Source organism: Arachis stenosperma, chromosome 7 (assembly GCF_014773155.1).
Source record: "Arachis stenosperma cultivar V10309 chromosome 7, arast.V10309.gnm1.PFL2, whole genome shotgun sequence".
In the NCBI taxonomy this organism is placed as follows: Eukaryota; Viridiplantae; Streptophyta; class Magnoliopsida; order Fabales; family Fabaceae; genus Arachis; species Arachis stenosperma.
In genome coordinates, this window is record NC_080383.1 from 55,279,282 (window position 1) to 55,351,370 (window position 72,089).

The 72,089-nt window shown below is 38.1% G+C and overlaps 2 protein-coding genes across 2 annotated transcripts; both read right to left on the bottom strand.

The window, feature by feature from the left end:
- Positions 1-31,745: 31,745 nt before the first annotated feature.
- LOC130940742 (homeobox-leucine zipper protein HOX11-like) lies at positions 31,746-35,524 on the bottom strand. Its single transcript, XM_057868975.1, has 4 exons — positions 35,093-35,524; positions 34,373-34,761; positions 33,218-33,297; positions 31,746-32,626 (listed from the first exon to the last, which is right to left on the bottom strand). The coding sequence occupies exons 1-4, from the start codon at positions 35,379-35,381 to the stop codon at positions 32,242-32,244; spliced, it is 1,143 nt and encodes a 380-aa protein (XP_057724958.1). The 5' UTR covers positions 35,382-35,524; the 3' UTR covers positions 31,746-32,241.
- A 13,029-nt stretch (positions 35,525-48,553) lies between these two features.
- Positions 48,554-50,401, bottom strand: LOC130939805 (uncharacterized). The gene has a single exon (XM_057867879.1). The coding sequence runs from the start codon at positions 50,399-50,401 to the stop codon at positions 48,554-48,556; it is 1,848 nt and encodes a 615-aa protein (XP_057723862.1).
- Positions 50,402-72,089: the final 21,688 nt, after the last annotated feature.

Below are 72,089 nucleotides of genomic sequence, written 5' to 3' on the forward strand. Positions count from 1 at the left end.
AGGGATTCTACTCCAGTAGGAGCGGGAACCAACCAGTGATTACCGTGCTGTGACAGAGCGCGTGAGCGTAGTTTTCACTGCGAGGATAGGATGTAGCCTTCGGCCAGTGTGATGCCTCCAGACGATTAGCCATGCGAGTGACAGCGCAGAGGACCATTTTCCCGAGAGGATTAAAAGTAGCCATCGTCGAACGGTGAACCCCTATACACAGCTTGCCATGGAAAGGAGTAAGAAGAATTGAGTTGAAGCAGTAGAAAGTAGGCGTTCTTGAGCCATACAGTATCTCCATTCGCTTATCTGAAATTCCCACCAATGAATCTGCATAAGTATCCCTTTTATTATTTCTATTTTATTATTTCTATTTTCGAAACCATAAACCAATTTAATCTGCCTAACTGAGATTTACAAGGTGACCATAGCTTGCTTCATACCAACAATCTCTGTGGGATCGACCCTTACTCACGTAAGGTTTATTACTTGGACGACCCAGTACACTTGCTGGTTAGTTGAACGGAGTTGTGAATTCAACCGGTGCCATAATAATGATTTCATACAAATACAAAGAACATGGATCACAATTTCGTCCACCAAGTATATTTGGGTATGGATGGGATATTGTGACATTTAATCTATCTATTATTTGGGCCTAGGAAAGTGTGTGTTATAATTAGGGATCATTCTTCATCTCTTCTCATGAGCAACTAGACCAAGGAATTAGCTATTGATCAAGATTGGAGAGATTGAGTTACCAAGGAATTGGGACTCAATCACTCATGATTGCTAAGAGGTCAATGAGTTGCATGATTGTAGAGGAGATGAAAACTATTGATCCTAAGAATGCAATATCTCTTGATCCCAATGTTAATTTCATTCTTAATTCGTGTTATTTACTTCTTGTCTTTAATTCTTGTCATTTACTTATGCACATTTATGGCTTTATTTACTTTTGCACATTTGTACCTTCCAAGTGTTTGTAGAAATGCTTCACTTGATTTTACTTTCTAGTCATTTACTTTCTTTCACTTTACTTTCTTGTACTTTCCATTCCTTACAATTTACATTCTTGTTCTTTAATTTTGAGCACTTTACATTCTTGTCATTTACTTTCCTTACACTTTATTGCTTTTATTTAATTTCATGTTATTTACATTTCTTGTTACTTATTACTCAAAATTGAATCGTCTAACTAGAATAATTAATCAACTATTGCTTGCTTAATCTGTTAATCTTCGTGGGATCGACCTCACTCTTTGTGAGTTATTACTTGACGATAATTCGGTATACTTGCCGAAGGAATTTTTGTAGTGATACATTAATTCCATTATCAGAGGTGAAGGAGGTACGATTGGATGCATGAGATGTAATGGTTCGGTCATGGTGTGAATGTGATGCTCGCCGAATTGTCGGTTAGAAATTTTGTTCACCAACTGAAAAAGAGTGGAACCGTTGCGAGTATAGCTCCTAACCAACAAAACAGCGCAAATCAAAGTTTAGAAGAAGAATGTCACACTTCAAATCAATAAAAATTGGGAGTTTTACTTCCCATATCATTTTTTCTTGGACTAACAATCAAGTGTGCAAGTTTGGTTGTGAACTCGAGGTTTTCACGCATAAAACAAAAATTAAAGAACATAAGGTTAAATGATCTAAATCAAGGAAATGACAAGAGCTAAAATTAGCAAACAAGCAAGACAATAGATAAACAAGCATGAATATGAATAATTACTAAGTTATTACTAGATTAAAAGACAATTAATACAAATTAAAGGAGATTGAAGCAATAAACTAATGAGAATGTAATTCAATGCATGAAAGAACCTTGACTTGGAGTTGAGAGTTAAGAAGTGCTATCCTTGTTATAAACAACTATGGCAATTACGATGAGTTAATCCCATTTAGTTAACCCCTAAACAATGGGGAAAGTCAAGTAGGCATAATTGGCTTTAATCCATAAATCCTACCTAACTTACTAATTAAGCTTAGTAAAAAGCTAGCGTTAGTGAAAACAAGAGCAACTAACAATCCAAAATTACCACTTAGGGAGGTGAATCATCTTCATAGAGGAGTGGTAGCACAAATCCCCACACCTTCGTATTATTGTACCAACAAGTGCACTGGGTCGTCCAAGTAATACCTGAGCGAGTCAGGGTCGATCCCACGAGGATTGTGGTTTGAAGAAAGCTATGGTTATCTTGCAGGTCTTTGTCAAGCAGATCAAGAGGTTGTTTGATTTGTGAGATCTAAAACTTTGAAGACATATAACTAATAAATATACTTTATAAATTAGTGGAATTGGTAAAAGGATTATTAGAATGAAATCAGTAAAATGGATATAATTGAGGATTGGAGTTGCTTAGCCTTTCTGAATTAACTCTGGTATTACTGTCTTCTCTGCTTGTGAGTGATTTCTTCTATGGCAGGCTGTATGTGATCAAAGCCATGGGCCGTGGTCATTGATCTCCTCTGCTACAAATTGAACGCCATTGGCCGTGGTCATCTAATCTGACGAAGGGTGAAGCTCTTAGCAGTTCATTCTCTTGGCGATCCTACTCAAAACGCCACAGACAAGGTTGAATGTTCCAGATCAGAGAATGATGCTTCTTTGGATTCTAGCCTATACCATGGAGACCCTAATCTCCCCAAAAATTGGCTGAGCTGGTGTCTCGAGAAGTCCCCAACACGAAGTCGTGGCTTAGCCGTCTGAGAGATGTATAAACATAGCTATTGGTTCGTGCTTTCCAGTCACGTATTCACACGAACCCAAGTAGACGCGGGTGTTTGTCAGGCATGTTCATCTTAGAATGATGAACAGAGCTGATTGTCACTGATCATCCTATTCACCATGTTGAAGAGCGAGTATACATCTTAGAGATAAATCAAACACAGATCGAAGAAGAAACAGTAATACTTTTATTAAATCATAGGACTCAGCAAGACTTCTCCCCTCAATCTAGGAGGTTTAGAAACTCATACTGATGTAAAATACAAAGTAAAAATGTGTATGGTCTGTAAAAAGGTCGAAGAAGGTCTGAATTACATAAATCTAATCCCTTAAATACTAAACAAATGACTATTAAGGGTAAAATAGTCTATTTAATGCTAAAATCTACTTTTGGGGCCCACTTTTGGTGAGTGTTTGGGCTGAGCTTTGATGAGATCCACGTGCTATGTGGCTCCTAGGGAGTTGAACACTGGCTAGGGGGTCTTCTCTGGCGTTTAGACGCTGGGGTCTACTCTTTGGACGCTGGATGCCTAGACGTCAGTTTTGGGCCTTCTAATCCGAAGCAAAGTATGAACTATTATATATTGCTAGAAAGCTCTGGAAGTCAACTTTCTATAGCCATTGGGAGTGCTCCATTGGAACTTTTGTAGCTCCAGAAAAGCTCTTCCGAGTGCAGGTAGGTCACATTCGGACAACATCTACAGTGCTTTCTCAATTTCATCCAGAAAATACCTGAAATTGTACAAAAATACATAAACTCAGTTGAATGCAAAAATGTGAATTTGACACTAAAACCTATAAAAACTAAATAAAAACTAAACAAAATATACTAAAAACTATATGAAAATGATGCCAAAAAGCGTATAAAATATTTGCTCATCACAGCACCAAACTTAAACTGTTGCTTGTCCCCAAGCAACTAAAAACACAGTAGGATAAAAAGAAAATTAAGATACAATAAATTTCTAAGTTTCCAATTAAGCTTAGTTATAATTAGATGAGCGGGACTTAGTAGCTTTTTGCTTTTGAATAGTAGTTTTGGCATCTCACTATCCATTGAAACTCTAAATGGTTGGCATCTTTAGGAACTTAAAATCCAAATGATATTATTGACTCTCCTAGTTAAGTTCTTTTTTAGTCTTGAACATAGCTTTCAGAGTCTTGTCCGTGACCCTAAGCACCTTATTTTCCAGTATTACCACCGAATACAATATTGCCACAGACACTTTAACTAGGTGAACTTTTTCAGATTGTGACTCAGCTTTGCTAGAGTCCCCAGATAGAGGTGTCCAGAGTTCTTAAGCACACTCATTTTACTTTTGGACTGCGACTTTAACCGCTCAGTCTCAAGCTTTTCACTTGACACCTTCACGCCACAAGCACATGGTTAGGGACAACTTAATTGAACCGCTTAGGCCAGGATTTTATTTTTTTAGGCCCTCCTATCCACTTATGCTCAAAGCCTTGGATCCTTTTACCCTTGCCTTTTGGTTTAAAGGGTTATTGGCTTTTTTAATCTGCCCTCCTTTTCCTGCAATTTTGGGCAGTAATAGATTTTTCTACTTTTTATTTTTTTGCCATTTTTTTCTTTCTTTTTCGCATGCATCTATTTTTTTTTCTTTTGTAACATCTTTTCTTTTTCTTTTGCTGCTTTTTCTTGCTTCAAGAATCAATTTTTGGATTTTTCAGATTATCAATAATACTTTTCCTTTTTCTTTATTTTTTCAAGAGCCAATCATTCTAAAACTCCAACTTCAAATATGCACTGTTTAACCATTCATTCAGAAAATAAAAGTAATGACACCACATCAACATAATTAAACTATTCTTATTTTAAACTTGAAATTCATGTATCTCTCAATTCTTTTCACATAAAATTTTCTTTTAAGCAAGGTGGAAGATATATTGGAACATTTTACATCTTTAAGGTATAAATGCAAATGATCATACAACAAGAACAAGAGAATAAACAAAACAACATAATAGAAAACAGAAAAATAATAGAAGGAAAGGAAGTAAAAGAGAACGAGTCCACTATTAATGGTGGCGGCTAGTGCTCCTCCTTGAGTATCCAATGTGATGCTTGATCTCTTTAATGTCACTCCTTTGCCTTTGTTATTCTTCCCTCATAGATCTTTTGATCTTCTTCTATACTTAAGCGTGGTAGAAGTCACAAAGCAAAGCTTTTAATTTGTAACACCAAACTTAAGAGTTTTGCTCATCCTCGAGCAAATATGAACAGTGGGGAAGAGTAGAGTAGAAGAGGGTGGTGTAGGTGAGAATTCTGTGGGACCTACTAGTCTTGAGTGGTTAGGGATTCCAGATTGCCTGCTCTCTTGCACTAGCTTTTGAACACCTAGGGGCTGCTCCCTGGCTAGTGTTCAACGCCAACAATGCTGCCCATTAGGGGCATTGAACACCCAGCAGGGATACCCTGGCTGGCGTTCAACTTTAACACTCCATCCAGAGTGTTCTGTTTTTACTGATGTGAATTCTTTCTCAGTTCTGACTGTTGCATATGATCATGACCCTAAAAGAAAAATAAAACAAAATAAAAGGAAATAAATAATTAATTAAGGTTTGGTTGCCTCCCAACAAGCACTTCTTTAATGTCATTAGCTTGACGGACAACTCCTTTCAAGGAGGAAGATAGTCATAGGGGAATAAATCCCTACTCCTTACTGGGAGCTTCCTTCCTGTGCTCTCTTGGAATAGCGTAATATGCTCAAGAGACAGGATCTTGTTCACTGCTTGAGGTAGGGTTGGGCTTGCAACAGTATGTTGGTGTCCCTTTTTGTCACTTCCCTCTTCCATGGTGAATACCATGATAAGATAAGTGAATACCACCATCTTCCATGGTGAAAAGCCCTCAGTAGGGATATTTTTGTTTTTCTAGCACCTAGGTATCTTCCTTTTGGGGCCTTCCTCCTTTGTGGATAGTTTATATCCCACACCAAACTTACGTTTGGTCTTAGGAGGGATTGAATTGGTTTCATCCAAGGGAGGAGGCTTGGATGCTGAATCCTTTATGCAAGTGCTTCCCATGTCAGGGGGTAATGGAGGGTCAAGAACCTTGAATACCATCCAGTCCTTATGTAAGGTAATCCTTATTTCCTCTTGGATTCCCATCTTCTCCATTACTATACTTGATCCTAGGTCACACAGAGCCTTCTCAAAGGTTATGATGCCTATGGTGCAAGGAATCAGAAAGCGTCCAAGATCCAGAAGCTTCTAAGGTAGCTTCTGCTGAACCAAAGCATTGAGTTCTTTAGAAAGCAATGGAGGTTCTTCCTCCAAAGGCTTTATACCAAATAGTTTGGCATACAGCTTCATAAGAGCTCCTAGGTACCGAGCAACTTGCTCTTTCCTAGTGTCTTCATCTTCATTCGAGGATGAATGTTCATTAGAACTCATGCACTGTAGAAGTACATGCAAAGGAACCTCTATGGTCTCTATACGAGCCTTTGCTTCCTTTAGTTCTTGGATAGGGATTTCTTGAGTGGTTTTTGAGCGCTCAAAGGGTGTGTTTTAATTGGCATTCAACGTCAGCTCTGTTAGCTTATTGGGCATTGAACGCCCTTGCTGTGCACCCTTACTGGCATTAAATGCCAATCCCTTTAGCAGTTTGGGTGTTGAACACCCAGTAGGGGTATCCTTGCTGGTGTTCAACGCCAGCTTCCCTGGGTGTATGGGCATTGAACGCTCAGTGAGGGATTCCTTACTGGCGTTCAGTGCCATAAAGCCTGCCTGTTTGGGTGTTGAACGCCCAGCCAGTGCTCTCTGGCTGGCGTTCAACGCCAGCTCTGCTGCCAGGATGGGTGTTGAATGCCCAGTGAGGGCTCCCTCACTGGCGTTCAGTGCCAGGCTTGCTGCCATTATGGGCATTGAACGCCCAGTGAGGGCTTCCTCACTGGTGTTAAATGCCTTCCCAGTCTCTTTAGATTCGGCTTCTGCCTCAGTTGAAGGTATCATATTTAAACTTAAGCCAATATCATACAGGGTTTTGTAAAAAATGATCTTTCCAGTAGTCTATATGATCTAAAAGCTCCCTGGCTCTAGCATCTTACTTGGTAGTGCATGTTAAATTAGGATACTGTACTTCTTAGTAAGTATCTCTATTTCATCTCCCCTTAGGTCCTTCTTTTCAAAGAGAAGGTCTTTTAGATAGGCCGTATAGGGGGTCCTTTTTCCCAATACCTTTGCAACAGAGATATTGACTTGTAGCTCCTTAAGGGCTGTTGGAAAATGAGCCAACTGCTCATCTGCCGATACTTTTTGCATGCCTAGGAAATGTGGATCTTGGGGTTCTTTCACCTCTGCGAGGGCGACCTCTGTGATCATCACAGGCTCCTCTTGAACGCCCAGAGAAGAATCAACTTGAGGTTCCTTCTCTTCTGTAGGGGCGTGCTCAATGGTAGTCTTAGGATCCTTCTTGTCCGTGGTTGCCTTAAGTCCCTCAGTAGTAAACTCCTGAGGTTCGACCTCTTTGGTACTAAAGAGGGCCAGACACTCTTCTCTTAGATTCACTTCTATGTCTCCGAGAAGAGTGTTAGGGTGTCTCTGTAGTTTCTGAGGAAGGTTCCTCTAAATGACTGCATTGCACTCCTTAGTAAGAGCTGTTGTCTCTACTTCCTTCCAATCCCTCTTGTTGTTTAGTATTTCCTTCATGAACTTAGCATATGAAGGCATTTGTTCAAGACCCTCTATAAAGGGAGTTTTGATCTCCATCTTCTTAAAAGCTTCTAAGAATTTGGCAAATTGCCTATCTTTTTCTGCTTTCTAGAGTCTTCGAGGGTATGGTAACTTAGCCTTATATTCATCAATCTTGGTTGATAAAGGCCGAATGCCATGTGTATTGGAAGGGGGGTTACTAGCTTGCTTAGGAGGGTTGTTATTAGTATGTAACTGGCCTCCTTTGCTTGGGCGTTCAACGCCCATGCTACTGCCCCCTTCCTGGCATTTGACACCAGGGGCATCACTCCCTTGTGGGCGTTCAACGCCAAGGGTGCTGCCTCCTTGGGCATTTGAACGCCCAGTCTCTGCCCTTTCCTGGCGTTCAACGCCATGAGTGATACCTCTCCGGGCGTTTAAACGCCCAGAATTATCTTGTGCAGAGACCTGGTTATCCTCTGTCAATCATTTTTTTCCTGACCTTCTGTTGTCTTGAGGTTGGGTATTCAAGTTTTTCCCACTTCTCAGTTGAATGGCCTGGCATTCATCTGTTATCTGCTTAGATAACCGCTGCCTTATTTGACTTAGTTGCGCTTCTACATTCCTGTTAGAAGCCTGAGTTTCCCACAAAGCCTCTTGCAGTTCCAGTAGTTGCTGGGCAAGGGCGTGCAGTTGCTGAGTCAATGGGCCATCCTGTTTTGGAGGGTTAGGTTCAGCAGCTACTACCTTAATCTCTCCTTTTATATAGGTCTCTGGAGAAGAGTACAGATGTTGATTAGTGGCAATTGTCTCAATAAGCTCTTGAGCCTCTCCAATGGTCTTTCTTATATGTATGGAACCACCAGCAAAGTGGTCCAAAGACATTCTAGCCATGTCTGAAAGCCCATAGTAGAAGATGTCTAACTGTGCCCATTCTGAAAATATTTCAATGGGACATTTCTTTAGCATCCTCCTATACCTTCCCCAGGCATCATAAAGAGATTCATTATCTCCTTGTTTAAAGTCTTGGATGTCCAGCCTCAGCTGGGTCATCTTTCTTGGGGGAAAGTATTGATTTAAAAACTTGTCCACTAAGTGTGTCCAAGTTTTCAAACTAGATCTGGGCTGGTTGTCCAACCACCTCTTTGTTTGATCCTTTATAACAAAAGGAAAAAGCAATAATCTGTAGACATCTTGGTCAACTCCCTTGTGGTGTACAGTGTTAGCAATTTTTAAGAAATCTACTAAGAATTATGTAGGCTCTTCGTGTGAAAATCTAGAAAACTGGCAGTTTTGCTGTACTATGGCAGTTTTGAGGTATGCTAATACTTCTTCCATAGAAGTCAGTATTGGGATTTGTATAGGATCTCCGAGTTCTTCTGAACTCTTCATTCCCACTTGGGTTCATAATGAAGGTAGAAGAAAAGGAAGAAGAAATAGGGATAGGAGAAGAATTAGGAATAGAAGAGATGAATAAGAATTAAAGTATTTTTGTTTTTATTTTATTTATTTATTTAGTCCAAAATTAAAATTAATTAATTAAAAAATTTATAATTTAATTATTAAATTTCGAAAATAGAAGAGAGAAGAGGAAGAGAATTTTCGAAAATTAGAGAGAATAAGTTAGTTAGCAAGTTTTAAAAAAGAGTAGAGAATATAAGTAATTAATTAAGAAAAGATTTGATTTTAGAATAAGATCAGAGATAAGATAAGAAAAGATTTGAAATTAAAATTTAAAATTAGAAAAGAGATAAGAAAAGATAAATAAGAAGTTAAAAAGATTTGAAAAATATATCATTTTAACATTGGAAGTTAGAAAAGATAAGATAAGAAATAAAAAAGATTTGAAAAAGATTTTAAAAATATAAGATTTTGAAATTTGATTTTGAAAAAGATTTAATTTTAAAGTTTGAAATTTGAAAAATAATATGATAAGATTATTTTTTGAATTTTGAATAAGATAAGAAAAAGATAAGATTTTTGAAAAATATATGATTTTTTTATTTTTGAAAATATTTGATTTTTGAAAACTCGAAGACTAAGATAAGATAAAATAAATATTTTGAAAGAAAAATCTGAATTTTTATTTAAAAATTTCGAAAATATAGTTAAGATAAAAATAGAAAAGATATTCTTTTGATTTTTGAATTTAATAATGAAAGAGAAAAACAAGTAAAAGACACAAGACTTAAAATTTTTAGATCTAGAGCACCTTATTTTCGAAAATTTTTGAAGGGAAACCCAAAGGGACACCAAACTTAAAAATTTTAAGATAAAAATACAAAGAAGACTCAAGAACACTTTAAAGACAAATAAGAACACAAAGAACAAGACTCAAGAAATTTAAAGAACACAAGAACACATAAAGAACACCAAACTTAATATTTTTAGAAAACCAAAAAGGAATTTTCGAAAACTAAAAGAAAAGTAACAAGAAGACACCAAATTAAAAACTTGACACAAGATTTAACCAAAGAAACTATTTTTTTAATTTTTTTTGAAAGAAAGACTCAAAATTTAGAAAATTACCTAGGATACAAAGAAAAAGACTCAAAAGGAACAAAAATTTAACCAAAAACATAAACACAAGGACACAAACAGAAATCTAAGGATGCTTGAAAATGAACTGTATGAAAAGGATTTTTGAAAAAGTTTTAAAATTTTTGTAATTGAAAAACAAGAACATGTAAGACTCACACCAAGAACAAAGATTAAACAAAGAAAAAGAAAAATATTTTTGACAAACTTTTTTTTCGAAAATTTGAAGATGAAGAAAACAAAAATAAAAGAATCAAATAAAATAAAATTAAATAAATTACCTGGTCTATGGAGCAAGAAAATCCATCAATTTGTCCAAACTCAATAATTCTCTGGCAACGGCGCCAAAAACTTGGTAGCACAAATCCCCACACCATCGTACTATTGTACTAGCAAGTGCACTGGGTCGTCCAAGTAATACCTGAGCGAGTCAGGGTCGATCCCACGAGGATTGTGGTTTGAAGAAAGCTATGGTTATCTTGCAGGTCTTAGTCAGGCAGATCAAGAGGTTGTTGGATTTGTGAGATCTGAAACTATAAAGACATCTAACTAATAAAGATACTCTGTAAGTTAAGTGGAATCAGTAAAAGGATTATTGGAATGAAATCAATAAAATGAATATAATTGAGGATTAGAGTTGCTTAGCCTTTCTGAATTAACTCTGGTATTACTGTCTTCTCTGCTTGTGAGTGATCTCTTCTATGACAGGCTGTATGTGATCAAAGCCATGGGCCGTGGTCATTGATCTCCTCTGCTACAGATTGAACGCCATTGGCCGTGGTCATCCAATCTGACGAAGGGTGAAGCTCTTAGCAGTTCATTCTCCTGGCGATCCTACTCAAAACGCCACAGACAAGGTCGAATGTTCCAGATCAGAGAATGCTGGTTCTTTGGATTCTAGCCTACACCACGGAGACCCTAATCTCCCTAAAAATTGGCTGAGCTGGTGTCTCGAGAAGTCCCCAACGAAGTCGTGGATTAGTCGTCTGAGAGATGTATAAACATAGTTGTTGGTTCATGCTTTCCAGTCACATATTCACACGAACCCAAGTAGATGCGGGTGTTTGTCAAGCACGTTCATCTCAGTATGATGAACAGAGCTGATTGTCACTGATTATCCTATTCACCATGTTGAAGAGCGAGTATACATCTTAGAGATAAATCAAACACGGATCGAAGAAAAAACAGTAATACTTTTATTAATCCATAGGACTCAGCAGGGCTCCACTCCTCAACCTAAGAGGTTTAAAAACTCATACTGATGTAAAATACAAAGTAAAAACATGTATGGTCTGCAAAATGGTCGAAAAAGGTCTGAATTACATAAATCTAATCCCTTAAATACTAAACAAATGACTATTAAGGGTAAAACAGTCTATTTAGTGCTAAAATATACTTCTGGAGCCCACTTGGTGAGTGTTTGGGCTGAGCTTTGATGCGATCCACGTGCTATGAGGCTCCTAGGGCGTTGAACATTGGCTAGGGGGCCTCTCTGGGCGTTTGGACGCTGGGCTCTGCTCTTTGAGCGCTGAACGCCTGGAAAGGGGCAGGAAGCTGGCGTTGGATGCCAGTTTTGGGCCTTCTAATTCGAAGCAAAGTATGGACTATTATATATTTCTGGAAAGCTCTAGAAGTAAGCTTTCCATCGTCATTAAGAAAGCTCCATTTGGACTTCTGTAGCTCAATAAAAGCTCTTCCGAGTGCAGGTAGGTCAGATACGGACAGCATTTGCAATGCTTTCTCTCTCTGAATCAGACTTCTGCTCCAACTCCTCAATTTCAGCCAGAAAATATATGAAATTGTACAAAAATACAAAAACTCATAGTAGAATCAAAAAATGTGAATTTAACACTAAAACCTATAAAAACTAAATAAAAACTAAATAAAACATACTAAAAACTATATGAAAATGATGCCAAAAAGCGTATAAAATATCCCTTCATCAAGGAGCATAGCCTGAAGAGTGAGATGGCCACCAGGATAACTAAGGTGGTTTAGTTCCTTTTTCACTTTGTATTTCCCTTCCGCTCTTATTATGTTATGTTCCTATTTTCTGTTACTTTGACTTATCTGTTGCATGATCTCAAGTATTTTTAGTTCTTAGGTTTTTAGTTTAATTCAGTTGTTTTTTTTTAATTTGAAAAGATGTCTCATGTACTGCTCACTGAACTTGAATCTAAAGAGAAAGAGAAAAGAAGTGATGTATTGCATGAGAAATTGAGTTTATGTTTAAGAGTAGTCTTTTATGCTTAGATATGTTGGTGTTTAGCTGTGACTTTAAATGCATGATATGAACATTACATAGTTGAATTTGGATCAAAGGATGTTAATGCCTAAGGAACAAGAATTTAGTGAACTATTATGAATTCTTTAAATTAAATAGGAAATTAATCCTTAAAGTAAAATAAACAGCAAAAAATAAAAAGAAAAAGAAAATAAATAAATAGCAAGGCCCAAGGCTCTGACCATCAATGACTAGGATGGTTAAGAATGATCAAAAGCACAAAAGAGTTGATTTCCTAGCTATATGCTTGTGGTGTGACTGTGTCAAGAAACTCTTGAGACAGTGCACTTAGAGTCAAAGCCAAGTGCAATAAAGAGTATGCCAAACGCTCTGAGCACCACTGATTGGGACAATTCAATAGAAAAGATTCGAACTCAAAGAGTCCCCCGGTTAAGTGCTTGTAGTGTTTCTGTGTCAAATAAACCTTGAGACAAAATATTTAAAGTCATAGCTAGGCTCAAGGTGCAAAGCACCAAAGAAAAGACAAGAAAATGCCGTGTTCAAGGATTAATCCAAAGTTAAAAAGCAATAGAATTCATAATATTATCCGAATTCTAGTTCTAAATGACATTAGCATTCCTAAGCTTCAAAGGATAATGAGATACTGAAACCATTCATGGTCACAGTGTTTTAACCCTACTCAGAAGATAGACAGGAGCTTAATTGAAAACTCAACTCTCAAACAAATTCACATCTCAGGTTTATACTATTTTCAGTCACTTGAGGACAAGCAACAATTCAAGTTTGGTGTTGTAATGCGTGAGCATCTTTCTTATCTTTTCCTAGTGATTTGCATCTGAATTAGTTGAATTAAATCAAGATTTAGGTTTTTTAAACCACCATCAATGCTACTTTGAGTTATTTTATGATTTGATTTATTACAAGTGGCATCCAAGCGAGTTTGGCAAAGTGCAAAGAGAATTTGTGAATGTTGTCAACCCTGATCTCCTCACACTCCAATGAACATAACTTGAGCTATAGAGATCCAATTGACACAGTTTTAGTGAGATTAGAAAACCAACTTCTAGAGCTTTCCAACAATATATAATAGTTTATACTTTTTCTCTGGCACCATGGTGCCAAATGCCACCAAAATTCACACATTCAAGTTTGGTGCCATGATCACAAGAAACTCACAATTTGATTCGGTCAATGTGGCACCAAATGCCACATCCTCAAGTTTGGCGCCACATTCCTCAAGTTTGGTTCCAGAAGCCTGGGAATGTGTGCGTATTCGCTGCATACATGGTGCCAAACGCCACTAGTCTCAAGTTTGGCACCAATATGCTAAAAGAGAAGGTTTCCGCGTGATCTTCACCAAATCTTTTGATTTAATTTAGTTTTTAAGATTAGTTTTGAATAAAGAAAATATATTTTTAGGTTTAGAAATTATATTTTACATTTATTAGGGTTAGATATAAAAGAAGAAGAAATATTGACCTAGCGGCTTCCTCTCCTCTTCCGCACTTTACACACTTTTTCTGCTAGGGTTTATTTTCTCCATGAGCAACTAAACCCCCATTGGTAAGGTTAGGAGCTCTGTTTATTCTATGGATTAATATTATTATCGTTATACTTTCAATCAATGTATTGATTTATATTCAAGGACTACTTTCGTTCTGCATCTTATGAATTTGAGTATATTGGAAGATAGTTCTTTTTTTACATGAATTCTTGTTGATTCTTAGAAAAGTTAACTCACTTGAATAACAGCTTGAAATTAACTCCTCTTAAATCTCTAATTTTCTGGACTTAACGTGATACGCGACATATAATCATCTTATATTTGGGTAATTAGGGTTTATGTGGCTAATAAACTAGAATTGAACCTAACACTTTAATCTACATTAAGTTGCCAAGGAATTGGTGGTTCATTAGGTTAAAGAAGATTAAATCACTAAGGAATTAGGGTTTAGTCAAATAAAGTTTGCCATAAATTGAATCTTGCATGATTAAGGTATTTAGGAAAGACTACTAATTCGGAAAAATAAATATCTCTGAAACCTTAACTATTTTCTCACATACTTCTCACAACCAAATTGCTAATTGCTTTCTTAATTCTTAAATTTCTATTTAATACTTTTGAACCCAAAATACTATTTTCTGCTTGTCTGACTAAGTGAATCACTCAATTATTGTTTCTTGGTCTATCAATCCTTGTGGGATCGACCCTCACTCACCTGAGGTATTACTTGGTATGACCCAGTGACACTTGCCGGTTAGTTTATGATTTGAAATTTGCACCAGCAAGCATGTTTTAAATTTTTTAACTTGTAAAGAAAAATTTGGTTAGAGGTCTTCCTAGCATAAAATTCGATAAAAACATCACCTGTGATGCTTGTCAATTGGGAATACAAACTAAATATTCTTTTAAGCACAAGGATGACATCTCCACCAAAAGGCCATTGGAAATGCTACTCATTGATCTTTTTGGTCCTACTAGGACTCAAAGCTTAGGAGGCAAACATTATGGTTTAATAGTGGTTGATGACTATTCTAGATATGGATGGGTTCTTTTCTTAACTCATAAAAATGATGCTTTCATTGCTTTTTCAACTCTTTGCAAAAAGATCTAAAATGAAAAGGATTTGAAAATTGTTTGCATAAGAACTGATCATGAAAAAGAGTTTGAAAATCAAGATTTTGAAACTTTTTGTAATGAATTTGGAATCTCTCATAATTTCTCATGTCTTAGAACCCCCCCTCCCCCAACAAAATGGGGTTGTTGAAAGGAGAAATAGAATTTTCTAAGAAATGGCTAGGACAATGCTTTGCAAAAATGAGGTTCCAAAATTTCTTTGGGCAGAAGCTGTAAACATAGCTTGTTATATTTTGAATAGAACCATCATTAGAAAAGTTTTAAAAAAAACACCTTGTGAGCTTTGGAAAGGAACACATCTCAATCTTAAGTATCTTCATATTTTGGATGCAAATGTCTTGTATCGAATACTAAAGACAATCTTGGAAATTTTGATCCAAAATCATATGAGGGTATCTTTGTTGGTTACTCAACCATTAGTAAAGTATATAGAGTTTATCTCAAAGAACATCGAACCATAGAGGAGTCTATACATGTCTCATTTTGTGATACTAACACCATTCTAAGTGTTGTTGTAGATGATGATACAGGAACTGTAGATGAATCAAATTCACAAAAGGATCATGGAAATGATAGATCGATTCCCGCTGTTGAAAATGTTAGCTCTGGCTCTGCTAATCAAAATTCAAGAGACAGTTCAATTTTGTTTCCCATAGAAACTGGAGATTCTGGAATGTGAACACCGTGGAACAAAATAAAGATCAAACTAAAATTTTTTCACAAAGGCTCAAAGAATGGAAGTTCTTGAAGAACTATCCACATGAATTCATCATTGGAGATCCATCTCAATGAGTCACTAAAAACACTTAACGCACATATCAAGACATCTAATGGTAATAAGAGAGGATTAATAATAAGCAAATATAAGATCAAAGAAGCATGTTTTCAATCATAGCACAAAATCAGGAAGGAAAATGTAAAACATGCGAATTGTATGAATAAGTGGGTAAAGAGCTGATAAAATCCACTCAATTAAGCACAAGATAAACCATAAAATATGGGTTTATCAGTCACCACTAGATCCTCAAGTAGAAAGAGAACCAAACTCAACAACTTTGCTCTCTTATCTCAAATGGAACCTAAAATGTGAAGGAAGAACTTAAAGATGCATCGTGGGTTAAAGCAATGGAAGAAGAGCTGGTCTAATTTGAAAAGAATGAGGTTTGGGCTCTAGTTTTGTACCCAAATGGTAAGAAGGTAACTGGCACCAAATGAATCTTTAGAAACAAATTGGGTGAGGATGGTAGTGTTGTATGAAATAAAGCTAGCTTAATTGCACAAGGGTATGATCAAGAAGAAAGAATTGACTTTGATTATTGCTTGCCTGTTGGTGGACGAAATTGTGATCACATCAATGTAGTACTCTTTGTTATTGTATGGAATCATTATTATGGCTCTTGGCTATGTGTGGACACAACTCCGTTCAACTTAACCAGCAAGTGTACTGGGTCATCCAAGTAATACCTTACGTGAGTAAGGGTCGATCCCACAGAGATTGTTGGTATAAAGCAAGCTATGGTCACCTTGTAAATCTCAGTTAGGCAGATTAAATGGTTTATGATGAGTTCAAAAATTAATAATAAACGGAAAATAAAATAGGATAGAAATACTTATGTAAATTAATGGTGGGAATTTCAGATAGGCTTGTGGAGATGCTAGAATCCTCTCGAATCTCTACTTTCTTATTACATTCATCCAATCCTTCTTACTCCTTTCCATGGCAAGCTATATGTAGGGCATCACCATCATCAATGGCTACTTTTAATCCTCTCGGGAAAATGGTCCTATGCGCTGTCACTGCACGGCTAATCGTCTGGAGGCATCACCCTTGTTGATAGCTACATCCCATCCTCTCAGTGAAAATGGTCCAAATGCTCTGTCACAGCACGGCTAATCATCTGTCGGTTCTCAATCAGGTTGGAGTAGAATCCCTTGATTCTTTTGCGTTTGTCATCACGCCCAGCCTTCAGGAGTTTGAAGCTCGTCACAGTCATTCAATACCGGAATCCTACTCGGAATACCACAGACAAGGTTAGACTTTCCGGATTCCCGGGATCCTACTCGGAATACCACAGACAAGGTTAGACTTTCCGGATCCCCATGAATGCCGCCATCTATCTAGCTTATACCACGAAGATTCTGTTGGGGGAATCTAAGTGATATGCGCCCGGCCTAAAGTAGAACTGAAGTGGTTGTCAGTCACGTGCGTTCATGGGTGAGAATGATGATGAGTGTCACGGATCATCACATTCATCAAGTTGAAGTGCAATATATATCTTGGAATAAGAATAAAATAGAATTGAATAGAAAATAATAGTGATTGTATTGAAACTTGAGGTACAGCAGAGCTCCACACCCTTAATCTATGGTGTGCAGAAACTCCACCGTTGAAAATACATAAGTGAAAGGTTCAGGCATGGCCGAATGGGCAGGCCCCTGAATGATCAAAAGACCGAATGATCAAAGACTAAACAGTCAAAAGATTAAATTGTCAAAAGATCAAACTATCAAAAGATGTCTAATACAATAGTAAATTATCTTATTTATACTAGACTAGCTACTAGGGTTTACATGAGTAAGTAATTGATGCATAAATCCACTTTCGGGGCCCACTTGGTGTATGCTTGGGCTGAGCTTGATCTATCCACGAGCTGAGGCTTTTCTTGGAGTTGAACTCCAAGTTATAACGTGTTTTGGGCGTTCAACTCCGGATCATGACGTGTTTCTGGCGTTTAACTCCAGACAGCAGCATGTACTTGGCGTTCAACGCCAATTTACGTCGTCAATTTCCGAATAAAGTATGGACTATTATATATTTCTGGAAAGCTCTGGATGTCTACTTTCCAACGCCGTTGAGAGCGCGCCATTTGGAGTTCTGTAGCTCCAGAAAATCCATTTCGAGTGCAGGGAGGTCAGATTCCAACAGCATCAGCAGTCCTTTTGTCAGCCTTTTTCAGAGTTTTGCTCAAGTCCCTCAATTTCAGCCAGAAATTACCTGAAATTACAGAAAAACACACAAACTCATAGTAAAGTCCAGAAATGTGAATTTAACATAAAAACTAATGAAAACATCCCTAAAAGTAGCTTGAACTTACTAAAAACTACCTAAAAACAATGCCAAAAAGCGTATAAATTATCCGTTCATCACAACACCAAACTTAAATTGTTGCTTATCCCCAAGCAACTGAAAATCAATTAGGATAAAAAGAAGAGAATGTACTATAAATTCCAAAATATCAATGATTATTAATTCTAATTTAGATGAGCAGGACTTGTAGCTTTTTGCTTCTGAACAGTTTTGGCATCTCACTTTTTCCTTTGAAGTTTAGAGTGATTGGCGTCTCTAGGAACTCAGAGTTCAGATAGTGTTATTGACTTTCCTAGTTAAGCATGTTGATTCTTGAACACAGCTACTTGTGAGTTTTGGCCGTGGCCCTAAGCACTTTGTTTTCCAGTATTACCACCGGATACATAAATGCCACAGACACATAACTGGGTGAACCTTTTCAGATTGTGACTCAGCTTTGCTAGAGTCCCCCGTTAGTGGTGTCCAGAGCTCTTAAGCACACTCTTTTTGCTTTGGATCCTTTTTACCCTTGCCTTTTGGTTTTAAGGGCTATTGGCTTTTTCTGCTTGCTTTTTCTTTTTCTTTCTATATATATTTTTTTCGCCATTTTTTTACAAGCTTTTGTTTTTCACTGCTTTTTCTTGCTTCAAGAATCAATTTCATGATTTTTCAGATCATCAATAACATTTCTCTTTGTTCATCATTCTTTCAAGAGCCAACAGTTTTAACATTCATAAACAGCAAGATAAAAAATATGCACTGTTCAAGCATTCATTCAGAAAACAAAAAGTATTGTCACCACATCAATATAATTAAATTAAATTCAAGGATAAGTTCGAAATTCATGTACTTCTTGTTCTTTTGAATTAAAATATATTTCATTTAAGAGAGGTGAAGGATTAATGGAATTATTCATAACTTTAAGACATAGTTACTAACTACTAATGATCATGAAGTAGAGACACAAAACATAGATAAACACAACATAGAAACCAAAAAACAGAAAGAATTAAGAACAAGGAATGAATCCACCTTAGTGGCGTCTTCTTCTTGAAGGACCAACAATGTCCTTAAGCTCTTCTATGTCCCTTCCTTGCCTTTGTTGCTCCTCCCTCATTGCTCTTTGATCTTCTCTTATTTCATGGAGAATGATGGAGTGCTCATGATGTTCCACCCTTAATTGTTCCACATTGTGGCTCAAATCTTCTAAGGAAGTGTTGAGTTGTTCCCAATAGTTGTTGGGAGGAAAGTGCATCCCTTGAGGTATCTCAGGGATTTCTTGATGATGAGCTTCCTCATGCATCTCTTGAGAACCGTGGAGGCTCTCTCTTGCTTGCTCCATCCTCTTATTGGTGATGGGCTTATCCTCTTCAATGAAGATGTCTCCTTCTATGATAACTCCAGCTGAGTAACATAGATGGCAAATAAGGTGAGGAAAAGCTAGCCTTGCCATGGTGGAGGGCTTTTCGGCTATTTTGTAGAATTCATTGGAGATGACTTCATGAACTTCTACTTTCTTTCCAATCATGATGCTATGAATCATGATGGCCCGATCCACAGTAACTTCAGATCGGTTGCTAGTGGGAATGATGGAGCGTTGAATGAACTCCAACCATCCTCTAGCCACAGGCTTGAGGTCCAATCTTCTTAGTTGGACTGGCTTGCCTTTGGAGTCTCTCTTCCATTGAGCTCCATCCACACATATGTCCATTAGGACTTGGTCCAACCTTTGATTAAAGTTGACCCTTCTAGTGTAGGGGCGTACATCTTCTTGCATCATGGGCAAGTGGAACGCCAATCTCACATTCTCCGGACTAAAATCTAAGTATTTTGTGAGATAATTCTTTGGGTTCAGGTTCATACTTTGATCATGGTTCCTAGTGATCCATGCATTGGCATAGAACTCTTGAACCATTAAGATTCTGACTTTTTGCATGGGGTTGGTTAGGACTTCCCAACCTCTTCTTCGGATCTCATGTCGGATCTCCGGATACTTATTTTTCTTGAGCTTGAAAGGGACCTCAGGGATCACCTTCTTCTTTGCCACAACATCATAGAAGTGGTCTTGATGGCTTTTGGAGATGAATCCTTCCATCTCCCATGACTCGGAGGTAGAAGCTTTTGTCTTCCCTTTTCCTCTTCTAAAGGATTCTCCGGCCTTAGGTGCCATTGATGGTAATGGAAAAACAAAAAGCTTATGCTTTTACCACACCAAACTTAAAATATTGCTCGTCCTCGAGCAATAGAAGAAAGAAGAGAAGAAGAAGAAGAAGAAAATGGAGGAGAGTGAGAGGAGATGGATTCGGCCAAGGTATAAAAGAGGGAGTAGTGTTGTGTGAAAATGAAGTAGAATGGAGGGGTATATATAGGGAGAGGGGAGAGTGAAGGTTCGGCCATATAGGGTGGGATTGGGTGGGAAAGAAAATTTGAATTTGGAAGGTAGGTGGGGTTTATGGGGAAGAGTGGATGGATGTGAATGGTGAAGAGGGTAATTGGGAAGAGAGATTGAGGTGATTGGTGAAGGGTTTTGGGAAGGAGTGTTTATTGGGAAGAGTAAAATAGGATTAGGAGGTAAGGTGGGAATATGTTAGGTGGGGATCCTGTGGGGTCCACAGATCCTGAGGTGATCCTGTGGGGTCCACAGATCCTGAGGTGATCCTGTGGGGTCCACAGATCCTGAGGTGTCAAGGAATTCCATCCCTGCACCAAATAGGCATGTAAAATGCCGTTGCATACCATTCTGGCGTTTAAACACCGAGTGGTGCACGTTCTGGGCGTTCAACGCCCAGATGTAACATGTTTCTGGCGTTGAACGCCAGTTTCATGCTTGTTACTGGCGTTCAGCGCCAGCTTTTCCTCTAGGCACATTTCTGGCGTTCAAACGCCAGAATGTTGCTTGTTTCTGGCGTTCAGCGCCAGATTCATGCTCTGTTCTGGCGTTGAACGCCAGCTAGATGCTTCTTACTGGCGTTGAACGCCAGTCTGTGCTTCCTCCAGGGTGTGATTTTTCTTTTGCTGTTTTTGGTTCTGTTTTTAATTTTTATATTTTTTTCGTGACTCCACATGATCATATACCTAATAAAACACAAAATAAAAATAAAATAACATAAAATAAAAATTAGATAAATAAAATTGGGTTGCCTCCCAACAAGCGCTTCTTTAATGTCAATAGCTTGACAGTGGGCTCTCATGGAGCCACAAGGTGATCAGGTCAATATTGTATAGTCCCAACACCAAACTTAGAGTTTGGATATGGGGTCTTAACACCAAACTTAGAGTTTGGTTGTGGCCTCCCAACACCAAACTTAGAGTTTGACTGTGGAGGCTCTTCTTGACTCTGAACTGAGAGAAGCTCTTCATGCTTACTCTCTTTTGTCACAGAGGGATGGCCATGTGCTTTAAACACAAGGTAGTCCCCATTCAATTGAAGAACTAATTCACCTCTGTTGACATCTATCACAGCTCCTGTTGTAGCTAGGAAAGGTCTTCCAAGGATGATACATTCATCCTCTTCCTTCCTAGTGTCTAAGATTATGAAATCAGCAGGGATGTAAAGGCCTTCAACCTTTGCTAACACGTCCTCCACTATTCCATAAGCTTGTCTCATTGACCTGTCTGCCAATTGTAATGAGAACAAGGCAGGTTGTACCTCAATGATCCCGAGCTTCTCCATTACAAAGAGTGGCATAAGATTTATCCCTGACCCCAGATCACACAGAGCTTTTGCAAAGGTCATGGTGCCTATGGTACAAGGTATCAAAAACTTGCCAGGACCTTGTTTCTTTTGAGGTAGAATTTGCTGAATCTATATATCCAGTTCACTAATGAGCAAGGAAGGTTCACTTTTTCAAGTCTCATTACCAAACAACTTGGCATTCAGCTTCATGATAGCTCCTAAATATTGAGCAACTTGCTCTCCAGTCACATCTTCATCCTCTTCAGAGGAAGAATAGTCTTCAGAGCTCATGAATGGCAGAAGGAGATTTAATGGAATCTCTATGGTCTCTATATGAGCCTCAGATTCATTTGGATCCTTAATAGGAAACTCCTTTTTGCTTGAGGGACGTCCCAGGAGGTCTTCCTCACTAGGATTTTCGTCCTCCTCCTCCCCTGTGCATTCGGCCATATTGATTATATCAATGGCCTTGCACTCTCCTTTTGGATTCTCTTCTGTATTGCTTGGGAAAACACTGGGAGGAGTTTCAATGACTTTCTTACTCAGCTGGCCCACTTATGCCTCCAGATTTTTGATGGAGGATCTTGTTTCACTCATGAAACTGAAAGTGGCTTTTGACAGATCAGAGACTAGATTGGCTAAATTAGAAGTGTTTTGTTCAAAATTCTCTGTCTGTTGCTGAGAAGATGATGGAAAAGGCTTGCTATTGCTCAGCCTGTTGCGTCCACCATAGTTAAAGCCTTGTTGAGGCTTTTGTTGATCCTTCCATGAGAAATTTGGATGATTTCTCCATGATGAATTATAGGTGTTTCCATAAGGTTCACCCATGTAATTAACCTCTGCCATGGCAGGGTTCTCAGGATCATAAGCTTCTTCAGAAGCTGCCTCTTTAGTACTGTTGGATGCATGTTGCCATCTATTCAGATTTTGAGAGATCATGTTGACCTGTTGAGTCAACACTTTGTTCTGAGCCAATATGGCATTCAGAGCATCAATTTCAAGAACTCCTTTCTTCTGAGGTATCCCATTATTCACGGAATTCCTCTCAGAAGTGTACATGAATTGGTTGTTTACAACCATGTCAATGAGTTCTTGAGCCTCTTCAGGCGTTTTTTTTAGGTGAATAGATCCACCTGCAGAATGGTCCAATGACATTTTTGAAAATTCAGATAGACCATAATAGAATATATCTAATATGGTCCATTCTGAAAACATGTCAGATGGACATCTTTTGGTCAGCTGCTTGTATCTTTCCCAAGCTTCATAGAGGGATTCACCATCTTTTTGTTTGAAGGTTTGAACATCCACTCTCAGCTTGCTCAGCTTTTGAGGAGGAAAGAATTTGTCCAAGAAGGCTGTGACCAGCTTATCCCAGGAGTTCAGGCTATCCTTAGGTTGTGAATCCAACCATATTCTAGCTCTGTCTCTTACAGCAAAAGGGAAAAGCATGAGTCTATAGACTTCAGGATCAACTCCATTCGTCTTTACAGTCTCACAGATCTGCAAGAACTCAGTTAAAAATTGATAAGGATCTTCAGATGGAAGTCCATAAAACTTGCAGTTCTGTTGCATTAAAGCAACTAGTTGAGGCTTAAGCTCAAAATTATTGGCTCCAATGGCAGGAATGGAGATGCTTCTTCCATCAAATTTGGACGTTGGTTTTGTGAAATCACCAAGCATTCTCCTTGCATTATTATTATTTTCGGCTGTCATCTCCTTCTCTTGTTCTAATGTTTCTGAAAGGTTACCTTTAGATTGTTGTAGTCTAGCTTCTCTGAGTTTTCTCTTCAGAGTCCTTTCAAGTTCAGGATCAATTTCAACAAGAGTGCCTTTTTCCTTGTTCCTGCTCATATGAAAGAGAAGAAAACAAGAAAAGAAGAGGAATCCTCTATGTCATAGTATAGAGATTCCTTTATGTTAGTAGAAAAGGAAAGAGGAGAAGAGTGAAGAAGAATGGGTTTGGATTTTTAGATGAAGAGAGGTGAAGAGAAGTGTTAGTAAATAATTAAATAGAATAAGAAAAGAGAGGGAGAATTTCGAAAATAATTTTAAAAAAGGGATTAGTATTTCGAAAATTAAATATAAGATATAATTAAAATTAAAATTTAAAACAATTAAAAAGAATTTTTGAAAAAAGGGATGAGATATTTTCGAAAATTAGAGAGGGAAAAGTAGTTAGGTGGTTTTGAAAAAGATAAAAAACAAACACAAAGTCAAATAGTTAGTTGAAAAAGATATTAAAATCAAATTTTAAAAAGATAAGGAGATAAGAAGTTAGATAAGATATTTTAAAATCAATTTTGTGAAAAAGATAAAATTTTGAAAAAGATAAGATAAAAGATAAAAAGATTTCATTCAAAAATTTAAAATTACTTACTTCACTAACAAGAAACTCCAAGATAAGATTCTAGAACTTAAAGATTGAACCTTTCTTAACAAGAAAGTAACAAACTTCAAATTTTTGAATCAATCACATTTTTTTTGTTAGTTAATTTTCGAAAATTTGATATAAAGATAAGAAAAAGGTTTTGAAAATATTTTGAAAAAGATTTTTTTGAAATTTTCGAAAAAGAGGAAAAATTGGAAAAGATATGATTTTTGAAAAAGATTTTGAAAAGATAAGATTTTTAAATTTTTGAAAATTTGACTTGACTTGTAAGAAACAACTAATTTTAAAAATTTTTGACCAAGTCAACCCAAAATTTCGAAAATTTGGAGAGAAAAAAGGAAAAGATATATTTTTATTTTTGAATTTTTTTAATTATGAGAGAAAAAAACAGAAACATGACCCAAAATATGAAAATTTTGGATCAAAACACTTAATGCATGCAAGAACATTATGAATGTCAAGATGAACACCAAGAACACTTTGAAGATCATGTTGAACATCAAGAACATATTTTTGAAAAATTTTTGATGCAAAGAAAGCATGCAAGACACCAAACTTAGAAATCTTTAATGCATGGACTCTAACAAACAAAAAATGCATATGAAAAACAACAAACAACACAAAATAAGAAATCATCAAGATCAAACAAGAAGACTTGTCAAGAACAACTTGAAGATCATGAAGAACACTATGAATGTATGGAATTTTCGAAAAATGCAAGAAAAATTTTTAAAGCATGCAATTGACACCAAACTTAAAAATTGACTCAAGACTCAAACAAGAAACCCAAAATATTTTTGGTTTTTATGATTTTATGATTTTTTTTTTGGATTTTTATTAATTTTTTTCGAAAATATATTTGGAAAAACGAAAAAGAAAAGAAAATTTTGAAAAAGATTTTTGAAAAGTTTTTGAAAAGAAAATTACCTAATCTGAGCAACAAGATGAACCGTCAGTTGTCTATACTCGAACAATCCCCGGCAACGGCGCCAAAAACTTGGTGGACGAAATTGTGATCACATCAATGTAGTACTCTTTGTTATTGTATGGAATCATTATTATGGCTCTTGGCTATGTGTGGACACAACTCTGTTCAACTTAACCAGCAAGTGTACTGGGTCATCCAAGTAATACCTTACGTGAGTAAGGGTCGATCCCACAGAGATTGTTGGTATGAAGCAAGCTATGGTCACCTTGTAAATCTCAGTTAGGCAGATTAAATGGTTTATGATGAGTTCAAAAATTAATAATAAACGGAAAATAAAATAGGATAGAAATACTTATGTAAATTAATGGTGGGAATTTCAGATAGGCGTGTGGAGATGCTAGAATCCTCTCGAATCTCTACTTTCTTATTACATTCATCCAATCCTTCTTACTCCTTTCCATGGCAAGCTGTATGTAGGGCATCACCATCATCAATGGCTACTTTTAATCCTCTCGGGAAAATGGTCCTATGCGCTGTCACTGCACGGCCAATCGTCTGGAGGCATCACCCTTGTTGATAGCTACATCCCATCCTCTCAGTGAAAATGGTCCAAATGCTCTGTCACAGCACGGCTAATCATCTGTCAGTTCTCAATCAGGTTGGAGTAGAATCCCTTGATTCTTTTGCGTTTGTCATCACGCCCAGCCTTCAGGAGTTTGAAGCTCGTCACAGTCATTCAATACCGGAATCCTACTCGGAATACCACAGACAAGGTTAGACTTTTCGGATTCCCGGGATCCTACTCGGAATACCACAGACAAGGTTAAACTTTCCGGATCCCCATGAATTCCGCCATCTATCTAGCTTATACCACGAAGATTCTGTTGGAGAATCTAAGAGATATGCGCCCGACCTAAAGTAGAACTGAAGTGGTTGTCAGTCACGTGCGTTCATGGGTGAGAATGATGATGAGTGTCACGGATCATCACATTCATCAAGTTGAAGTTTAACGTATATCTTGGAATAAGAATAAAAGAGAATTGAATAGAAAATAATAGTGATTGTATTGAAACTTGAGGTACAGCAGAGCTCCACACCCTTAATCTATGGTGTGCAGAAACTCCACCGTTGAAAATACATAAGTGAAAGGTTCAGGCATGGCCGAATGGCCAAGCCCCTGAATGATCAAAAGACCGAATGATCAAAGACTAAACAGTTAAAAGATTAAATTGTCAAAAGATCAAACTGTCAAAAGATGTCTAATACAACAGTAAATTATCCTATTTATACTAGACTAGCTACTAGGGTTTACATGAGTAAGTAATTGATGCATAAATCCACTTCCGGGGCCCACTTGGTGTATGCTTGGGCTGAGCTTGATCTATCCACGAGCTGAGGCTTTTCTTGGAGTTGAACTCCAAGTTATAACGTGTTTTGGGCGTTCAACTCCGGATCATGACGTGTTTCTGGCGTTTAACTCCAGACAGCAGCATGTACTTGGGGTTCAACGCCAATTTACGTCGTCAATTTCCGAATAAAGTATAGACCATTATATATTGCTGAAAAGCTCTGGATGTCTACTTTCCAACGCCATTGAGAGCGTGCCATTTGGAGTTTTGTAGCTCCAGAAAATTCATTTCGAGTGCAGGGAGGTCAGATTCCAACAGCATCAGCAGTCCTTTTGTCAGCCTTTTTCAGAGTTTTGCTCAAGTCCCTCAATTTCAGCCAGAAATTACCTAAAATTACAGAAAAACACACAAACTCATAGTAAAGTCCAGAAATGTGAATTTAACATAAAAACTAATGAAAACATCCCTAAAAGTAGCTTGAACTTACTAAAAACTACCTAAAAACAATGCCAAAAAGCGTATAAATTATCCGCTCATCACCTGTGCTGCCCATAAAAGATTGAAACTCTTTCAAATGGATGTTAAGTGTGCCTTTTTGAATGGCTTTATTGATAGAGAAGTATACGTAGCTCAACTCCCTGATTTTGAAAATAATGAGTTTCCAAACTATGTTTTTAAACTTTCAAAAGCTCTCTATGGTTTGAGACAAGCTCCAAGAGCTTGATATGAGAGGCTTAGTTCTTTCCTGTTACAGAATGACTTTCAAAGGGGCACTGACGTGGCAGAAATTAACAGATTAAGAATTATTAAGAAAAATGGCGTTGTAAGTATAGCTCTTAACCAGCAAAAATCCACTTGTCAATTTAGAAAAGAGTTGTCACAAAATTAGAATCAAAATACTGGGAGTATGAGTCCCAGGTCGTCTCCCAACGAGTTGCAAAGAGATGTGCTATTTTATTAATCAGAAGTTTTCCAAAATGGTTTTTGAGTTTGATAAACAGGAAATTAAATCAGAGAATTTATGTAATTTAAATAAAAATCTTGACCGGGAGAAGATTAATTAGAAAGTCTATCCTTGTTGGAATTTTCTCAAAATCAATTAATAATTAGTAGTTGTTTCTACTAAGTTAACCCTCAATAAATGAAGGAAAGTCAAGTTAAAAGTCAACTTCTATTCACAAGTCCTAATTCTCTCCCTTCGGAAGGATTAGAGTTAGTGACTAACAAGCCAACCAACAACGAACCAATTACAATTGAACTCTTGAGTATTCCAACTCAAGGTTCTCCTTTTAATCAACTCCCAATCAAGTTGGAAAACTACTCCATTATCATAAATGTAGACTTCACAAAATTAAAAGGGGAAATAAAAAGAGACATGATAAACAATAATCAAAGAGATCAATTAAAAATAAAAATAGTCTTGTATTAATGAACTCTAAAAATAATCCAATGTCAACTTTGGACAAATTAAGAATATGGAAGAGTAAATAAAAAGTAGGTAAACAAACTAGAATGACCAGTTTCGGAGGTAGACTCTTCTCAATAACCAAAGCCAAATTCTTCAAATCCTAAAACTATTAATGTAAAGAGAAACCTAGAGGAGAAGTAAAATTAGATCTAAAACTAAAACTTATGCGGAATGAATTGTTCTCCTTTGTCTCTGCATGTTCCCTGGCTCTAATCTGTGTTTCTGGGCCGAAAATTGGGTTAAAACGCGGCCTAGAATCTACGCCAGTGACTTCTGTAATTCTGCAAATCATCATGACTAGTCACTTCAATGCTGATTTCTTTAGATTTTTTAAAAATCCCTTGAATCTCGTTTTATGAGTTTAAATTTTTAAGGAAGTTTCTTTTGCATTTACGGCGGTTTTTCAATAAAAAACTTCTCTTCTTCCCACTACTCCACACCGTCATATTCTCTCTCCTCCTTATATTTTTTTTCTTCTTCATAATGAGAAAAAAAGTGGCTACTCATAGAGGCACAGGTTCTTATCACCCTCCTCGTAACGCTCCTCCTAGGTCTCAGTCTCACACTCACATACATATTCACTCACACTACCAATCCAAGGCCCTCATCTGCACCACAAGAGGCTAGTCCTTCTACGGAGAAAGTGGGAAAGCAAAAACGTCCAATGACTGATGAGGAACACCCATCGTCTCCTCCTCCTCGCTCATCCTCTCATCCTTCTGGACGCTCTGTCCCATCTGGTCATCCCTCCAAAGGTACTAAAAGACTTGTCCTTCAATCTGTCACAGGATCTCCTAATCTTGACTCTCTTGATTTTAAATCTTACTTTGAAAACTATTCACATTCTCACAATGATTCTCTTAGATTTTCTTCATGCATGAACTTTGAGTTTTACAAAGAGGTCATTTTCAACCGTAACTCTGTGTCCATCCTATGTCGCTGACTTGGATGCCCTAGCTTATAAGGGTATAGATTTTAAAGACAATTTTCATCTATTAAAATGGAAAAATATCTTCAAATTCGAAAGCCTATGTATCCTAGATTGGTTAGGAAATTTTATGCAAACATGTTGTATCATGATGGAGACATTCACTCATATGTTAAAGACCGTCAAATCCTTTTAAACAAAGAATCCCTTAGTAATGCTCTTGATTATGAAGATATAGGGGTTAAAGCCTTTGTATCTGGTAAATAGTACAATAATATGGTCATATCACATAAGGATGCTTTGACTAACATATGTAAAAATTTCTCTCTCATGGATGGAACGACACCCACTTATAGAGCTTTAGGTCCTGTTAGAACCCAGTTTCACCGCATCATAACCCACATTATTCCGCCTCAAAGTGGATCTTATTAAAGGGTCACCATCTGCGACACCTTAGTTCTTTATGCTATTCTCAATCTTGCTCCTATATCTTACTTGCATACCTCATGATGCGTCACATGATTGACTATGTTACAAGTGATATATAAAAGTGTCTCACTCCCATACAGAATATTTTTAACTTGTGTCTTTGAGCACTTTTCTGTTAAACTAAGCAATGAGGTTGTAGAGAACAAAATTTCATCACTTAAGGGTGGTGGTGAGTGAAGTCAACCAAAGAAAAAAGCTCTAAGGACACTAAGGATCCGGTTATGGAAGAAACTAAAGATGAAAGCCTCTCTCCTTATTCAGTTGTTGGCACCTCTAGCTCTAACAAATACTTGATCAATGGGATAGTTAAAGATGTGCTTCAGGAGTTTGTTAATGTGACCAAACAGATGGTCTACTCCAGCTAACAGTCTCGGAGACTTGCCTTCTAAAATGAGAAAATACCTCCCAAGGAAAATCCCAAATTGGATCTCAAATTGACGGGTTAGTGTGAGCTTATCCATGCGGTTATACACCCTCGCCAAGCCTGAAGAAAGGAGCAACTTACATACCTCTTTGTTAACTATATTCCTGGTTCGCTAAAAGGGTCCTTGGGCCCAATCTCTTAAGACAGAGTTGAAGTACTTCTAAAGTACCTTGACTCACTATATGAGAATTAAGTGTTGTCTGAGCAAGAGAAAGAAATCTTGGACACTGAAGATGAGGATTCTAATGCTTAGTATTTGTCTCCTACTGCTGCTATAAGATTAATAGTTCGTTGCTATTTAAAAAGAAAGAAAACTTTTGGAGTTAGGGCAAGGAGAAAAACGAAAAACTTATTTATATTCTCAAGCAAAAAGAAATAGAAAAAATGGGCTACAACCAAAGAAAAGATCTCTGTGAATAGAGAATCACAAAAAGGTAATTTTTCTATTTGTGCTTCAATGAGAAACAGTAAAAAAAATCTCTGTGTCCTAAGAACCGTTCGAGAAACTATGAAGGTTGTGAAGTCAAAAGTGCTCAATGGTTCATCAACAGCCAAGAAATTAATTTGGGGTCAAAGCAAAAATCAACTGCCCAAAGCCAAGAAGCTTAAAGAAAATTTTGTAAATAATTAAAAAAAATTAACAAAATTTTAAAATAAGAAAATACTATAAAAACTGAAAGTAAAAAACAAAAAATAGAAACCAATTAAATTATATGTTAATTAATATATACTATATAACATCTTTAGTTAAATTATTTTATATTTATCTAATTTAGTTTTAGTTTTATACTTATTTTCTCTCAAATTAACCATTTTTTTAGATTAGATACAATTATTAAAATAGTATTAAATTTTCTTAAATATTTAAAAATTTAAAAATACAACTCTTTATTCTTATAACGTATTTTCTCTTTTTATGATTATATCATTACAAATAAATATTTACATAACAGGAATAAACTACTTAATGAAATATTAAAATAAAAAAATAATAATTAATTAAATATGAAAATCAAATAAACAAAATTTATTTAAAAAATAAAACATAATTTTATATGTAAAAAATAGAATATAATTTTATAAAATTATTTAATTATAATCAAATTAATCAATTCAACAATTAATCCTCTAACCCTGTCGATTATCTGTTCGGTCATGATAAATTATGCACACAATAATACAATCAACAATTTCTTGTTGGAAACGGCTAGGAGTCTCATTGAGCAGCTATAATGTAAAGTGTACTTCCCTCGTGCATACTCATAATTGGGGTACCCCACTTTAGGGGACAATGTTTTATCAGTATGGCATTCTTGTCCTGTCCCTTTTAGGTCACAGTCCCATTTGTTGCCTTCCCAAGTCACACACAATGGGAAACAAAAGGCATGCAACTCTACACTTAAAACACTTTATGAGTGACTGCTATTATCCTCATTCTACCCCAAGCCTTAAATAATAATTCAAATTAATAAGAGGTATAAGAAAAAAAGAGTATCTTTTTATTCTAATTTAACTTTTCATAAATAATTAAAGGTAAAAATTGACTAATATAAAATATCATATAATTTCTCTAAATAATAATATGAAAAAGATAGTTCTTTTGACTAAAAATATACTCATTTAAATTCTTAACACATTAATTTATGCATATCGATCTCGCTCTATAAGCTAGTTTGAACTCTACTTCATGGTGAGTTAGTGGTAAGGTTGAAATCTTCAAGAAATGAAATCATTAAAGCGGAAGAGGCCAATCCAAGAATTTCAAAGTTTCTTTGGTATTTTTCTGAAAAGCAGCCTTTAAACTTGGCCTCCACCTCCACAACTTATGACCTTTAGACCATACCCTACCTAACTAATATTAATCACCTAACCAATTTTAAACCAACAGAAACTTTAACTTGATTCAGACTAGTCTGGAATCTGGATACATTTATAAGTGTTTTTCTTTTTTAATTTGTAAAAATTTATAAAATTAATATTTAATATAATTTTAAAATTAATTTATAACTTTTTAAAAAGTTATTTATAATATTTATAGAAAAATTAAAAAATTAACTTCTCTTGTAATAATTTTTTATTATTTTTTTCTGAAATAAATACTTTTGTTACTAAAAATTTAAATATAAAATAATTTATTTATAAACTATTTTTAATATAAATTCTTATATTTTAAGTTTCTTTTACAGGTAGTCCAATAAAACGAACTAAAAAATAAAAAGTATTGATAATAATAATAATAATAATAATAATAATAATAATAATAATAATAATAATAATAATGCAATTTTGTGGTACATGAATTGATGTATTATAGCTATTACATACTACATGCCAACCAAAAAAATAAAATAAAAACCAGACAAAAATAACCACACACACACTATGGATTTTCTATGACAACCAGTATCATTTCAATTCCTTCCCTGATATTTATATACTTTCCCTGTCTAAATAAAATTTGTGTTCCTCTGTTCCTTCCCTTTTTTCTGACTTCATCCCATCAATAAAACTCAGGAAGAACGGAAAATATCTAGAAATTCAAACTATAACAAACCCAATTTTCTTAATTCTATATAAACAAATAAAATAAAAGAAAGAAAGAAAAAAAAAAACGAGAAAAGGACTATATAAGGAACTTCCCTTATGTACAAAAATGAAATCAATTTCCAAGTTTCAACTCCATTGCAATCATCAAGGTGGTCTTGATCATATACATTCATGATTCACGATTCACGATTCTGTGGACTGATGTGGATGATGTTGTTGCGGTTGTGTGGTGTGAGCAAAAGGATGAAACGTGTGTTTCCCAAGAGGGAATCCAATGACCTTTGAATTTGAGTCATTATTACTATTAATAATATTATTATTGTTAGAATTATTATTAGAAGGAGGAGTTGGTGAGGGAGAATTATTCGAAGAAGGATTTGTAGCAACACGCTCACAAGAAGGGCACATGGTCAACGTTGTTGCCGGTAACTGCATGTAGAATGGGTTTGAAGTCTTTAGAGCCCTCAATTCTTGAAGCTCCTTGTGAAGCTTTCTGTTCTCTTCTGTTAGTGTCTCACAGCACCTCTTCAAATACTCACAATCCACCTCAGTTTGCTTCAGCTTTGTCCTGCATGGAATATGATCAATGTTAGCCTAACATTATGTGTATCATATATATTATATGATAATAAAAAATGTTAAATTTAAATCCATGTGAATTTCCTACTCAAACAAGGATAAAGTAAAACATAAATACATAAACAGTCATATACACAAAAATCATCAGAAAATTATTAGATTAATTAGCTGTCTAGCTAAATATAAATTGAAATACGAAATATATGTTAAAAAAAATATAACATATATATTTATATCAATATATAATATATCTAAATATATAATGATTGATTTTTTATTTATATATAAATTTTTATTTGACTGTACTACGTGTGCAACAAAATCAGCCATTAAAATTAGTCATTAGTATAAAATACATGTTAAAATATAAATACAAATTGAAATAAATTAAATTACATATGTATTTATATACAAATAACTAGTGATTGATTTTAATAATTAATTTTAATACACAAATAGTATTTTTCAATTTTTATTCAAAAATAATAAAAATATAAAAAAATCTCACCTGATTGTGGAGGTAAATTAAGTATTGTATTCTACTAATGTTAGTATTTGCAGTAAAGAAAATGATGATTACCTTGCTCTTCTGTTTTGAAACCAGACTTCAACTTGGCGAGGCCGAAGATTGAGTTGTTTAGCAAGAGCAAGCTTTTGTTTCTGCACCACAAAAAGTAAAATGAAATAACTAAAATTTATAACACCTGCCATAATATTCTAAAGTGGCTAAAAGTTTTTTATTATGGAAGATGAATGTGTGCAATTTATTATTTTGTAAGTTAATTTTTTAAATTTTTTTAATATTAAATCGAAAGGTTTGATTTGTTTTAAAAAAATTTATAAATTGAAGAGTTCGATTTTCGTTCTTAATAAATCGGAAGGTCTTATTTTTATTCTAAAAAAAATTGGAAGGTCTGATTTTCATATTTTAAATAAAAAATTATTTTAAAAATAACACTTTTATTATCCATAATCCTAAAAAACATAATTTTCACCTCAATATAAAAAATAATTTGTGTTCTAAAAAAGGTAGTTAAGAAAACTAAAGCACAAAATTTTCTTTTGATATATTTAAAACATTAAATACTAAAAATAGTTTATAATTTCGTTTGTGATTGTAACGAAGTACAAAAGAAAAAAAAAATGGGAACGTAAGATAGAAATACTTTCAGCTGTTCAAATAACACCGATGCTTCAATGATTTTTAGCAATTATTTTTAATTACATATAAACATATATAAATTTTATGAGCGAAATTAATAACTAAAATTATTAGAATATTTAATATCAAATATTTTAGTTTTTTATTTCAAAATACACATCTCATTTATTTTCAGTACATTTTTAATTATTTTCGTTTAATAAAATGACTATTTTAAAATTTTTAAAATATTTAAAATTGTTTTAAAGTTTTTTAAGTTCTTCGCAACTATTTTATACTCTCCTTGTAATCAAATTATTTGTCAGCACTTGTGTATATTTTAAAATGAAAAATATTTAAAAATTATTAAAATTTATTGTTTTTACTCATTATTTAATTATTAACCCAATAAAATTCTTTTAATATAATAATCTAATAACATATTTTATTCTATATTTTTAAATAATAATAATTAACTAAAAAAACAATAAATTTTAATCATTCCTCTCTTAGAACTGAAAACTAGTGTCCCACGAGAAAAACTCCAGGACAGATTTGGTAACTACTCTAAGATGAGTAAGATATAGTACTTACAGGGTTAAGAGTGTTGTGCTCTTTGAAGCTCTCCTCAAGGTAAGCGGATTGTTCCTTGGAGAGCCTGAGTTTCTTCCTTGTGCCGCCGCCACGGCCGCAGTTTTCATCTTCGTCGCTTGCTCTTGAACAATCCCTTTGCTGATCATAACCCTCGCCATCAGAGTGATCTCTTTTCCCACCGTAGTTGTAATAGTTTCCTCCCGAACCACCGCTGTAACTACCACCGCCACCAAATATGCATAGATCCGTCTGAAAGGAAGACGCTGCGCTATTCGGGGACGATGACAGCGCCTCCCCTTCCTCAACCTCATCATCTGCCCCCGCCGCCGCCGTCGCCGCCACGGTTGTCAGCGGCAGCACGTTTACGTCCAAACCTTTTGACACTCTACCTGCATGTTTCAAAAAAAGGAAAAAAAAAAAAAACACCACATGTACGCTTAGAGCATTAAAAGAATAATCAAAGAGAAAAACTCAAAGGCAGAAGCTTTTTTATTTTTTATTTTTTTAAATTTCGATGAAACAACTGACATCCAAATATTATTACTAAGAAGCCGCCGATCCAAAAGGCTTAGAGTTTCCTAATAAGAAATTTTTCTTTTCATTATCAGAACCAACTGGAGAGACTAGTTACAAGAGATCAAATTACTTACTATTTTGATCGATCAAGAGCATTAACAGAAAAGCTTCAGTTCATTTTAGGTGTGCGAAAATAGTATTTACCGTTTTCAGAAGGATGCCATGGGAGAGAGAGCTGAGGAAGGAAATCAAGCTGATGAAGATGAGGGTTGTCGTCCTTTGGTTTTGCTTCTTCTTTATCTTCATGTTCCTGTTGTTGTAGTTGTTGTTCTTGTTGATCCCTTTGTCTTTTAGTAGTGATGATTGGTCCAATGGACAAGGTGGTGGTGGTGAAGCCTAATCCAAGTTGGTTGGAAGAAGGTTCACTACGAGGCTTTTCCATGAACCCAACGAAAGGCCTTGAAGAGTCTCCTAAGCTTAATCCAAGCTCCATGCTCCTCTTATTCTATCGATCTCTTCTTATGCTTATGCTAATTAAGAGAGAGAGAGAGAGAGAGAGAGAGAGAGAGAGAGAGAGAGAGAGAATGTTACAAGAGGAGTGGGAAAAGGGGGAGGAAGAGGACTTGGAATTGGAATAGAAGTGTCTATGCAATCATATATACCGAAGAGTCCAACATGATCATAGGAAGACCAAAATGATCACTTTTAATCAAAATAATAACGATAAGAAATACCATTTATTGTTATCCTCCCTTTTTTATTAATCTAAAAAAGTTGTGGAAGGAGAAGGGTGTTTGACCGACAAAGCTTACCAAGGTTGACAAACACACGTGAAAGCCTATTTTTATGGTAGATATGGATAGACAGATACTCTCATTCAGACATTCACTATTGGGTTAGCTATATAGCATTAGATATATCGGTGCCAAAGTAACTATATAGTATATAATAAAGAAATACTTTTTAGCATTTTTTTAATTAAATTTTTAAAGTAATCTCTGAGATTCGATTCAGTTAATTCTTTTGTTTATGGTGTTGAGAGAAGAGAATGATAGATCTACGGACTAAAAAGCGAATTTCACATAAAAATTGGATAGAAGCAAATTAGACCAATCAATTTGTATGTTTTAAACTTTAAATTCATTGAATTGAAATTAGAGGATCTGATTTATATATTTCAAGTTTTTTTATTTTTTTAAATAAAAATGAGTTTGATTTTTGTATAAATATGATTTTTGTGTCTTGTAAAAATTAAAAGATCTGGTTTATGCATTTTAAATTAAATGGTTTCATATTTGAGATTAACATCCCAACAACTCACAATATAAAAAAATACTATTATCAATCCAATATCAAAAATAAAAAGTGTTAAGATACGCGTCGTGCATTGATTTAGTTTCTAAAATTCTAATTGTATTATTGTGAAATATGATTCTTTAGTGTTAGAGGCAAAGAATCCAGAATTGTAAAGGAAAAAATCCACTTATGGAGAAAAAAAGGCTAGAGACAGCCTGCGGCTCGCTGGACCGAAACAAAAGGTAATGGAGGTTGGTGTTCGATATGAGCGCCTGGGTAAAGTCTGCACCAATTGTGCGTACCTAGGGCATGATGCAAAACATTGTAGCAAGCTTATCACAGACTTGACAGCGCACCAGATCACACAGGACAGCATTGGAGAGTGTGTTAAAGCTGATCAAGTCGACAAAAGAGTGGATACAGAGGGTGGAGATGATATGTCAGGGGATAAAACTTCTAATTTAAGACTTGCACAGCCAAAGAAGAAACCACCTCCCACATGGCTAATAGAAGGCTTTGCTGGTATGAGCATGAAGGATAACTGATGCATGGAAAAAGGGGTACCGGAATCTCTAGACAAGAGGAATAAAGTAGTACTGAATCAGATCCCAGAAAAAGAAGGCCAGCCTATGGAGAAAAATGGAGCTCTGATCCTGTTGGGTGATGCTAATCCAACGGCATATCCTATGGAAGTTCAGCTGGAAAAGAATGATACGAATAAAGAGGACTCAAGAAAGATGAAGATCAAACAGATTGCTAGAAAAAGAGGGGAAAACTATCAGCACGTAAGTGGCAACAAAAGGAGGCTAGCAGATATGGAGAATGAAACAAAATAGAAAAAGGTATGCTTGGAGGAAAGGACTGCGGATAAGAAGAAGGCGGAGGGTGCCAGCTGTCAAATGGCACCTCAAATACCATGAGGATTCTTACGTGGAATTGTCAGAATTTGGAGAGACCCCTGACAATCCATAACCTCAAAGAAATATCTCAATTTCACTCTCCTGAGTTGGTTTTTATTTGTGAAACCGAAAACCAAACTCGAAAGGTGGAAGAGAAGTTGAGGTCGTGTGGTTTTAGTCATTGGCATATTGTTAACCCAGATGGTATTGCCGGAGGCCTAGCCATGGCGTGAAAAGAAGGGTGTGATATTAAAGTTACCAACAATTCCAGTTTCTATATACAAGCTATAATGAAGGATGTGGCAAACAATGAGGAATGGAGTATAATTAGGGTTCATCTTAGCTACAGTGAACAAGTAAGAACAGCCCAATTTTAAGAGATCTCGGGGATAGTGGGGCAGAATCAGGGAGGAATAACTCTCTTGGGTGATTTTAATTCAATCACTACACTAGAGGAAAAAGCGGGGGGTGGCGACATGTCTTTATCATCTATGACAGCCTTCAATCTCTTCATTGGTGACATTGATCTGGTGGATCTAGGTATGATTGGAAGACAATACACTTGGAGCAACAGGATGGTAGGGAATGAATTGATCCAGGAACGTTTAGACAGAGTACTAGTAAATGGGATGCTATTACAATTTTACTGTCATACAACTATCCTCAGGCTTGCCGAAAACGGTTCAGATCATGTCCCTTTACTGATGGACACTAACCCTCAAATGGAAAAATAAAAAAAAGATTCAAGTTCCAAGAGAGATGGTGTGGTATGGAGGAGATAAAGACTATTGTTCGGGAAGCCTGTGCCTCTTCAATTGAAGGTTCTTCGATGTATATCGTCGCTCAGAAATTAAAATGATCCCGCCACAAGCTTGTGCAATAGCAACAAAGTAATCGGTCAAATTTAAAGAAGGCGATTGAGACACTTAAGGCCCGACTGGAGGAAATAAGGATAGCAGGGATATGCAATGGAACCGAGATCCATGAGATTGAATCGAGGCTTGAAAAGACATACCTAAATGAAGAAATGTATTGGAAAGAGAAGTCTCGGGTCAAGTGGCTTAGAGAAGGGGACAGGAACACAACATTCTTTCACAGAAAGTTCAAAGTACGTACAATGGGGAATAAAATCTGGCGACTAGTGGGAGGAAACGGGGAAGTGGTATCCTCTTAAGCTAACATTGCAGGAATGGATGAGGAATATTTTACAGGCATTTTTTCATCTACAATCAGGAGGATTCAGAGCCTTTTCTTGCTGATTTTGAGCCTAAGGTTACAACTTTCATGAACCGTAGGCTACAAAAAACCAGTGTCAGACTAGGAAATTAAGAGGGCTGCCTTCTGTAACACCCTAATTACACTAAGCCTTACCTCATGCCGTAAAGTAAAGGTTAATCAAAGGTTACGACAATTCTAAGGCTTATACATATTATGTAGAAAGAAATAATATACTCTAGAAGCCCAATGAAGGATTAAGCTCAAAAACAGAGTTTGAAAAGCGCAAAACGTTCACACGAAGCTATACTAAACGAAGCACAACATATACGTACAGATACCGAGACATATGAATAGATATATCAAAAGATAATAATCATAGGGATCTAGCCGCCACTCACGGAGTTTAAGTCGGCTAGTTATATATAGACATACAGAATTTAAACAGATAAAACAGCTTATATAAACTTTTTCTCAAAGTAATCCTCTAGGCAAAATGAATACAAAAGTGAGAGTACTAATAAAAATAAATCAAAGGACTCCAAAACATGATAAAGGTCCTCCGCTGTCACTATCAAGCAATTCACTGAGGTGGGTTGCGACCTGCATTTGAAAAACAGCAACAAAATATGGTATGAGAACCGGGAGTTCTCAGTATGGTAACAGTGCCCAATAATGTAAGATATAAGGTTCCGGGAAACCGAAGGCAATCCTAGAACTTCACATCGATACAGAAATTTAAGCCTCAACAATATAAATAACTTAAACCATAAACCATAAATAGGGTTATTTAAACTTAGGAAATTTCTAACTAATACGAAACCACACCGCTGTATCCCACAGCCTTCACCAACCTATCCTCTAAGCGACCCCATCACCACCGCCTACTTATCCTCCTCCGCACCAGACAATTACAGATAATGCAAGCAAGTAAAATACAGATAGTATTCATATATAACAAGTAATTCAAGAAGCAAGTAGGCATATTATACAATTAGGAAAACTCAAGTAATCAAAGCAAACAAACACATAAGAGATGCATATGATGAATGCCTGTCCTATTGGCCGTGATATCACTTGTCGGTCTATAAATGCCAATCTGACACATCCTTTCAGATGTAGCTTTTCTGCCACGCCCACGGATATAGTGCCGGGCACACTCTATTGACCCACAGATATAGTGCCGGGCACACTCGCATGCGTAACCCAAGGGTATAGTGCCTGACACACTCTTGCAGCAGAAAAGGTTATTAATCATAATTCAATCCCAGGGACATAATACCCTGCACACTATCGTACTTAACCAAGGGATATAGTGCCTGGCACACTCTCAACATTCAACAAGATCATCATTCCTCTTTGAGTTATCACCACACTTAACCCAAGAATATAGTGCCTGGCACACTCTCAACATTCATCAGGATCATCATTCCGTTTTGAGTCCTCAACTCATCACAACCATCATTAATTTTCATTAACATCCTTACACATTCATATTTCTGAAGTTCATCATAAGCAATTCCATTTCTCAAAAATCTCTTCAACCATAACTTTACAACTTCACATTCACCAGTTCAACTAGAAATTACACAAGCCTTCCAAACCTAGGTCACTGGTTCTAAACTCATAACTAAAAATACCCTTTTTATCACTTTATTGTTTTCCCCTTAATCCAAGATCCTAAAACTAACAAAAAAGTTTTAAACAAGCGTTACAGAAGTTTACAAGCTTGCTGGGAAGGTAAAACAGTTAAAAACAAGGTTTTCTTTGAAAAATAGGGTAGTGTGCATATGCACAGGGTTGTGCGTAGGCACGTGATTGAGCACGGATACCATCGATAAGGAATTTCACAGGATGTTTTTTGTGTTGCAAGTATAGTCCTCAACCGATAAATAGTCCACGAATTAAATTTAGAAGGAATTGGTTGTCACAAGTTCAACCCCAATAAAAGTAACCGAAGTATTCAAACCTCGGGTCGTCTCACAAGGAATGGGCAAACATGTGCTTCAACATTGGTTAGAATTCTGGGGTTGCAAGTCATGAGCAAGAAATTAAACTAGGAATCTTAACAAGCAAGTAATCGTGGAATGCAAGAAACTAATTCAATTGACTAGAGCAAGATGTAAATAATTCCAAACTAATGAAATAACATCCAATGTAATTCTATTCTAAACTAGACAAGTAACTATAACTAAGACAAAGCAATCAAGATTTTTGGGTTTTCAAATAAGAATGATAAAAGTAAATCTTGGCTAGGCATGGGAATTGGGGTCACTATCCTTGTCTAATAACCATATCTTGACAATTATGAGGAACCAAACTCATTAAGTCTACTTATATACTTGAAGTATGTTAAATGGTTTGGTCAACATCAACCCATAAGGTCCAATCTAACTACTAATTAACTTAGTAGTAGGCTAGTCTCAATGGCTATCAAATTGACCACTAAGGGTTCTCGAATCATCAAATTCATTAGACCCAATGACTCAAGTTTACCCAATTCTCTTAGCCTAGGCCAAGAGTAAAGAGAACTACTCCATAATCAAAGGAAACATTTCATCAAACACATGGTGAGCATTAATAAAAGACCTATTCAAATTGCAATTAAATTGGAACTAACAAATACCCGCTAACAATCATCAACATACAATCACTCAAACAACACAATTAATCATGGAGATCATCAATGCAATAATAACAAATCAAGATCTACAAGATTCATGAAGTGGGTATAAAATGACAAACAACAATGAAACATAAAACTAACATAAGATCTAAACAAAATTATACTAGAGAATTCAAATTAAACAATTAAAACTAGTAATTAACAAGACCCAATTCAGAATTCAACAAGGGAAGATCAAATTAAAGCTAGATCTAGAGAGGAACAAGGGTTTCTCTCTCTAGAAGAACAAGAACCAAAAACTAGCTAAAAATTATGTCTTAATGTCAAATGATTGATCCCCCTTTTCCCCCTAGCATCCTTGGGTCTTTTCCATTCAGAACCAGCTTAAATTTGGGCATCTTGAGGCTCAGAAATTGCCAGGCACGATTTCCTTTAATGAGGTCACGTGCAGCTTTCCGCGCGTGCGCGTCATGCGTGCGTGCGCGCTGATTGCTTTTGTGATCCATGTGTGCGTGCCTTGTACGCGTGCGCGTCAGTGGAATTTTTCTAATCTGCGCGGATGCGTCCATTCTTGTGCGCCGCTTCCAGCTGTCCACATCCACGCGTGCGCGCGAGGTGCGCGTGTGCGCCCATGCTGGAATTCCCAAAATCCAAATCTTCATGTTCCTTCCTCTTGTGCATGCTTTGTTTCTCTCTTCTAGGTCATTCTTACCCTATAAATCCTGAAATCACTCAACACATACATCACGACATCGAATGGCAATAAAAGAGGATCAAAATATAGCAATTCTAAGGCAAAAATAAGCATATTTTTCATCATGGAGCAATATTAGGAAGGGAACACAAAACCATGTAATTCTTGTGGGCAAGTGTGAAAAATATTGACAGAAACCCCCCAAATTAAGCACAAGATAAACCACAAAATTGGGGTTTATCAAATCTCCTCACTCTTAAACCAAGCATGTCCTCATGCTTAAAATAAAAAGACCAAAGATCATGGCAAGAAAGGGTTTATGAAATGTAAATTTCCTAAATGAATACATGCAATTAAAGTAAAATTATCGATTTACTTGGTCAAGGGTAAATCTATCCTCCAAGAACACATATGAGCATACGGGGTGAAAATGATATGTAGTTCATAAATCCTACCAAATCGAACATTACTATGAAGTGCATATAACTTGCTAGATGAACGCTTGTGAAAGCCGAGAACAAGGAGTTGAGCATCGAACCCTCACCGGAAGTGTATCCACTCTATTTGCTCGAGTGTATAGGGTTCGTCACTCAATCCTCTCCTAATCATGCTTTCCAAGATTTATCTTTCATCTAACAATCAACAATTACTTAATTCATGCATAGAAGTATCATGAGGTCTTATTCATGGGTTGTAACGAGGCTAGGGTGAAGGTAGGGATGCATATGGTCAAGTGAGCTTAAAATTTGAATCCTTGATTAACCTAAGATCCCACTAGACACATAGAACAACCTATACAATTATAACACAATACCTAGCTGCCCTTGCATTTCACTTTTTGCATACTCATGCATTCTTTTCAATTCACATCCCATATGCATTGTTATTATTACTTTGTCTTGGGGCATTTTTGTCCCCTTTCATTACTTTCTCTCCTTTTTTTTGTCCCTTTTTTTCTTGGGGTTTCATGTATAAGACTTTCACTGCATATGGTTCAATCATTCAATACATGAGTATGTTCCCAAACCCTAGAATTTCCAAGTACACCTTCCTTTTTGAATGATACACGCCTCCACTTACCTAAGCTAATCAAGGATCCAAATCTAGGGACATTTATTATTTTTCGCTTAGGGTTGTTGATGTGCTCTTTTTAAGAACAAAGAGGGTTTATCATAGGCTCAAAATTGGTTACCAATGGTAGATAAAAGGGTTAAGGCCATTTGGGAAAAGTGACTATTGAAATGATGGCCTCAATCATGTAAATGTATTCATACACAAAGTAATGGACATATAGAATCAGACAAAGCAAGGATTACAATCATAGAGAGAGAATAATGCACACAAGAATGGGAAATAGTGGTTCAAAGACATAACCACACAATAGGCTCAAAACTTACATGCTTGTGTTCTTAGCTCAATCACTATGTTCCAAAATACATTCTTGAAGCAAGTTTTCTGCAAAAAATTTTCCAAAATTGGTAGGGTACCCCAAAATACAGTTTCTTAGGGAATAAGTTATTATTTGACCAAGCAGCTCTATAGAGACTAACTATCATGTAAAGGGTATTTACAAGCAAGATTAACTACACATGTAATGTACTAACTACTAAGCAAAAGATAAATCCATGGGTGTTGAAGGGAAGAGATTGTTACCTATGGAGATCGGTCGAACGACCTCCCCACACTTAGAATTTAGCACGGTCCTCCGTGCTACCAACAATGCGCAAAGGATGGTCGGGACCGGAACCTTCACTATCCCCTTCATCAGAGCTCCTATCACTTGGGTTTGAGGTGGATGTGAATATTTCGGGTTCCTCCATGCCAGGGGTAATACAACGTAGAAGCTTCTTAATGTAAGTGTGTCGGCGTTGGTTACGCCGCTCATATCTATCAATCTTCTGGTGTAGATCTTCTATCCTTTGATGGGTGGATCTTTGCCGTGGTAGTGACGATGAGGTGGAAGGAACAGTAGATGGAAGGGCTATGTCAAGGCTTGGGTTGTTCATGGGAAGATGTAAGTATTTTCCGCTTGGGACCACATCGCCCTTAGCTGGAATTATAGCCTTTGTGTCTATGGCTTCCCAAGGAACACCCACAGCAAAAGCTAAATCAGATACCAATGCTGGAAATGGCAAATTGTCCCGGGCGTGGACTTGACCCATCGCTTGCTTGACAAGAAGCGGAATGTTCACTGGTCTTTCCGTGAGAACACACCAAACAAGCAAAGCGAGATCCACCGTGATGGATGACTTGTGGGTGCTAGATAGCACATAGTGGGATAGGATCTGGGCCCAAGCTCTAGCTTCTACAGTGAGGAAACGTGCGTCAATGCACTTGCGCCTCATCTTGAGTCGACCATGGATCCAAAATGCCTCTGGTTCAGCAATGACTCGGAGGATCGAGTCCCAATCAAACCCAAACTTTTCTTGCTGATGTAAGACCTCTTACTAGCCATCCATGTCACTTGGTACTGGTAAGACATTAAGCACTTGCTGAATAGCCTCTTCTGAAACTGATACTTGCTTCCGACGCACGTATACCAATTGAAGAGCGGGAAGATGGTAGTTAGTGTAGAATTCTACCACCCATGAGAGGTTGACCTCTTATGGTTTTCTCAGAAGAAACTTTCATCCTCGCCGTTCAATGCGGGGTAGAATACAAGGAGCAACCTTGTCCGGCGGAGCAAGTAGATGCTCAGCATGATAGTTTCTCTCAACCATGGCGGGGAACACAAGTTTACAGAAGCGGTTGGGAAATCTTGAAGAATCCTTTACCGGTTTGCTCTTCTCATTGTCATCAATAGGAGCGAGAGCCTTCGCCTTCTTAGATAGGGGTTTGGCTCCTAATAAAGAGTGCGTTTTAGAGTTTGACTTTGGGGATGCCCTCTTTGTGGCTGGTTTCCTTGAAGCTTTCTCCTTGCCTTTCTTGGTGGCTATCCTGAAAAAGGAAGGGAAAGAAGGAAAGCATTAAACCCAAAGGATCAACTCAACAAAACACGCAAGTGAAAGGTAGTGCCTAAAAGAAATAGTGCAACAAAGTAGTCATAGAGGCATGGGTCACAACACTTGGCATGGGATGCAAGAGGGGGTAAAGCATGCAATATGACATGAGAGGAATAATCTCAAGCATCCAAAACAAAGAGCAAGTCATGTTCAATGAGTATCTAATTAGCAAGTAATAAGTGAAATGGGTTCAATGTACTTAAAAGAGAGCAAGTGAATGAGGAAGAAGCACCAAATTGAAGATATATGACTAGAATAAACCAAGATGGCATATGTGCATTTCCTCAAACACTTGGTGTGCAGTTAATAAGCAATGAGCAAGTATGATATACTCAACCAATTAGAAGCCCCAAAATGAAATATTAATCATCACACAACATCATCCACTGACAAAGACAATGAGAGACAACAAGAAGATCTATTAAAGCAAATTAAAACTCAAATTCAATATCCATGGAAAAACAAGAAAAGGAAAAGTAAACAAACAAAAAATAAGTAGTGTAATCATGTAACTAAAAGAGCAAATAAGTAAATCAGCAAGAAACATCTAATTAGAAAAGGAGGATATGCAAAGAAAGTGAGAGAAGAGATATAGAAGGGGTAGAACCTTGAGACGTGTAAAAGAACAAGGTAGAATTTTCTTTCTGTGAAAGTGAGAAGGAGATAGAGGAGATGTAGTGCCATCGGAAGTGGTGGTGGTCACCGATGAGTAGCCGGAGACGGTGGTGGTGGATTGTGGAAGAGAAAGAAGGGAAGAGAGGTGATGGAGAAAGAAGAAGAAAGAAATAAGAAAGAAGGTGGGAGAGGGACAGAACAGGGCGCGTGGCTTTAAAACTGGGTCGCATAACCGGCGCACGCGCTCACGGTGCGCTGGCGCGTCGGTGAGGGTTGAGCGAGGGGCACGTACGCGTCCAGGACACGTACGTGTGAATATAGTTGGGCTCCAGGCACATGGTTGGCATAAAGTAGGCCTAAGTCTCGGGTAATTTGTACCAGAGTTGGCATGCAGCACAGGCGTGCGGAAGCGCACAGTGCGCGGACGCGTGCCTGATGTGATTGGCTACCGACGCGGACGCGTCAGTGCGGGCACAGACTAGGCACAAATATGGCACAACTCTCTAGTTTTTGTACCAGGGAGTTCATATTGCACCATCGGCGAGTGCGCGCACGGTGCGCTTGTGCGTCGATGGCCAATTTGCAAGGGGCGCGCATGCGGCACGTACGCTGGCGCGTAGGTGCCTAGCACGAAATGGGCACAAAGTGGGCATGACTCTCGGGTGTTTGGCCCAGGAGTATGGAATGCATCACCGGCGCGTGCGCGCGCACAGTGTGCTCATGCGCGGATGCCCGTTTTCTTTGCTTTTTTTAACACAACATAGAAGAAGCTATTCTAACAAATTTTTGGCAGGTGTTCAAGCTAGTAGTCAAGAGAACACACTCAAATTCATGCACTGTTCAAAAATAGCATTCTCTCCACTTCAACAATTCATCCATACCAAAATGATGAAATTTATCTAAATATCCTAGTTATCCGACAAGAACAATAAAACTAGCATTCCTAAGCAATCAACAACATCAAGAAGTCACAAAATTCACAAGAATCTAAAGCTAAAAACAAAACGGTATACACAAGGAAGATCTTACCGTGGTGGGGTGCCTCCCAGCAAGTACTTTTCTTTAATGTTATTAAGTTGGACGGTCCTTCGCTTAAGCTTCCTCTCCTTTTGGTGCATCCTCAAGTAGGAACACCTCTAGCTCTTTTGGGAGCTTATAGCCATGGTACTTCTTCACTCTATGTCCATTCACCTTGAAAGTTACTTCACTTTTAGGATCAAATAATTCCACTACTCCATAGGGCTTTATCTCCTTCACCTTGAAGGGTCCTTCCCATCTAGAACGGAGCTTGCTAGGCATGAATCTAAGCCTCGAGTTGTAGAGGAGAACCTCATCACCTTCTTGAAAATTCTTCTTCCGGATGTGATGATCATGAAATGCTTTAGTCTTTTCCTTGTAAATTCGGGCATTCTCATACGCTTTGCTCCTCAAACACTCGAGCTCCTCTAGCTGTAATTTCCTGGCCACACCCGCCTTTGTGAAATCCATGTTACACTACTTTACCGCCCAATAGGCTTTATGCTCGATTTCCACCGGAAGGTGGCATGCCTTACCATAGAGGATCTGGAAGGGATTCATCCCTAACGGAGTCTTGTAGGCCATCCTATACGCCCACAGTGCATCTCCTAATCGGAGGCTCCAATCGTTCCTTTGTGGATTGACCACTTTCTCCAAGATTCTCTTAATCTCGTGGTTGGACACTTCTGCTTGTCCGTTGGTCTGTGGGTGATAAGCAGTGGCAACCTTATGCAACACCCCAAAGTGCTTGAGTAGTGCCTCTACTTTCTTGTTACAAAAGTGGGATCCTTGGTCGCTCACGATTGCTCATGGCGACCCATAACGACATACAATGTAGTTTCTAATAAAAGAAATGACGGTATTGGCGTCGTCAAGGCGGGTAGGTATTGCTTCTACCCACTTTGACACGTAGTCAACCACTAACAGAATATATAGATACCCACTTGAGTTGGGAAACGGTCCTATAAAGTCAATGCCCCATACATCAAATATCTCACAGAACAACATAGGTTGCTGAGGCATCTCATCCCTTTGGGACGTGTTTCCCGACTTCTGACACTGATGGCAAGACATACAGAATCGGTTAGCATCCTTGAATAAGGTTGGCCACCAGAATCCACAATCCAACACCTTTTTAGCTGTCCTTTGTGGGCCAAAGTGGCCACCACATTCGAACGAATGGTAGGCTTCAAGAATAGGTTGAATTTCAGATTCCGGCACACATCTTCGAATTACTTGGTCCACGCCCCTCTTCCACAAGTGAGGGTCATCCCAAATGTAATATTTGGAATCACTCTTCAACTTGTTCCTTTGGTTTTTAGAAAAGTTGGGAGGGAAAATTTTCGCAACCAAGTAGTTCGCCATCGGGGCAAACCAAGGAAAGCTATCCGACACAACATGCAAACTATCCAATGGGAATGAGTCATTGATCAGAAATGGGTCAAATTTTAAATTCTCAAGGCAGATTAAATGATCCGCAACTAAGTTTTGAAATCCACTCCGATCCCTAATCTTAATGTCAAATTCTTGCAAAAGCAAGATCTAACGTATGAGTCTAGGTTTTGACTCATTCTTTGTCAATAAGTACCTTAAAGCTGCATGATCCGTGTATACCACTATCTTGGACCCTAGCAAATAAGATCTTAATTTATCTAAAGCATGAACAATAGCTAGGAGTTCCTTTTCCGTAGTGGTATAGTTGGATTGTGCTGCATCCAATGTTTTAGAAGAGTAAGCAATGACATAAGGGAGTTTACCATCGCACTGTGCAAGCACGGCACCTACAACATGGTTTGACTCATCGCACATTATCTCGAATGGCAGCGTCCAGTTGGGGCATCGCACGATCGGTGCCATGGTAAGAACTCTCCTTAACTTTTCAAACACTTCCACACATGCACTGTCAAACTCAAAGTCCACATCTTTTTGGAGTAGGCACGACAACGGCAAAGCAATCTTGCTAAAATCTTTAATAAAGCGCCTATAAAATCCTGCATGTCCCAAAAATGAGCGGACCTCCCTCACAGATGAGGGGTGAGGTAAAGTGGTAATAACACCAACCTTGGCCGGGTCTACAGAAATGCCGTCACTAGATACTACATGTCCTAACACTATACCTTGTCTTACCATAAAGTGACATTTCTCAAAATTCAAGACAAGGTTAGTGTCAACACATCTAGCTAAGACCTTGGCCAAGTTCTTTAAGCAACAATAAAATGAAGTTTCATAAACACTGAAGTCATCCATAAAGACTTCTAGACAATTCTCCATTAGATCGGAAAAGACACTGGTCATACATCGCTAAAAAGTAGCAGGTGCATTACATAGTCCAAATGGCATCCTTTTGTAGGCAAAGGTGCCAAAAGGACAAGTGAATGTGGTCTTTTCCTGATCTTCAGGAGCAATGTGAATCTGGAAGTAACCAGTGAATCCATCAAAAAAGCAATAATGGGATTTACCCGCCAAATGGTCCAACATCTGATCGATAAAGGGCAAAGGGTAGTGGTCCTTCCTTGTAGCGGCATTCAACCTTCTATAATCGATGCACACTCGCCATGAATTTTGTACTCTCTTGGTGACCACTTCACCATCATCCTTTTTAACCACAGTGATGCCCGATTTCTTGGAAACAACCTGGACCGGGCTCACCCACTCACTGTCAGAAATTGGGTATATGATACTTGCATCAAGTAGCCTAGTGACCTCCTTCTTTACCACATCATGGATGGTCGGGTTGAGCCTCTGTTGCGGTTGCCTAACCGGCCTAGCTCCCTCTTGGAGAAATATACTATGCATGCACTCTCGAGGGTCAATCCCTATAATATCGGCTAGGCTCCAACCAATTGCCTTCTTGTACTTTCTGCGAACATCTAGGAGCTTTTCTTCTTCTTCACTAGAAAGCTCACTAGCAATAATGACCGGAAACTTTTGGTTGTCCTCTAAGAAAGCATACTTCAAATGAGATGGAAGAGGCTTCAGTTTACTCTTTGCCTCAAGCTGAGGTTCCTTTTCATCAAGCTCACGGAGTTCATTCTCAACAACTTTCTCATGTTCACCCTCTCGGTGATCCGTCTCTTCAACAGTATGGTAGCACAACTTGTTATGGTCTTCTTCTCGCACTTCCGCTACTACTTCATCGATTACATCACATCGGAGAATCAAATGCTCTTTGGAAGGATGCTTCATGGCTTCTTCCAAATTGAACTTGATAGTCTTGTCTCCAACCTTAAAGGAATATGTGCCGGTGAAGGCATCTAACTTGAATTTAGAGGTCTTAAGGAAGGGTCTACCAAGTAGAACGGAAGATGAGCTTCTATTTTCTGTTGGGGGCATTTCAAGGATGTAGAAGTCAATCGGAAAGACCAAGTCCTTGATTGCCACAAGTACATCTTCTGCTATTTCCATCACAGTAATCACACTCTTGTCGGCCAAGGCAAACTTCGCCGCCGACTTCTTTAATGGAGCTAAATTCAACCGCACAAAGATAGAAAGTGGCATGATGCTTACGCAAGCTCCTAGATCACACATACAGTCATGAAAAGTACACCCACCAATACAACAAGACACTAAATAAGGTCCTGGGTCACTACATTTTCTTGGAATAGGTTCCATCAAGGAAGAGATTGAACTATCCAAGGATAATGTCTCCAACTCTCCTATCCTATCCTTGTGTGTACGCAAGTCTTTCAGAAATTTTGCATACTTCGGAATTTGTTGGATAGCATCAAGAAGTGGTATGGTTACCTCAACTTTCTTGAACACTTGAGTCATGTTCAAATCAAATTCCGGGGTCTTCTTTGCTTTCTTCACCAATGAAGGAAATGGGATAGGAATGGACTCATCCATTATAGCTTTCCTCTTGGGTTCCTTAAGGCTTACTCCTTCTTCATCATGCCTTTTGCCTACCTCATCTTCTTCATGTGGAGCTTCAACAACCACCTCTTCCTCATGAATGTCTTCCATGACCCTAGGAGGTATCTCCTCCAATGTAGTTCCCAACCGTAGAGTGATAACGTTGAGACCGCCCTTTGGGTTTGGTTGGGGTTGGAAAGGAAGGATAGAAGAGTTTGAGGGTTGGTGGGTGTTGTTCGAGGAGGACATGGACATCTTCGAAATCATGTCAGTAAGATTGGACAATTGAGCACTCATGGCCTTGAATTGAGCCTTATAGCCCTCGTCCCGTTTATCCACAACGGCTCTAAGCTCATCAACTTGATTGGTGGATGATGAAGAGGATTGGTTGGATTGTTGTCTATGGTGTGGTGATTGGTATTTGGTGTAGTTATTTTGGTTTTGGTTGTGGTGATTTTGGTTGGCTTGGTGGTTGTTGTTGTTGTGGTGGTATTAAGATGAAGATTGGTTGTTGTTGTAATGAGAAGAAGAGTTATTCCATATTTGGTTTTGATTGTTCCCTTGTACATTATCCCCCCATCCTTGATTTTGATTACTACCATGAGAGTAGTTGTTTTGGCCTTGAGAAGGGTAGAGTGGACGGTTGTTATAGTTCACATTGGCCACGACAAGGGCATGCTCCTCTTGAATTTGATGGTATTGGTCGGTGTAATACGTGGTGCTAGAGCACAAACCACAGACTCTAGGAGGGCCTTCAAGTTGAGCAACTTGAGGTGGGGCTTGGATGGCTTGGATGGAGTAGTATTCCTTTTGATCTTTTTGTATTTATGTGAAGATAGTGGTTATGTCTCCAAGCGCCTTGGTTAAGCTTGCTTCGGAAGGGGATGGTTCTACCACACCATTGAGAGGATTATTTCTCACCCTTACAAGTTGTGTAGCCTCGGCAACATCATTTATCAATTTCCAAGCTTCTCCTTCCGTCTTGTTTTTTGAAAGGGAACCACCGCTAGAGGTGGTGAGCAATCTTCTATCTTCCGCACAAAGATCTCCGGTGAAGTAACTAATGAGCAAGTGAGTGTTCAATCCATGGTGTGGACAAGATTCCAATAGCCTCTTGAACCGAGTCCAATACTCATACAAACTCTCTTGGTCTTTTTGCATTATACCCGAAATCTCTTTCCGGATGTAGTCGGTCTTCTCCGGTGAGAAGAATTTATCTAGAAACTCTCTTCTCAAGAAATCCCAATTGGTCACAATTGGTGCACGAAATTGTGATCTCAATGGCGCCAATAACTTGGTACGCACAATTGTAATCTCAACTCTTTTTCACAACTTCGCACAACTAACCAGCAAGTGCACTGGGTTGTCCAAGTAATAAACCTTACGTGAGTAAGGGTCGATCACACGGAAATTGTCGGCTTGAAGCAAGCTATGGTCATCTTGTAAATCTCAGTCAGGCGGATTCAAATGGTTATGGAGTTTTAATAATTTAAAAGATAAATAAGCATAAAATAAAGATAGAGATACTTATGTAATTCATTGGTGGGAATTTCAGATAAGCATATGGAGATGTGTTGTTCCTTCTGAATTTCTGCTTTCCTATTGCCTTCATCCAATCCTTCATACTCCTTTCTATGGCAAGCTGTATGTTGGGTGTCACCGTTGTCAATGGCTACTTCCCGTCCTCTCAGTAAAAATGGTCCTCTACGGTATCTGTACGGCTAATCAACTGTCGGATTGCTCATCTCGGATGAAAAATACCATGCACGGATATCGTATGGATAATCAGTTGTTGGTTCTCGATCGTGTAGGAATAGGATTTACTATCCTTTTGCGTCTGTCACCACGCCCTATAGTCGCGAGTTTTAAGCTCGTCACAGTCATCCCATCCTAGATCCTACTCGAAATACCACAGATAAGGTTTAGACTTTTCGGATCTCAAGAATGTTGCCAATGGATTCTAGCCTATACCACGAAGATTCTAATCTCGGATTTAGATGCCCCATTGTCAGAGGGGAGTCGATGTGAATCGTTGATTAGAAACCCAAGAGATATACATTCAAGCTTATTTTCATGTAGAACGGAAGTGGTTGTCAATCACGCGTTCATAAGTGAGAATGGTGATGAGTATCACATAATCATCACATTCATCATGTTCTTGTGTGTGAATGGATATCTTAGAATAAGAATAAGCATGAATTGAATAGAAGAAAAATAGTACTTTGCATTAATACTCGAGGAACAGCAGAGCTCCACACCTTAATCTATGGTGTGTAGAAACTCCACCGTTGAAAATACATAAGAACAAGGTTTAGGCATGGCCGAATGGCCAGCCTCCCCAAATGGCATATGAATTCAAAAATAGGGAAAAAGACCCCTAGTATAATAGTAAAAAGATTTATTTATACTAAACTAGTTACTAGGGTTACAGAATTAAGTAAATGATGCAGAAATCCACTTCCGGGCCCACTTGGTGTGCGCTTGGGCTGAGCATTGAAGCTTTCACGTGTAGAGGTCTTCCTTGGAGTTAAACGCCAGTTTATAACTTGTTTCTGGCGTTTGACTCTAGCTTGCAACTTGTTTCTGGCGTTTAATGCCAGAATAGGGCAGAAAGCTGGCGTTGAATGCCAGTTTGCGTCATCTAAACTCTAGTAAAGTATAAACTATTATATATTTCCGGAAAGCCCTGGATGTCTACTTTCCAATGCAATTTAGAGCGCACCATTTGGATTTATGTAGCTCCAAAAATACCATTTAGAGTGCAGGGAGGTCAGAATCCAACAGCATCTACAGTCCTTTGTCAGCCGCTGAATCAGATTTTTGCTCAGGTCCCTCAATTTCAGCCAGAAAATACCTGAAATCACAAAAAAACACACAAATTCATAGTAAAGTCCAGAAATGTGAATTTTGCTTAAAAACTAATAAAAATATACTAAAAAGTAGCTAGATCCTACTAAAAACCACCTAGAAACAATGCCAAAAAGCGTATAAATTATCCGCTCATCACAACACCAAACTTAAATTGTTGCTTGTTCCCAAGCAACTGAAAACAAAGTAGGATAAAAAGAAGAGAATATACAATGAATCCCACAATATCAATGAAACTTAGTCCCAATTAGATGAGCGGGGCTAGTAGCTTTTTGCTTCTGAACAGTTTTGGCATCTCACTTTATCCTTTGAAATTCAGAATAATTGGCATCTATAAGAACTCAGAATTTTGGATAGTGTTATTGATTCTCCTAGTTCAGTACGTTGATTCTTGAACACAGCTACTTTATGAGTCTTGGCCGTGGCCCTAAGCACTTTGTTTTCCAGTATTACCACCGGATACATAAATGCCACAGACACATAACTGGGTAAACCTTTTCAGATTGTGACTCAGCTTTGCTAAAGTCCCCAGTTAGAGGTGTCCAGAGTTCTTAAGCACACTCTTTTTGCTTTGGATCATGACTTTAACCACTCAGTCTCAGACTTTTCACTTGGACCTTCATGACACAAGCACATGGTTAGGGACAGCTTGATTAGCCGCTTAGGCCTGGATTTTATTTCCTTGGGCCCTCCTATCCATTAATGCTCAAAGCCTTGGATCCTTTTTACCCTTGCCTTTTGGTTTAAAGGGCTATTGGCTTTTTCTGCTTGCTTTTTCTTTTTCTTTCTTTTTCTTTTAATTTTTGCCACTTTTTTTTCTTTTCGCAAGCTTTTTTCTTTTTCACTGCTTTTTCTTGCTTCAAGAATCAATTTCATGATTTTTCAGATTATCAATAACATTTCTCTTTGTTCATCATTCTTTCAAGAGCCAACAATTTTAACATTTATAAACTTCACTATAAAAAATATGCACTGTTCAAGCATTCATTCAGAAAACAAAAGTATTGCCACCACATCAAAATAATTAAACTAATTTCAAGATAAAATTTGAAATCCAAGTACTTCTTGTTCTTTTGTAATTAGGCACATTTTTCATTTAAGAGAGGTGAAGGATTCATGGAATTATTCATAGCTTTAAGACATAGACACTAGACACTAATGATCATGTAATGAAGACACAAACATAGATAGCACATAAAACATAAAAATAAAAAAACAGAAAAAATAAGAACAAAAAAGTTAAAGAACGGGTCCACCTTAGTGATGGCGGCTAGTTCTTCCTCTTGAAGATCCAATGGAACGCCTAAGCTCCTCTATGTCCCTTCCTTGCCTTTGTTGCTCCTCCCTCAAAGCTCTTTGATCTTCTCTAATCTCATGGAGAATGATGGAGTGCTCTTGGTGCTCCACCCTTAGTTGATCCATATTGTAACTCAAGCCTTTCAAAGAGGTGTTGAGTTACTCCCAATAGTTATATGGAGGAAAATATATCCCTTGAGGTATCTCAGTGATTTCTTGATGAGGGAATTCCTCATGCTCTTGTTGAGGTCCATGAGTGGGCTCTCTTGTTTGCTCCATCATTTTTCTAGTGATGAGCTTTTGAGATGAATCTCTCTATCTCCCATGACTCGAAGGTGGAAGCTTTTGCCTTCCTTTTCCTCTTTCTAGAGGTTTCTTCGGCCTTAGGTGCCATAAATGGTTATGGAAAAACAAAAAAATAATGCTTTTACCACACCAAACTTAAAAGGTTTGTGGTGCACGAAATTGTGATCACTACTTTTTTACAACTCAAATAATCCCTGGTAATGAATCCAAAAACTTGGTGCTCAATACCATGGTATAAACACAACTTCGCACAACTAACCAGCAAGTGCACTGGGTCGTCCAAGTAATAAACCTTACGCGAGTAAGGGTCGATCCCACGGAGATTGTTGGTATGAAACAAGCTATGGTCACCCTGTAAATCTTAGTCAGGCAGATTCAAATGGTTATGGATGATATATGAATAAAGCATAAAGATAGAGATACTTATGTAATTCATTGGTGAGAATTTCAGATAAGCGAATGGAGATACTTTGTCCCTTCCGTCTCTTTGCTTTCCTACTGTCTTCATCCAATCCTTCTTACTCCTTTCCATGGCAAGCTGTATGTTGGGCATCACCGTTGTCAGTGGCTACAGTCCCGTCCTCTCAGTAAAAATGTTCAACGCACCCTGTCACGGCACGGCTATTCATCTGTCTTGTCGTCAATCAGGTTGGAGTAGAATCCATTGATTCTTTTGCGTCTGTCACTAACGCCCAGCCTTCAGAAGTTTGAAGCTCGTCACAGTCATTCAATCATTGAATCCTACTTAGAATACCACAGACAAGGTTTAGACCTTCCGGATTCTCTTGAATGCCGCCATCAATTCTAGCTTATACCACGAAGATTCCGGTTAAAGAATCCAAGAGATAAACATTCAAGCCTTGTTTGCTTGTAGAACGGGAGTGGTTGTCAGGCACGCGTTCATAAGTGAGAATGATGATGAGCGTCACATAATCATCACATTCATCAAGTTCTTGAGTGCGAATGAATATCTTGGAATAAGAACAAGCTGAATTGAATAGAAGAACAATAGTAATTGCATTAATACTCGAGGTACAGCAGAGCTCCACACCTTAATCTATGGTGTGTAGAAACTCCACCGTTGAAAATACATAAGAACAAGGTCTAGGCATGGCTGACGAATGGATTTTTGCCGGTATAGAAATTATCAAGTAATCAGTCGTAGTATAGTCTAAACCGACGCAAAATCCATCATCAAACAAATCTACAATCTATAATCGAGAGTATTAGTCCCGAGTCATTCTTCCCTAGGAATGCTACAAGGATGCATGTTATTGGTTAAGTGGTCTTTTGTGGCTTGAAGAGTGGTGGACGAAATTGTGATCCATGTTCTAATTATTTTGAGATGAAGGCTTCTAAGGGGCACCAGCTGAATTCACAACTCCGTTCAACTAACCAGCAAGTGTACTGGGTCGTCCAAGTAATAAACCTTACGTGAGTAAGGGTCGATCCCACAGAGATTGTTGGTACGAAGCAAGCTATGGTCACCTTGTAAATCTCAGTTAGGCAGATTAAATTTGTTTATGGGTTTTCGAAAATAGAAATAATAAAATAGAAATAATAAAAGGGATAGAAGACTTATGCAGATTCATTGGTGGGAATTTCAGATAAGCGAATGGAGATGCTGCATGGCTCAAGGACGCCTGCTCTTCTACTGCTTCTACTCAATCCTTCTTACTCCTTTCCATGGCAAGCTTTGTATAGGGGTTCACCATCAGCGGTGGCTACTTTCAATCCTCTCGGGAAAATGATCCTATGCGGTTGTCAATCGCACGGCTAATCGTCTGGAGGCATCACCCATGGTTGATGGCTACATCCCATCCTCGCAGTGAAAACTAATGCTCACGCACTCTGTCACAGTACGGCTAATCACTGGTTGGTTCCTGCGCCTACTGGAATAGAATCCCTTGATTCTTTTGCGTCTGTCACTAACGCCCAGCACTTGCAAGTTTGAAGCACGTCACAGTCATTCATTACCGGAATCCTACTCGGAATACCACAGACAAGGTGAGACTTTCCGGATTCCCAGGATCCTACTAGGAATACCACAGACAAGGTGAGACTTTCCGGATCCTCATAAATGCCGCCATCTATCTAGCTTATACCACGAAAATTCTGTTGGGGAATCTAAGAGATATACATTCAAGCTCTGTTGCTTGTAGAACGGAAGTGGTTGTCAATCACGCGCGTTCATAAGTGAGAATGATAATGAGGGTTATTTACTCATCATATTCATCATGTTCTTGGGTGCGAATGAATATCTTGGAATAAGAATAAGAGAGATTTGAATAAAAGAAAATAGAACTTCATTAATACTTGAGGTACAGCAGAGCTCCACACCCTTAATCTATGGTGTGCAGAAACTCCACCGTTGAAAATACATAAGTGAAAGAGGTTCAGGCATGGCCGAATGGCCAGCCCTCTCCATGATCAAGTGACCGAATATTCAAAGAGATTAAACTGTCAAAAGATGTCTAATACAATAGATAAATGTCCTATATATACTAGACTAGCTACTAGGGTTTACATGAGTAAGTAATTGATGCATAAATCCACTTCCGGGGCCCACTTGGTGTATGCTTGGGCTGAGCTTGACCAATCCACGAGCTGAGGCTTCTCTTGGAGTTGAACTTCGAGTTATGACATGTTTTGGGCGTTCAACTCCGGATCATGACGTTTTTCTGGCGTTTAACTTCAGACAGCAGCATGTACTTGGCGTTCAACGCCAAGTTACGTCGTCATTCTTCGAATAAAGTATGGACTATTATATATTGCTGGAAAGCCCTGGATGTCTACTTTCCAACGCCGTTGAGAGCGCGCCAATTGGAGTTCTGTAGCTCCAGAAAATCCATTTCGAGTGCAGGGAGGTCAGATTCCAACAACATCAGCAGTACTTTTATCAGCCTTTTTCAGAGTTTTGCTCAAGTCCCTCAATTTCAGCCAGAAATTACCTGAAATCACAGAAAAATACACAAACTCATAGTAAAGTCCAGAAATGTGAATTTAACATAAAAACTAATGAAAACATCCCTAAAAGTAGCTTGAACTTACTAAAAACTACCTAAAAACAATGCCAAAAAGCGTATAAATTATCCGCTCATCACAACACCAAACTTAAATTGTTGCTTGTCCCCAAGCAACTGAAAATCAAATAGGATAAAAAGAAGAGAATATACTATAAATTCAGAAATATCAATGAATATTAATTATAATTAAATGAGCGGAACTTGTAGCTTTTTGCTTCTGAACAGTTTTGGCATCTCACTTTTTCCTTTGTAGTTTAGAGGGATTGGCGTCTCTGGGGAACTTAGAATTTGGGATAGTGTTATTGACTTTCTTAGTTAAGCATGTTGATTCTTGAACACAGCTACTTATGAGTCTTGGCCGTGGCCCTAAGCACTTTGTTTTCCAGTATTACCACCGGATACATAAATGCCACAGACACATAACTGGGTGAACCTTTTCAGATTGTGACTTAGCTTTGCTAAAGTCCCCAGTTAGTGGTGTCCAGAGCTCTTAAGCACACTCTTTTGCCTTGGATCACGACTTTAACCACTCAGTCTCAAGCTTTTCACTTGGACCTTCATGACACAAGCACATGGTTAGGGACAGCTTGATTTAGCCGCTTAGGCCTGGATTTCCTTGGGCCCTCCTATCCATTGATGCTCAAAGCCTTGGATCCTTTTTACCCTTGCCTTTTGGTTTTAAGGGCTATTGGCTTTTTCTATTGCTCCTTCTTTTTCTATATACTCTTTTTAGCCATTTTTTTTCACTGCTTTTTCTTGCTTCAAGAATCAATTACATGATTTTTCAGATCATCAATAACATTTCTCTTTGTTCATCATTCTTTCAAGAACCAACAATTTTAACACTCATAAACAACAATATCAAAAGACATATGCACTGTTCAATCATTCATTCAGAAAACAAAAAGTATTGTCACCACATCAATATAATTAAATTAAATTCAATAATAATTTCGAAATTTATGTACTTCTTGTTCTTTTGAATTAAAATATTTTTCATTTAAGAGAGGTGAAGGACTAATGGATTTTATTTATAGCTTTAAGGCATGGTTACACACTAATGATCATGAAATAAAAGACACAAAACATAGATAAACACAATAATTAAAAACCGAAAACAGAAAGAAATAAAGAACAAGGAATGAATCCACCTTTAGTGGCGTCTTTTTCTTGAAGGACCAATGATGTTCTTAAGCTCTTCTATGTCCCTTCCTTGCCTTTGTTGTTCCTCCCTCATTGCTCTTTGATCTTCTCTTATTTCTTGGAGAATGATGGAGTGTTCATGATGTTCCACCCTTAGTTGTTCAACATTATGGCTCAAATCTTCTAAGGAGGTGTTGAGTTGCTCCCAATAGTTGTTGGGAGGAAAGTGCATTCCTTGAGGCATTTGTTGATGATGAACTTCCTCATGTTCTTCTTGAGGGCCGTGAGGAACTTCTCTTGTTTGCTCCATCCTTTTCTTGGTGATGGCTTGTCTTCTTCAATGGAGACATCTCCATCTATGATGACTCCAGCTGAGTAACATAGATGGCATATAAGGTGGGGGAAGGCTAGCCGTGCCATGTGTGAAGGCTTGTCGGCTATTTTGTAGAGTTCATTGGAGATGACTTCATGAACTTCTACTTCTTCTCCAATCATGATGCTATGGATCATGATGGCCCGATCCACAGTAACTTCAGATCGGTTGCTTGTAGGGATGATGGATCTTTGGATGAACTCCAACCATCCTCTAGCTACAGGCTTGAGGTCCAGTCTTCTTAGTTGGACTGGCTTGCCTTTGGAGTCTATTCTCCATTGGGCACCTTCCACACATATGTCCATTAGGACTTGGTCCAACCTTTGATTAAAGTTGACCCTTCTTGTGTAGGGGCGTTCATCACCTTGCATCATGGGTAAGTGAAACGCCAACCTCACATTTTCCGGACTGAAATCCAAGTATTTTCCCCTAACCATTGTGAGATAATTCTTTGGGCTTGGGTTCATACCTTGGTCATGGTTCCTAGTGATCCATGCATTGGCATAGAACTCTTGAACCATTGATATTCCGACTTGTTGCATGGGGTTGGTTATGACTTCCCACCCTCTTCTTTGGATCTCATGTCGGATTTCCAGATACTCATTCTTTTTGAGCTTGAAAGGGACCTCAGGGATCACCTTCTTCTTTGCCACAACATCATAGAAGTGGTCTTGATGGCTCTTGGAAATGAATCTTTCCATCTCCCATGACTCGGAGGTGGAAGCTTTTGCTTTCCCTTTCCCTTTTCTTGAGGAAACTCCGGCCTTAGGTGCCATTGGTAATGGAAAAACAAAAAAGCTTATGCTTTTACCACACCAAACTTAAAATTTGCTCGTCCTCGAGCAAGAAAGAAAAGAAGAGTAGAAGAAGAAGAAGAGAATATGGTAGAGAGGGAGAGAAGTAGGTTCGGTTATATGGGAGAAGAAGGGGGTTGTGTTGTGTGAAAATGAAGAAGAATTGTAAAGGTAGGTGGGGTGTATGAGGAAGAGTGGATAGATGTAGGTGGTGAAGAATGTTGGGAATTGTGACATGGGGAATAGTCATCACAAAAACTAGGATTAGGAGGTAAGGTGGGAATATGGTAGGTGGGGATCCTGTGGGGTCCACAGATCCTGAGGTGATCCTGTGGGGTCCACAGATCCTGAGGTGTCAAGGAATTCCATCCCTGCACCATATAGGCATGTAAAATGCCTTCATGCATCATTCTGGCGTTCAAACGCCCATTGGTGCATGTTCTGGGCGTTCAACGCCCATGTAATGCATGTTTCTGGCGTTGAACGCCAGTTTCATGCTTGTTTCTGGCGTTCAGCGCCAGTTTGTCCTCTCTGTGCACGTTCTTGGCGTTTAACGCCAGGTTGTTGCTTGTTTCTGGCGTTCAGCGCCAGAATGGTGCTCTGTTCTGGCGTTGAACGCCGGCCAGATGCACCTTACTGGCGTTGAACGCCGGCCAGATGCACCTTACTGGCGTTGAACGCCAGTCTGCGCTACCTCCAGGGTGAAAAATTTTTTCTTCTGTTTTTGACTCTGTTTTAATTTTTTTGATTTTGTTCGTGACTCCTCATGATCATGTACCTAATTAAACACAAAAATAACAAAGAGACAAAATAAAATAAAATTAGATAAATAAAATTGGGTTGCCTCCCAACAAGCGCTTCTTTAATGTCAATAGCTTGACAGTGGCTCTCATGGAGCCACAAGGTGATCAGGTCAATTTAAGTGTGGTCCCAACACCAAACTTAGATTTTGGATATGGGGTTTGAACACCAAACTTAGAGTTTGGTTGTGGCCTCACAACACCAAACTTAGAGTTTGACTGTGTGGGCTCTTCTTGACTCTGAACTGAGAGAAGCTCTTCATGCTTACTCTCTTTTGTCACAGAGGGATGGCCATGTGCCTTAAACACAAGGTAGTCCCCATTCAATTGAAGGACTAACTCACCTCTGTTGACATCTATCACAGCTCCTGCTGTGGCTAGGAAAGGTCTTCCTAGGATGATGCATTCATCATCTTCCTTCCTAGTGTCTAGGATTATGAAATCAGTAGGGATGTAAAGGCCTTCAACCTTTACTAGCACGTCCTCTACTAATCCATAAGCTTGTCTCAATGACTTGTTTGCCAGTTGTACTGAGAACAAGGCAGGTTGTACCTCAATGATCCCCAGCTTCTCCTTTACAGAGAGTGGCATAAGGTTTATCCCTGACCCCAGATCACATAGAGCTTTTTCAAAGCTCATGGTGCCCATGGTACAAGGTATTAGAAACTTGCCAGGATCTTGTTTCTTTTGAGGTAGAATTTTCTGAATCCAAGTATCCAGTTCATTAATGAGTAAGGGATGTTCACTTTCCCAAGTCTCATTACCAAATAACTTGGCATTCAGCTTCATGATAGCTCCTAAATATTGAGCAACTTGCTCTCCAGTTACATCTTCATCCTCTTCAGAAGAGGAATAGTCTTCAGAGCTCATGAATGGCAGAAGGAGATTTAATGGAATCTCTATGGTCTCTGTATGAGCCTCAGATTCCTTTGGATCCTTAATAGGAGATTCCTTCTTGCTTGAGGGACGTCCCAGGAGGTCTTCCTCACTAGGATTTTCGTCCTCCTCCTCCCTTGTGCATTCGGCCACATTGACTATGTCAATGGCCTTTCACTCTCCTTTTGGATTCTCTTCTGTATTGCTTGGGAGAATACTGGGAGGAGTTTCAATGACTTTCTTACTCAGCTGGCCCACTTGTGCCTCCAGATTTCTAATGGAGGATCTTGTTTCATTCATGAAACTGAAAGTGGCCTTTGACAGATCAGAGACTATATTGGCTAAATTAGAAGTATTTTGTTCAGAATTCTCTGTTTGTTGCTGAGAAGATGATGGATATGGCTTACTATTATTCAGCCTGTTGCGTCCACCATTGTTAAAACCTTGTTGAGGTTTTTGTTGATCCTTCCATGAGAAATTTGGATGATTTCTCCATGATGAGTTATAGGTGTTTCCATAAGGTTCACCCATGTAATTAACCTCTGCCATGGCAGGGTTCTCAGGATCATAGGCTTCTTCAGAAGCTGCCTCTCTACTACTGTTGGATGCATGTTGCAATCCATTCAGATTTTGAGAGATTATGTTGACCTGTTGAGTCAACATTTTGTTTTGAGCCAATATGGCATTCAGAGCATCAATTTCAAGAACTCCTTTCTTCTGAGGTATCCCATTGTTCACGGCATTCCTCTCAGAAGTGTACATGAACTGGTTATTTGCAACCATGTCAATGAGTTCTTGGGCCTCTCCAGGTGTTTTCTTCAGGTGAATAGATCCACCTGCAGAGTGGTCCAATGACATTTTCGAAAATTCAGAGAGACCATAATAGAATATATCTAATATGGTCCATTCTGAAAACATGTCAGATGGACACCTTTTGGTCAGCTGCTTGTATCTTTCCCAAGCTTCATAGAGGAATTCACCATCTTTTTGTTTGAAGGTTTGAACATCCACTCTCAGCTTTTGAGGAGGAAAGAATTTATCCAGGAAGGCAGTGACCAGCTTATCCCAGGAGTCCAGGCTATCCTTGGGTTGTGAATCCAACCATACTCTAGCTCTGTCTCTTACAGCAAAAGGAAAAAGCATGAGTCTGTAGACTTCAGGATCAACTCCATTCGTCTTTACAGTCTCACAGATCTGCAAGAACTCAGTTAAAAACTGATAAGGATCTTCAGATGGAAGTCCATAAAACTTGCAGTTTTGTTGCATTAAAGCAACTAGCTGAGGTTTAAGCTCAAAGTTATTGGCTCCAATGGCAGGAATGGAGATGCTTCTTCCATCAAACTTGGATGTTGGCTTTGTGAAGTCACCAAGCATTCTCCTTGCATTATTATTATTATTTTCGTCTGCCATCTCTTTCTCTTGTTCAAAAATTTCTAAAAGGTTGCTTCTGGATTGTTGTAATTTAGCTTCTCTTAATTTTCTCTTCAGAGTCCTTTCAGGTTCTGGATCAATTTCAACAAGAGTGCCTTTATCCCTGTTCCTGCTCATGTGAAAGTGAAGAACACAAGAAAAGAGAGAGGAATCCTCTATGTCACAGTATAGAGATTCCTTTATGTTAGTAGAAAAAGAAAGGGGTAGAAGAATGAAGAAGGAGGTTCGGATTTTAGATGAAGAGAGGTGAAGAGAAGTGTTAGTAATTAAATAATTAAATAGAAGAAGAAAAGAGAGAGGAGAAATTTCGAAAATAATTTTGAAAAAGGGTTAGTGATTTTCGAAAATTAGAAATAAATTATAATTAAAATTTAAACATGAAACAATTAATTAATTAAAAAGAATTTTTGAAAAAGAGAGAGATATTTTCGAAAATAAGAGAGGGAAAAGTAGTTAGGTGGTTTTGAAAAAGCTAAGAAACAAACAACAAGTTAGTTAGTTGAAAAAGATTTGAAATCAAAATTGAAAAAGATAAGAAGATAGTAAGTTAGATAAGATATTTTTGAAATCAAATTTTGAAAAAGAAAATTTTTTTGAAAAAGATCAAATAAAAGATAGAAAAGATTTAATTCAAAAATTTTGAAATTATTTACTTCACTAACAAGAAACTACAAGACAAGATTCTAGAACTTAAAGATTGAACCTTTCTTAACAAGAAAGTAACAAACTTCAAATTTTTGAATCAATCACATTAATTATTAATGAATTTTCGAAAATTACATATAAAGATAAGAAAAAGATTTTGAAAATAATTTGAAAAAGATTTTTGAAGTTTTCGAAAAATAGAAAAAAAAAATTGAAAAAGATATGATTTTTGACAAAGATTTTGAAAAGATAAGATTTTTAAAATTGAAAATTTGACTTGACTTGTAAGAAACAACTAATTTTGAAAATTTTTGACCAAGTCAACCCAAAATTTCGAAAATTTGGAGGGAAATATGGAAAAGATATTTTTTTGATTTTTGAATTTTTAATTATGAAAGGGAAAAACCACAAAAATACTTTATGCAAGAAATTTTTGGATCAAAACAATGAATGCATGCAAGAATGCTATGAATGTCAAGATGAACACCAAGAACACTTTGAAGATCATGATGAACATCAAGAACACAATTTTGAAAAATTTTTGATGCAAAGAAAACATGCAAGACACCAAACTTAGAAATCTTTAATGCATGAAAAATATGAATGCAAAAATGCACATGAAAAACAACAAACAACACAAAACAAGGAAACATCAAGATCAAACAAGAGGACTTATCAAGAACAACTTGAAGATCATGAAGAACACTATGAATGCATGGGATTTTCGAAAAATGCAAGAAAAATTTTTAAAGCATGCAATTGACACCAAACTTAAAAATTGACTCAAGACTCAAACAAGAAACATGAAATATTTTTGATTTTTGTGATTTTATTAATTTTTTGGATTTTTATTAATTTTTTCGAAAATAAAATTAGGAAAAACGAAAAATAAAAGAAAAAAATTTGAAAAAGATTTTTGAAAAGAAAATTACCTAATCTGAGCAACAAGATGAACCGTCAGTTGTCCATACTCGAACAATCCCCGGCAACGGCGCCAAAAACTTGGTGGACGAAATTGTGATCCATGTTCTAATTATTTTGAGATGAAGGCTTCTAAGGGGCACCAGCTGAATTCACAACTCCGTTCAACTAACCAGCAAGTGTACTGGGTCGTCCAAGTAATAAACCTTACGTGAGTAAGGGTCGATCCCACAGAGATTGTTGGTACGAAGCAAGCTATGGTCACCTTGTAAATCTCAGTTAGGCAGATTAAATTTGTTTATGGGTTTTCGAAAATAGAAATAATAAAATAGAAATAATAAAAGGGATAGAAGACTTATGCAGATTCATTGGTGGGAATTTCAGATAAGCGAATGGAGATGCTGCATGGCTCAAGGACGCCTGCTCTTCTACTGCTTCTACTCAATCCTTCTTACTCCTTTCCATGGCAAGCTTTGTATAGGGGTTCACCATCAGCGGTGGCTACTTTCAATCCTCTCGGGAAAATGATCCTATGCGGTTGTCAATCGCACGGCTAATCGTCTGGAGGCATCACCCATGGTTGATGGCTACATCCCATCCTCGCAGTGAAAACTAATGCTCACGCACTCTGTCACAGTACGGCTAATCACTGGTTGGTTCCCGCGCCTACTGGAATAGAATCCCTTGATTCTTTTGCGTCTGTCACTAACGCCCAGCACTTGCAAGTTTGAAGCACGTCACAGTCATTCATTACCGGAATCCTACTCGGAATACCACAGACAAGGTGAGACTTTCCGGATTCCCAGGATCCTACTAGGAATACCACAGACAAGGTGAGACTTTCCGGATCCTCATAAATGCCGCCATCTATCTAGCTTATACCACGAAGATTCTGTTGGGGAATCTAAGAGATATACATTCAAGCTCTGTTGCATGTAGAACGGAAGTGGTTGTCAATCACGCGCGTTCATAAGTGAGAATGATAATGAGGGTTATTTACTCATCATATTCATCATGTTCTTGGGTGCGAATGAATATCTTGGAATAAGAATAAGAGAGATTTGAATAAAAGAAAATAGAACTTCATTAATACTTGAGGTACAGCAGAGCTCCACACCCTTAATCTATGGTGTGCAGAAACTCCACCGTTGAAAATACATAAGTGAAAGAGGTTCAGGCATGGCCGAATGGCCAGCCCTCTCCATGATCAAGTGACCGAATATTCAAAGAGATTAAACTGTCAAAAGATGTCTAATACAATAGATAAATGTCCTATATATACTAGACTAGCTACTAGGGTTTACATGAGTAAGTAATTGATGCATAAATCCACTTCCGGGGCCCACTTGGTGTATGCTTGGGCTGAGCTTGATCAATCCACGAGCTGAGGCTTCTCTTGGAGTTGAACTTTGAGTTATGACATGTTTTGGGCGTTCAACTCCGGATCATGACGTTTTTCTGGCGTTTAACTTCAGACAGCAGCATGTACTTGGCGTTCAACGCCAAGTTACGTCGTCATTCTTCGAATAAAGTATGGACTATTATATATTGCTGGAAAGCCCTGGATGTCTACTTTCCAACGCCGTTGAGAGCGCGCCAATTGGAGTTCTGTAGCTCCAGAAAATCCATTTCGAGTGCAGGGAGGTCAGATTCCAACAACATCAGCAGTCCTTTTATCAGCCTTTTTCAGAGTTTTGCTCAAGTCCCTCAATTTCAGCCAGAAATTACCTGAAATCACAGAAAAACACACAAACTCATAGTAAAGTCCAGAAATGTGAATTTAACATAAAAACTAATGAAAACATCCCTAAAAGTAGCTTGAACTTACTAAAAACTACCTAAAAACAATGCCAAAAAGCGTATAAATTATCCGCTCATCAAAGAGTGTGACATAAGAGTGCTAATAAAAGAAAGCAACAATCAATCAATATTAAAAGCCTTGGCCAAGGTTGAACATTAGAAGTTCTATCACTATAGCTTCCTTCAATTGTGATGACAAAAGAGTGTTGCTTTACTTAGTTAACCCCTAATTATAGAGGAAAGTCAAGTAAAAGTAATTAACTCAAGTCACAAGTCCTAGCCTTACCCTTGGGAAGTCTAGCTTTAGTGCACTCTAAGTCAATTAGCAATCCTCAATTCTTAATCAACAATTGACATCCATTATTCAAGTGTCTCCAATGACTCAACCATTAGGCCAAATGAGGGAATGCTACTCCATATCTAAAGTTGGCATTTTCTCAAACACTTGGAGAGCAAGAATGAAAGACATAGTAAAATTGAGAAGAGATTTAGAATCAAGCAATTCAACACAAGAGATTAACAACAATTAACAATGAACAACAATGGAAATGAGATCTTCAATGAATCAATAGAATCCAAAACAACAAAGTTAAACCTAAGATCTACAAGAATTGAACAAGTACAAACACTAATTGAGATTAGAGAAGATGATCTACAATATGAACAAAGTAAATTGAGTGTTGTAATAGATCTCACCAAAGAATGGTTGAGAATTGAGAAAATGAAGATGAATCCTAGAGAGAAGTTGGAGTTTCTCTTTCTACAAATGTAACTAACTAAAACTATCTATCTAATGATCTAGAATTAGTCTATGGAAGTGAATGTGTGTCAATCCCCTTCAATCCTTGGCTCTTATATGCATTTTGGCGCCAAGGTTGGTTGCTGAAACCTTCCCAAAATCGCCAGGCACGTGCTGCAATAAACGAATCACGTGCGGACTACGACGCGTGCGCGCACGGTATGCGTGCGCGTCCCTGGCTAATTCTGCGATGTGCGCGCGAGCGCCTTGTGCGCGTACGCATGCTTGGCCGAAATCAATTCTTTGGCTTTTTGTGCTTCTCTCCACTTGCATGCTTCCTTCCTTGCTTTCTCTGATCCATGCTTAGCCTATTTCATCCTGAGATTACTAACAAACACATCAAGGCATCTTATGGAATCAAAGAAGAACTAGAATTCATCAAAATGAGGCTTAAAAAGCATGTTTTTACACTTAGGCACAAATACGGGAGAGATAACAAAACCATGCTAATTTATAGGCTAAATGTGACAAAAGGTTATCAAAATACTCTAAATTCAATACAAGACAAACCCTCAAATTGGGGTTTGTCAACCTCCCCACACTTAAGCCTTAGCATGTCCTCATGCTAAAATAAGAGGGAACTAAAGGGTTATGACATTTATTTGAATGCAACTAAACTATGTGAATCCTATCTAAATGCAACTATCTAAACAAATGGAAATGCTTAGTTCAAACAAATCAATTCCCAAGAGAGCATGTGTAAGCACAAGAGCTAGGCATATAGGAACTAAGTCCAAACCACAATTGTATTGAATTGTTATGAAGAGTTCAAACTTGCAAGAATATAGACAATAGAGGTGAATACATGTAATTGAACTTTTGAACCCTCACCGGATGTGTATCCGCTCTATTCACTCAAGTGTTTAAGGGTTAATTCACTCAATTCTCTTCTAATCATGTTTTCCAAAATTTGATTTTCTTCTAACAATCAACACTTATTCAATGCATGCATACATTCATCATGAGGTCTTTCATTTAGGTTGTAATGGGGTTAGGGTCAAGGTAGGATCATTTATGGTTAAGTGGACTAGGATTGAATCTTTGATTAACATAGACTTTCCCACCTAACCTATTTAATGACCTATACAAATGCAAGCTATCCTAACTACCCATTCTTCACTTTTTCTTACATACTCATGCATTCTTATTTGATTCATAACGCCTATGCATTGATTCCTTTTTATTGACTTCACTTTGGGGCATTTTGTCCCCTCTTTCTTATATATTTTTTTTCTTTTTCTTCTCTTTTTTTTTTCATCATCATATATTTTTTTTCTCTTTTTTTTTCTTTTCATTCATTTTTTTTCTATATACTTTTTTTTTCTTTTTTTTTTCTTCTTTCAAACTACATACAAGAACATCAATGCATAAGGTCTTTACATTTAATCAATACATGAATATGTACCCAATTCCTAAACATGAAAGTGTACTACCCCTTTTATCCCATCCAATGTTCCCAAGCCTCACCAACTTGAATAATAAACACTCTCACTAGCCTAGGCTAATCAAAGATCCAAACAAGGACTTTTCATTGGTTTTCCGCCTTGGGCTTGTAATGAGCTAAATTGAGAATAAGTTGGCTAAGCATAGGCTCAAAATTGGCTAACAATGGAGAGTAAAAGGTTGGCTATTTGGGTAAGTGGCTAATGAAGTGATGGCCTCAATCATATAAATGCATAAATACAAGAAATAAATGGACATATAGAATCAAGCAAATCAAGGATTACAATCATAGAAAGAGAACAATTTCACACAAGAATGGAAAATAAGTGGCTATAAAATGTAACCACATTAATAGGCTCAAGTCTCACGAGCTTGTGTTCTTAGTTCAATACATGCTTCACAAGGTATGAAATTCAAGCAAGTTTTCAAAAATTTTCTTTCAATCGATTGGGTCAATGCTCTATATTTAAACTTCTTGAAAAATCTCAATGTTTGACTAAGCATTGTTGTGATTGAAAAGTTTAAAAATTTCTTAGTTCACCCTTTCCTTTTTCACTTCAAATCAATATGTTATGCAAAAAGGGTGACTAAATATTTGCAATCCAAAGTATGATTTCTAATCATAACTACAAACTAAAAATAAAGATAAACAAAATGTATAAATAAAAATCCAACTAAAAGTATGAATTCTATCATCTAAAACATCCAAGGATATCCATAAGCATCAAAGTATCTAAAATCCAAAATAAATCCAAAATAAGCAGTAAAAGTATCAAGCAGTAAAAGTATCTAAAATAGACTCAAAATACATCAAATATACACAAAAGGTGTGCAAAGTGAGATAGCTAGAAAAGTGGCTAAAATGTTCACCGGTATCTAATGATGCCACCGGCTACCTCCCCACACTTAAGATCAAGCATCGTCCTCGATGCTAATCCTGAGGATCCGGGATAGGTACACCGGTAGGCTCTGGCTGTGGCGGTGGTACCGGCTGAGGTGGTGCCTCCATATGTGCTGGCTCAGCCACATGAACACCCTCAGTCTGTAAATCTGCGTGCTCCTCCTCATGGGTCTCCTCATCAGAACCGGAAGACTCTGGTAGAGGTGGCAGCTCAAGGCCCTGGGCCACGAACATCTGGTCAATCCGATCTAGGCGACGCATGATCTGGCGCTGGCTGCGCTCCATGTACCGGAAGAGACGCTGAACTAACAGGTAAAGCGGCTGAGGTGCGGCTGCGGTAGATGCTCCTGCAGGGGCTGAGGATGACGAGGGTCCAGCTCCCTCAACTGCTGCTCTGGCTCGAGATCGACGGCGCGAGGCGGGCCTCTCGTGCACCCAGGATCCCCACGGAATAGTAACTGGCTCCTTCTGAGGGAGCGGTGGAGGTGGTGATACATCATCCTGGTGCCACGGAACTCCGGCCCGCTGAATCATCTGAGTGACCAAGACCGGAAAAGGAAAGAGACCTCGGATGTGGGCCCTCCACATGAACCGCCTGATCAGCTGGGGGTAATAAACATCTCTCCCCTCCATCACACAGCTGATCAAGATCAACATGGCAACTGGGATCTCTGTGAAATGGGTCGTAGGCATGACGTAATGAGCGAAGATCTGCTGCCTAGTCTTGGCCTCTCGGCTCAGATAACTAAAGTGCATCCCCTTGGGTGCCTTGTTATCGGCATCCATAACCCAAGGGGCATCCGGAGTAGCTACCACTGCCCTCAATGCCTCATAATCAAAAGTCATGCAGTGAAGGGCTATCTCGGCCTGCATGAATGCATCAGTGTCACTGGTCCTAGGCCGGCAAGTAAGGGCATCCTCTATGGCCTGCTCTGTGATGGGTACCTCAATCCCCCTAACAAGTACCGAATCAAGGGTGTGGCGGAAGAAATTGCAATAGAACTCCTGCACCCAAGATCGGTTCACCCGGCTCAATTCCCTATCTAAAAAGGCCAAACCCATCCGGTCAATACGCTGGTGGATGATGTCGGTCAAATCTGATGGAATAACCAGCTTCTTTTCAGTATTCAGATTCTTTGAATTGTAGCTTGGGAATCTGAGTTCACAGTAGAGATTGGGGAATTTGACCGTATCTTGAGCCGGTAGTAATTGGTTTGCTTTATCCATATCATGTAGAGGGTTTTGAGCATAGGCAAACAGTGAAGCAAAAGTGGGGTTTGGTGTTTTCTTCTTCTTTTTGGAAGATGATGCTTTTCCTTTCCCTTTATCCGACATCCTGAAAAGTAGAATAGAATATAGGCAATTAAGCACTTAGCATGAAGCAAGTAAAACATTTTCAGGCTGTAAGATAGATGGCAAGCAAACATGATGTGATTTAAACCTGAAACATGGACATCAAGTAAGAATCAGAGAACATAGCCATAAACCAAGAATTCAATGTTTCCAACAATGTGTACAATTTATAAGGAATGGGCATGTTCATCATCATGGCTCAAAGTAATGTCAAGAGGGTTTAAAAAATGCAAGTGAATGTCAATTCCAGGAGCAAATAAAAACGGAAATTAGCCCAATTATGAACTTGTGTGCATTATGCAAAGGTTTAGAGAATTAATATGCCAAGTTCAATTTGTCAATAAGAACTAGAAAGAAAATAATTCTTGAAAATTGGGCAGCATTCCGGCTTAAAATTGGACGTTCTCGGATTGCAACATAGCACAAGCAACATGAATACACCATCAACCAATCACAATAGCAATAAGAAAGCATCCAGGCAACACAAATTGCATACAGAGCAACTCAAATTTGGTACTTAGCAAACAAGCAAACAAACAGAAAATAAACACAAACGGAGCACTTATCAGGCCTAGAATCCTCTATCCAGCCCTAGCTACCTAACGCAATTATTTCTAACTAATCCTAACATACAACATTTGAAATCAGACTAACTAATAGAAATATACAGTAATTAACAGAAATGAACAATTAAAGAGGACAGAATTTGGAGCAGGAACCTGGGAGCGGGAAAGAACCGAGAATGGGAGGGAGAATTGGGATAGGGGTGGGGGCAGCAGAGGCAGAAGCTTGCACCGCCGTGGACGGTGGCGGTGAAGATGGCGGCAGCCGCGGTTTTGCAAGGAAGCAGAGAGAGAGAGTGAATGGCGGCTAGTGGATGAGAGAGAGAGAGCGAATGGGGGTGGGTGGTGGCGACGGCGCAGCCGCCGGCGGTGGTGAAGGTGGTGACGGGCAGAGGTGGCTGTGGTGGTTGGCGTTCGGGCGGGGGTGGATGGACGAGAGAGGGAGAGGACGTGGGCGATTGGGGTGATGGCGAGAAAAGGGGTTGGCCGTGCGGTGGTGGCCGGCGGAGCAGCGGCGGGTGAGGGTGAGAGGAGGAAGAAGATGAGAATGGGGGAGGTTGAAGAAAGAGTGCGCGACTGCGCAACGTTCTTCGCGTGTTAGGGTTATCAGTTTTTGAATCGACGCGTGCGCGCCCTTTGCGCGTCCG

Bases quoted from the DNA above. Each gene is read 5' to 3' on its own strand.
- LOC130939805 (XM_057867879.1), bottom strand. From the start codon at position 50,401: ATGAGTGCTCAATTGTCCAATCTTACTGACATGATTTCGAAGATGTCC.
- LOC130940742 (XM_057868975.1), bottom strand. From the start codon at position 35,381: ATGGAGCTTGGATTAAGCTTAGGAGACTCTTCAAGGCCTTTCGTTGGG. The intron at 33,298-34,372 runs GTAAGTACTATA...TTTGTGGTGCAG, and splicing joins AGCACAACACTCTTAACCCT to AAACAAAAGCTTGCTCTTGC. The intron at 32,627-33,217 runs GTAATCATCATT...TATTCCATGCAG, and splicing joins TTTCAAAACAGAAGAGCAAG to GACAAAGCTGAAGCAAACTG.